Here is a 72,089-nt window from a genome sequence, read left to right on the forward strand (position 1 = left end):
GGGTATGGATTGATGGGAGGATTTGGTGGAAAGGGTGGGCTTAGTTGGTGCTCTTGTCCCCTTGATCTCTTTTGGATGTTACCCTTGGATCTTAGTCCTGTGTGATCTCCTTTATTGACCATTTGGTTCTAGTGTGGTACTACTTGGGAAAACCCGACTTTGGGTGCATGATCCTACTCCGTTATCCGCATATATTACTCCATTTCCACTCACTATACCCTCATTCATCATTTCTCCCACCTGGGTCCACATTTCCATTCTGGGTCCACATAGGTCTAGCCTCCCTATCCCATTGCCCCCACCTTGGGTTAGACCTAGAATGATGCCCCAAAGGTTGAAGCAACTAAAAGAAAAAAGAAAAAAAAGCATAATTGGCCACATTTAACAGGAAATTGTACCACAAAATGCAAAAGATGTCGAGGCAAAAATAATTATCACATGGGAAAAAACCAATACATGAGCTCTACCCCAATCCATGGTCATCACCCTGGTTCCATAGGCCCTAGATGAGCCTCCTTTATCATTTAGGAACCCATGATTGTCCCAAACCCTGGAGGGCAATGAACCACCCCACCTAAAAGGGAGTAATCACTGCTATATCTTACACATCATGCTCTTGTCCTTTGAGCCTCGAACAGTTAATGAAAAAAAATTCATAAAAGGCGAAAGGCATATAAAGAAGGGTGGAAAAATCAAGGTCGGGGCACCTCATGTACCATGATTGCTCCCTCCTACACATTACATACCCAAGTGTGGGCTTCCCCTTATCCAACTAGCCCTATGCCCGAATATGTGGCCCAAAGTTGCTCCTCCCATTCCCTATTCCATTCCACTTATTTATCACTTGCCACCCCACATTAGAGGGATGTACCTTGGACCTACTATCCCCTTTAAGGGTTGAAACCACCTAATAAGGTACTTGGTTAACCCTCTTTGGAGCTTGGAGACACTAGCACATGCCAAAGTCCACTACGGAAGGGCATGCCATTATGAAGTGCCTACTTTGTTATCCATGATTTGTAAACTCTTTTACTTAATTATTTTAATGATTGATTGTACTAGAAGCCTAGGGGACACATTGGATCTTATGCAGGATTACAGGTGGTTTCCATTTGGGTATGGTCTCCCTATGCGGGATTCTAACCCCCAGAGGTCTACATTGGCACATATAGGATGTGCATAGAGAGCCATTGGCCTCCACAACAACAGACAACACTCCATGGATCTTCATCAATGCTCAGACACACTAGCGATCGAATTTTGGGATGATGGTGATATGCTTGGTACATTATGCCCAGTAGGCCCCCACAGGAGCCTCACACTCTTGGCAGGTGTCCTAGGGCTTGTACGACGTCATGGCAGCATTCATTCCACCACTTGGACCCTTGCAGAGGATATATAGGCATCTTCGATTCATATGGAGACCCATGGGGTCATTTATGTGCCCTCAGACCCACTGGGAGCACCACAGGTCTACTACTTGGAGAACAAGGGACCACCCCCTTGTCCATCATATTCCGAGGAATTTATTCCTCAGTATGGCACTTTAGGACATTATTAGGCCTTTGGAGGGCCCCACGACATGTACATATTATTATTTGGCCCCTTGTGAGGCTTATTTTTCCACTTGTGAGCTAGTTTGGTGGGCTTGTCACCAATAGGGGTTTTATTTGCATATTATTTTATCATTAGGGGCTAATGTAGGCCCATAGGCTAATTCGAACTCCTTAGGAGGCTATATATTGATGTTAGATACATTCATTTGGATCATCACTGGACTTGGGATCTCTCTAATCATAGAGAACTTCACATTTTTTCCTTGGAGGATATTTTTTGGATATGGATGAATTTTGACGTATGGATTTGGACTATTTTTCTTGTCTTGGAGCTTTTTCTTGCAAACGAAATTCTAGTTGGATATATTCAATAACATTGTAAGTAAATTTTGATGTTGTTATCCTTGTTGCTACATACTGCTAAAATTAGGGCTAATTGTTGCATAATTGAAATGTGGAATTAAGCATGTTTTAGCTAATTTAATGTATGGGCCAATGTTATATGAATCAAATGTCCTAGAGATTATTTGTCTCAATAAGCTTGCATCATTTTCTTTAAAATATGAATGCTTGAAGGTCACTTTTCTTTTCTTTCTCTCAACAATGGATGAAGCTAACTTTCTGGGCCTTCTTGATCAAGAAACCAAGTTATTACTCATCATCATCTTTGAATCCATATCACCAAGTGAATTAGGCATTGATCCCTCAAAAAGGTTGATCATTTTAACCCTCTTTTTACCCTTTTCCCCTTTTTCCTACGTCTAACCCCACTAGGTCACCTAGGGCATCAATTTCTCAGGAATTGACCCAAGGAAAAATTTTGATCTCCTACAGGCTACTGCGTTGGTGGATCCCCTCCTTCTCCTTCAAATTTGAGGTAATTCTAACAGTGGAATCTCCGAGAATCCCAAGCCCTAGCTCTAGGATCGAATTTTGCCTAGGCATCCTCAACGCTAGACCTCAACAAGATCAATTCAACCTTTTGAAGTAAATATTCTTGTTTGGTCCTTTCCTTCCACCTTGTCCAGGATAGGAACATCATTGGTTGCTATATTCCATTCCCAAACTTGGGCTAGGTCCACTTGGCCCCGTGTGTTCCCACTTATCAATAAAGATTATTTGTCAAGGATCATTAGGGAATCCAAGTTTCCCTAGGATTATATGGATTAACAACCTCGTCTATAAGCCTATTCCTTCTCTCTCAACCCTCCAATCCTCACCCCTTACCCCTGGAGGACCAAGTCCCTTGCTTAAAGAACAAGCAAGTTCCATTCTTCACTCCATCCTTGGGAAAGGGTTTCCAGTGTCACTTTCCACCTATCCATTGACATATACTTTACAAGTTACCCCTACACTATCGGGACTCCTCCCATCGGTGAAAGTCTGTCAAGAGTAGGGAGACTTAGATGTGGTGACAATGGGCTAAGCCTCCACCGTTGCCCTTAACCGAACAGTTGCCCTCTTAGGAACCCCTTTTAGGTCCCCTGCTGGTTTGAGTGGTAATAGTTCTTCAATGTTGATGGCGGTCTTGAACCTTTCTAAGTAATCATATGTTGAAAGGAAGATTCCACCACTATTAGACACAGCGAGAACACTTATCAATGGCTTGCCTTTTACATTTGTCCATCCATCAAATACAATGAATACCCCATGCTCATTCCAAGAATTTGTCATGTTACCCAAATCATTTTGCTATTTTTGCTTTTTCATGATCAAGTCCCATGGTTCTAGCCTTGTCATACCTAGGGCTCTTGTGTCCTTTGGAGGAATCATTAATGGCAGAAGCCATTTCGTTCCAATAAGGTGAGCAAAGAACATTGAATGGTATCCCACATGCATAGAGAAATTGGTAAATTTTTGCATCCACATCATTCCTACACCCTCCGTCAAGGAAATCTGATATGGTTCTATGCCTTAAAGGGATGTTTGTTCCCATGCCTCCATATCCATTAGATTGGCAGGATACTAACGGAGTTATTTGTCTAAATGATTGTGGGCTATCATGTTCAAAACCCTTTGATCTTTTAGCTTTGTATTGGGTTTCCTCCTCTTCCCTTATGTATTTGGCTCTTTGTTGTGCTACCACACTTACACAAGTTTTGATTCCTACTTGTTTATCTCCATCCCATGGCATTTTCCCACAGAGTTGCTTTCTAGCACGGGTGTATGAACATGTGTAAGTTTTTTAGCGATGGAGGCATATAAATTTAGTGGTTCCACCCCCTTTCCCAACTACAGACCTAGAAACATATTTCCACAATTGGGTTTGGTCTGCTTTCGTTTTTGTGCCCTCTGTTAGAGTCGGTCTAGTAGCCCTCCTTCAGCGATCAAAACTCTTTGCATTTGCATAAATAGGTGTCTCATCAGTGTCTTGCATTCCATTAGGCATGCCATAACCCTGATGGAGGAGCTGGTGTCTTTATTCCCCTCTTGGCATTGCTGGATCAAGTCATTTCAGTCCTTAGTCACTTTCAAGCTTGTCTTGTCTTGTCTTGAGGTCAAATTCCTAGGTCTAGGGTTTTGGTCAAGTTTGTTTACAAGGTCATGTCTCTGAAGGTCAATAAGTGCCCAGCAAGCCAGAGGGATGATTTTCAAAGTGTTTCTTCGAAAGATTCTATCTTGTACAGTTAATTTTCACCTTGGATTTAAAAACCCTGTTTTTAAACCCAAGGTCATTTCTCAAATTTTGTAAAAATTGTAAATATTCAAAATGATTCAAAGGACAGCATATCACCCTGGCTCCCTTGTTAAGATCCCTCAGATGATGTCCCTGCAAAAATTATCAAAGAAAAGCATCAAATCAACCAATTTCAGGATAAAAGGAAACCATGTGGGTTGTGACATGAAATTAATTCAAACAAGGCTATAAAAGCCCTAATCTCCCTCTATCAAGCCTCATTATGCATCCAAGTGATAGAGCAACTGATTGCAAGAGAGTTTGAGTGAAATTTGTGAGCTTGACAGGCGCGTGACCCGTCATACCAGGCGCGCGACCCGTCAGAGGCGCGCAACCCGTCAGGCGCCCTCAGACAGTGCAATTTTATAACGGGCGCGACCCGTCAGAGGCGCGCGACCCATTGGGTGAGGCGTGCGACCCGTCAGCGCCCTCTTTGTAAAACTGCCTGCAAACTCACCAAGGAGCCACAAATCGCCAAACTTCGTAAGGTAGGCCCTCAATCTTAAACAATTCTTGCTTGCCATGGTTAAAGGAAATCATGATTGCATTCTCAAAGGCCTTCATTTGCAAATGAAAAGCTCCACTTTGCTTTGGTTTAAAGTTGTAAAAATGGCTTGGGTTTATATGTTGTTTTAAGGTATTCCCTTGTAATCATTTTTTCCCCATTCCCATTTCTTTTTCCTTGACATTCCATGTAAATTTCCCTTGCAAAATTAGTGAAAAGCCCTAAACCTACCCCTTTTCCCTAAGAAATAAAAATCAAACCCTAACCCTACCTCTCATAATATCCATGTAAATAAATTTGTATAATGCTGTATATGCAATGATTTTGCAATGATTTTTCCCAAAATCCCTGTTTTATATATTTATTCCCATTTTCCCTTTAAAGTGTCCCTCCCCTAACATTCCCCTCGTGCTCCTTGTCCCCTTGAAACAGCATTTCAAAACATTTTAATCAACAGTTTTCAAAGCAGAAACAACAGTACATTTCAGCCACTTTGCTCTTGAAACCATGTCAGAAACCAAAACCGACCATGAGCAAAGTGATGACCGTGAAGCTTATCCAGCTCAATGCTCACTTGGAGAGGTTGTTGGCTAAGGCCAACCAAGAGAAGAAATTGTTGAGGAACATGAAGAACCATTACTGGGCAAGAATGCATGTGTGCAAGGCAAAGATGAAAATGTTCCAAAGGCGGTTGGCCAAGGCACAAAAAGGGAGAAAGAGGCCCGATCCCCTCCATATCTTGGCTGAGGCCTCACTGAAGGACCAAGGCACTAAATAGCCCAGCCACAGCACAAATCCCAAGAAATTTTGAAAATTTTGGGTCAATTTTGATTTTTCAGGCAATTTACAGGTTTTTGCTCATTAACGGGTCTCACCCCCCGCGCGACCCTTCATCATGGCAACTCCATTTTGCAAAAACTAAGCATTTCCAGATTTTTCATGAGAAGTTACATATGCTCATCAATGGACTTGAGATTTTATGAAGTTTTAGGCCTCCAGAAAGTCAAAAAACAAGCAAAAAATGACTTTCTGCCACATTTTTGAGTTGCAGAAAACAGTCTTGGGAGATTGCAATTTTGGAGGGGCAAATGACCACCAAATTCAGAAATTCCAGTTGGGTTGGAAAGTAGACTCACAGAACTTTCCAACAAGCCTACTCTTGCTCAATTTGGACACCGGGAAGTGCCCCAAATGTGGTCCCAAAGGCGCGCGACCCGTCAGGCAGATTTTTCCAAAATGCACTGTACAGCTCAGAAAAGCGCAGTTTGACTCAGTTTGACTTTTTGGGGTGAATTATGATTCTCTTTGATGTAATTATTGTACTTTTAAGACACTTTTACTCTTATGTAACACTTCTAGAAGATTCATTCATGAAAAGGGTAAATATTAAATGAATGAATTGGTTTCCTAGCTTATAGAGGCAAGTTGTTTTGACTGCCTAGTTTGTAGTGCTTAATTTAGAAGTGGTTGAAACAGCTCCTAGGATAGTGAGCTCGACCCATGGAGGCAGGGAAAGAGGTTAGATGATCTATATTATGTACTTTCTTGCTCATTTTCATGGTTGGACTCTTGAGGGATAAGCTATCATTGTATTATTCATTGTATCTCTGCAATTTGTGGCAAAGGAAGACCAGGGTTTTGCAGTCCTTTTTGGGATTCTTGTGGTTACATGTATTGATGGTGTGTTTCTCTATGTACCTGTAAGTGTGTTATGTGAATCATTTCCTTTCTTTTCCTTCTACACATTAAACAAACGAAGTGTTAAAGTAAGAATTCATGACTCTCATGCTCTGCTTTTAAGTTTGTTTAATTTCAATGTTTTCTACTGTTTAAGGAGAATTCAAAGTTATTGTTTGCTCTCCTTAGCTCCTCAACTGTCATTCCGGACCATCCACCTCAATCAAAAGTATCAATACTGTCTCCTACCTCGCCCCAAAGAACCCCTTGCAGAAACTGTGTCCAATCCCCGCACCCAAAATTGCCATCCCCTCAATTTGCCACCAAAAACCCTATAAACCCAAAATCAACCTTTTTGATCAGTTTACTAGCCGAAAATCAGTGTTACCCTATTGGTCATCTCATCCATTGAATATTTCACCGAGATAGACTGGAGAGAGCCCTCTCCAACCCCGTAGGGCTAGCTACGAGGCTAAGTGGTTTGATGTTGCCTTGAGGTTTACCTTTCTCAGCCTGAGGTGAAATTTCAAGCGCTAACATACTGGCGACCATACTGGGGAGAACAAACTTGTTTGTGGGTTGATGTGTTGGTTTCATAAGTCTTATACGGAGCCTGAAGTTATGCCAGGTAGCCTTTGAAACGCTTTTGCTTTGCATAAGCGGAAGTAGATAAACGCTGCTTCAGTCAATCTCCGTGAGCTTGTGAATACAGCACTTCACTTGCATTTTACCCCAATACATATATCAAGTTCAGATCTGATTGTTGATTGTGGACAACGATCAGACACTTGAAAGGCTGAAATCATTCACTTGGCGACTCTAAATCAGTTTTGAGATCAGATCCAAAGACTCCACTGGAGGATGATCCCGACCAGCAAAAACATGAAAGGACAATATGGACATATAAGGTATTCAAGTTGGAATTTCATCCAAGACATTTTGTTCTTTGTCATAAATTATTTCTTCTCTTTTCCCAAGAATGTTAAGAAGGCTTTGCAAAGTATACTGTGTTTGAAAAGAGATCTTTGGCCTGCAGTTGATTATTTCCCTTTGAAGATTGTGAATACCAAAGATTTGCATGCCTTTGAGCTTGATCCAGATCCTGTTTCTGAATTTTGTGATGACCATCTTCAAATTGATGAGCCCCAAGCGACCAAGACTGATTCTATACCTGTTGTACATACCCCTACACCTTGTAAAATTCCAGATTGGTATAAACCTCTTGTTTTACCTTCTGTTCTTCATGCTTTCCCCAAAAATTATGATCTATACTTGCCGAGGTTTGATGGTGAATGTAAGAATGTCAACGCTGAGCAACATGTGCAGAATTTTGAGAATTTTCTAGATCTTTTTGAAGTTGATGAAGAAGATGTTAGTATAAGGCTTTTTGCTCTTTCTTTGCAAGCCAAAGTGAAGAGTTGGTTCAAAGCCCTGCCTGATGCAAGCATTTCAGATTTCCAGCAGTTTGTCAAAGTTTTTCTCGACAGGTGGATGATCGGACAGAACCTTTTCTTGATTGTAGAAGAGTATAACCAGCTGAAAAGATTGCCAGGGGAGACAGTACAACAGTTTTCAGCCAGATTTAACCAAGTTTATTATTCGATGCCAGTTGATATAAGGCCTACTCCTAAATCTGCTCTCTTGCACTATCCGGGTGCCTTTGATCCGGAGATGGAGTTTCAGCTGAGAGAAAGGGATATTGCAACACTTCACGAGATGCAGAACAGTGCAGTAAATGTAGAGGCTCATCTGCTGATCCGAAGGGCAAGGTTGAAAGAAGAAGAGATGAAAAACATAGATCCGGAAAAATCGACATCTCTAGAGGTGAAGCTTGACATTTTAGTAAGTGCCGTGGAAAAGATGATGGACAAGATCAACACAAGGAATGATTATGATGTTCATGGCTCGCTGATTGAAGAAGAACAAGTTGCTGATCCAAAACATTTTGTTTCTTATCCTGGTTGTCATAGATCTGATAATGATTGTTTTGTAGATCATCTTGGAGAGGAGAGATATGTTGATATGACCTGCATGCTTGATGATATGTTTTATACCGATGATTTGCCTCAGTATGATCAGTATGATAATGATTATGTTCTCCAAACATAAGCTAATCTTGCAGACAAATCAACTGCTAGTTTGTGGAAGGAGGAAGTTCATTTTCAGCAGTTTGAAAACAATGTTCAGCCATCACATATCAGCTATGACATTGACGAGGAAAGTGCAGCAAAGTTTGAAATAAGTGAAGGATCTTTACCTTTTTGTTTTGATTCATGTCAGTTCATTAGAGACAACTTCCATGAACTTAGAAATCAGCTGTCAACAAGTCTTGATCCAGACCATCTTAAAGGCAATAAAAACCTTGTTCCAGACTTCTCATATTCAGATTTGCAACCCCCGGAAGCCATTGATTTTCAAGTTGCAGATGAAGACTTGGAAGTGCACACATATGATTTAATGATTCAAGGTGACTCCGTACCATTCTGTTTTGAATCATTTCAGTTTTTGAAGGGTAGATTGCATAGTAAATCTTCAAATGAACAGCCTATAACAAATCAGCAATCTCTTAGTGTTAATGTTGAGGATGAGACAGATAACAAAATTCTTGAGCAGCCTGTAGCATCAGATTTGCAGCCACCAAATGAAATTGAAGGGCAGATTACAGATGAAGTTGTGGAAGATGATTTGATGATACAAGAAGATTCTATACCCTTTTCTTTCGAAGCATTTCAGTTTATAAGGCAGAATCTTCGTAAAATCTCTCAAGAAAAAGATGAACAGCTAGAAGGATGTCATACATTTTCAATGGATACATTGCAACAGTCTTTTCAATTTTTTCATGATCCAATAGTTGATGTTTTGGATGAGGTTTGCAGTCAAAGTCTTTCTCCATTGACTACATGTGAGCTGGAAACATGTGCTGATATGAATTTGATCCGACAGTCAGTTTCTTTGTCATTTTCAGCAGAGGTCTCGTCACAAGGCTCAGATCAAAGTTTGCATTCATGGTATGAGGAGACGAGAAGTAATCCATTAGATGAGCTAAGTTCCAGTGTGCTTGAATTTCAAGATCCTTATGCAGTGTTTTTGGAGGCGGATAGAGAATTCATATCATTCAACGGATCTGTTTCCAAGTTATCATGGGAGTTGCCTTTCAGTAGTTCTCTCTTGTTGTTCATAAGTGAGCACTTGCAGAGAATTCAACCAACATATGGGATACTTACTTGGTTGCATTGGTTGTTTCATTTCACTTGATCAGGTGATGAATGAAACTGTTAGAGTAGGTTTTGATGAATAAGCTCCTCTTTGAGCATCATTTTCAGTTGGTAGAATGTGTTAAGTATCGAGTCAGTTTTTAGTTGAGTCATGAGTCCTTTGTGAGTCAATTTTCAGTCTTGTTGTTAAGTTAGTTTGTGTCACTTTTCAGTCATGCATTGTAGTTTGAGTTTTTGACTCCATCGCCCAATGGTTGAAAGCACTGGTCTGGTCTCCCAGAGTTCTGCGATTCTTGGCACCTCCAAGGAGCTACCATCCCCATTGGAGCCAATGTTAGAGTCGGTCTAGTAGCCCTCCATCAGCGATCAAAACTCTTTGCATTTGCATAAATAGGTGTCTCATCAGTGTCTTGCATTCCATTAGGCATGCCATAACCCTGATGGAGGAGCTGGTGTCTTTATTCCCCTCTTGGCATTGCTGGATCAAGTCATTTCAGTCCTTAGTCACTTTCAAGCTTGTCTTGAGGTCAAATTCCTAGGTCTAGGGTTTTGGTCAAGTTTGTTTACAAGGTCATGTCTCTGAAGGTCAATAAGTGCCCAGCAAGCCATAGGGATGATTTTCAAAGTGTTTCTTCGAAAGATTCTATCTTGTACAGTTAATTTTCACCTTGGATTTAAAAACCCTGTTTTTAAACCCAAGGTCATTTCTCAAATTTTGTAAAAATTGTAAATATTCAAAATGATTCAAAGGACAGCATATCACCCTGGCTCCCTTGTCAAGATCCCTCAATGCTGTCCCTGCAAAAATTATCAAAGAAAAGCATCAAATCAACCAATTTCAGGATAAAAGGAAACCATGTGGGTTGTGACATGAAATTAATTCAAACAAGGCTATAAAAGCCCTAATCTCCCTCTATCAAGCCTCATTATGCATCCAAGTGATAGAGCAACTGATTGCAAGAGAGTTTGAGTGAAATTTGTGAGATTGACAGCCGCGCGACCCGTCAGACCAGGCAGGCGACCCGTCAGGCGCCCTGAGACAGTGCAATTTTATAACGGGCGCGACCCGTCAGAGGCGCGCGACCCGTTGGGTGAGGCGCGCGACCCATCAGCGCCCTCTTTGTAAAACTGCCTGCAAACTCACCAAGGAGCCACAAATCGCCAAACTTCGTAAGGTAGGCCCTCAATCTTAAATAATTCTTGCTTGCCATGGTTAAAGGAAATCATGATTGCATTCTCAAAGGCCTTCATTTGCAAATGAAAAGCTCCACTTTGCTTTGGTTTAAAGTTGTAAAAATGGCTTGGGTTTATATGTTGTTTTAAGGTATTCCCTTGTAATCATTTTTTCCCCATTCCCATTTCTTTTTCCTTGACATTCCATGTAAATTTCCCTTGCAAAATTAGTGAAAAGCCCTAAACCCTACCCCTTTTCCCTAAGAAATAAAAATCAAACCCTAACCCTACCTCTCATAATATCCATGTAAATAAATTTGTATAATGTTGTATATGCAATGATTTTGCAATGATTTTTCCCAAAATCCCTGTTTTATATATTTATTCCCATTTTCCCTTTAAAGTGTCCCTCCCCTAACATTCCCCTCATGCTCCTTGTCCCCTTGAAACAGCATTTCAAAACATTTTAATCAGCAGTTTTCAAAGCAAAAACAGCAGTACATTTCAGCCACTTTGCTCTTGAAACCATGTCAGAAACCGAAACCGACCATGAGCAAAGTGATGACCGTGAAGCTTATCCAGCTCAATGCTCACTTGGAGAGGTTGTTGGCTAAGGCCAACCAAGAGAAGAAATTGTTGAGGAACATGAAGAACCATTACTGGGCAAGAATGCATGTGTGCAAGGCAAAGATGAAAATGTTCCAAAGGCGGTTGGCCAAGGCACAAAAAGGGAGAAAGAGGCCCGATCCCCTCCATATCTTGGCTGAGGCCTCATTGAAGGACCAAGGCACTAAATAGCCCAGCCACAGCACAAATCCCAAGAAATTTTGAAAATTTTGGGTCAATTTTGATTTTTCAGGCAATTTACAGGTTTTTGCTCATTAACGGGTCTCACCCCCCGCGCGACCCTTCATCATGGCAACTCCATTTTGCAAAAACTCAGCATTTCCAGATTTGTCATGAGAAGTTACATATGCTCATCAATGGACTTGAGATTTTATGAAGTTTTAGGCCTCCAGAAAGTCAAAAAAAAAAGCAAAAAATGACTTTCTGCCACATTTTTGAGTTGCAGAAAGCAGTCTTGGGAGATTGCAATTTTGGAGGGGCAAATGACCACCAAATTCAGAAATTCCAGTTGGGTTGGAAAGTAGACTCACAGACCTTTCCAACAAGCCCACTCTTGCGCAATTTGGACACCGGGAAGTGCCCCAAATGTGGTCCCAAAGGCGCGCGACCCGTCAGGCAGATTTTTCCAAAATGCACTGTACAGCTCAAAAAAGCGCAGTTTGACTCAGTTTGACTTTTTGGGGTGAATGATGATTCTCTTTGATGTAATTATTGTACTTTTAAGACACTTTTACTCTTATGTAACACTTCTAGAAGATTCATTCATGAAAAGGGTAAATATTAAATGAATGAATTGGTTTCCTAGCTTATAGAGGCAAGTTGTTTTGACTGCCTAGTTTGTAGTGCTTAGTTTAGAAGTGGTTGAAACAGCTCCTAGGATAGTGAGATCGACCCATGGAGGCAGGAAAAGAGGTTATATGATCTATATTATGTACTTTCTTGCTCATTTTCATGGTTGGACTCTTGAGGGATAAGCTATCATTGTATTATTCATTGTATCTCTGCAATTTGTGGCAAAGGAAGACCAGGGTTTTGCAGTCCTTTTTGGGATTCTTGTGGTTACATGTATTGATGGTGTGTTTCTCTATGTACCTTTAAGTGTGTTATGTGAATCATTTCCTTTCTTTTCCTTCTGCACATTAAACAAACGAAGTGTTAAAGTAAGAATTCATGACTCTCATGCTCTGCTTTTAAGTTTGTTTAATTTCAATGTTTTCTACTGTTTAAGGAGAATTCAAAGTTATTGTTTGCTCTCCTTAGCTCCTCAACTGTCATTATGGACCATCCACCTCAATCAAAAGCATCAATACTGTCTCCTACCTCGCCCCAAAGAACCCCCTGCAGAAACTGTGTCCAGTCCCCGCACCCAAAATTTCCATCCCCTCAATTTGCCACCAAAAACCCTATAAACCCAAAATCAACCTTTTTGATCAGTTTACTAGCCGAAAATCAGTGTTACCCTATTGGTAATCTCATCCATTGAAGATTTCACCGAGATAGACCGGAGAGAGCCCTCTCCAGCGCCGTAGGGCTAGCTACGAGGCTAAGTGGTTTGATGTTGCCTTGAGGTTTACCTTTCTCAGCCTGAGGTGAAATTTCAAGCGCTAACACCCTCATCACCTCCACTCTCCTCTTCCTCCTCACCAAGGTACTCCTCCTCCTCTCCAAGGTTTTCAAATCCACCAAAACCCACTTCCTCATCCTCTTCATCATGATCAACCCTCCTTCTACTCTCCAACACCATAATAACAAAAAAAGGAACCAACATCAAGAGAATGCCAAGCCATATAGCCATGATGTTCTTTGGTGGAGTTATAGTTTCTTGCCTGCAATAAAATGGAGGAATGGGAATGGGAAAGAGAGAAGAGAACATTTTCATTTAGCAATGAACATATAAAAAACACAAATGCTAGATCAAAGTCTAGATCTTACCTCTTTGGCCTTCAATCCCAAGCTCCAATCTCCCTTGCAAGCTCCTCAAGCTCCCAAGCAATCCTCTCAATATTTCTCTCAATCCTCCTCCTCAACTCAAGCTCCAATTTGAAAAGCCCTTTGTTGCTTTCTCAATGCGCAAATGGTGAATAATGGGAAGAGAGGAGCGCCTTTTATCTCATTTTTTCCCTTTCCTTCCTTGTCCATTCGTTGCGTGCATTTTTCACCCACAGGAGTGATTTTTTTAAGATGGGAGTGTTCGCTCCCCAACTACTCCTTCCTTCAAAAAAATGGGGATCAAATGGGAGCAGTGAAGGAGCGAATGCTCCCGACCACTCCCTCGTTCGCTCCCTAAAACTAGGGAGCGCAATTTCTTTTAGGAAGCGCAGTCCCGAAATTCACTCCCGTAACAAACGAATTTCAGGAGAAGTTCAAGGGGGGGGCGCTCCCCCACAACCCTATATACATCACTCCCCTTCGCTCATTATAACCCTTCTTCACATATTTCCCATCCAGGTTCACATTTGTCCATTGGGTCCACAAGGAGTTCGCCTCCCCCCTCCCCTTGTCCACACTTTGGGTTGGACCTGGAACTTTGCCCCGGAGGTTGATGTAGCTAAAAAGAAAGTAAAAATCATAATTTGGCCACTCTCAATAGGAAATGTACCATAAAATGTAAAAGATGGTTGGGACATACAAATTTAGCACATGGGAAAAATCCAATATGAACTCTACCCCTATCATCATGGCCATCTCCCCGGTACCTGTTGTTGCCACCTTGCACACACACCTAAGTTAGTGAGAAAAGTCGTTAACCCCACAAGTTGTGGTTGGTGGCAAAACTAAGAGATGGGGTTGTTACCTATTCCCACTCTCTCTGTTAAAGCTCTCTCCTAGGCAAGCTAAGGGGGATGGTCCATGTTATCCACCACCTGTGGATAGTGTATATAGGAGAAAAAATGTATCCTAGATGGTCCTCAGTCGACAACAAGTAGCCACCAGATAGCTCGATGTGCTATTATCTCCACCACCTATGCCAGCCATGTGGTCCCTCGCCCACTTGTTATGATTGTATGTTCGAAGGTGGGCCTCCTGACCCCAAAGGTAGAGCTTTTCATTGGTATAGTTGAGTAATTTTCCTTACCTGTCATGGGCACTTTTGGGAATGGATTGGTGGGGGGATTCGACAAAAAGAGTGAACTAGGTTTGTACTCTTTTCTCCACTGCATGATCTCATGGTTAGCCTTGTATCCTAGTCCTATGGGATCTCCTTTACTGGCCATTAGCTTTAGGGTTCACACTACATGGGAAATCTTGATTTTGGTTGCATGGTCCTTCTTCCCAACACCATATACATCACTCCCTTCCACTCATTTTAGCCCCATTCATCTATTTTTCCATCCGGATCCACATAGGGTTAGCCTCCCCCTCCCCTTGTCCACACCTTTGGCGGGGCCTGGAACTATGACCCAGAGGTTGATGCAGCTAAAAAGAAAAGAAAAAGCATAATTTGGCCACTCTCAACAAGAAATTTACCACAAAATGCAAAAGATGGTCGGGACATACAAATTTAGCACATGGGCAAAAAGCCAAACATGAGCTCTACCCCTTATCCATGGTTGTGACCTTGGTTCCTATGGGCCCTAGATGAGCCCCCTCTGTCATTAAGGAACCCATGATTGTCCCAACCCTAGTGGGTATCCACTGCTATATATTACACATCATGCTCTCATCCCTTGGGAGCCCTGAGTAGTTATGAAGAAAAATCAATCAAAGGCAAAAGGCATATGGAAAAGGGTGGAAAAACAAAGGTCGGGATAAGTCATGTACCACGATTTTCTCCCTCCTACAATCATATACCCAAGTGTGGACTTCCCTTATTATAGCTACCCTTGCACCATGACAGGTGGTCTGGATGATTCCCCTGATCCCCACTCTGTTCCATTACTATATCATTTGCTACCTGCCACTTGAGGAATGTACCATGGACATGTCACCCCCTTTAAAGGTTGAGACCACCTAATAGGGTCCTTGATAAACACCCTATTGAGCTTGGAGACATTTGTACATGCCAAAGACCACTATGGAAGGGCATGCCACTATAAAGTGCCCCATTGATTCCATGACTTGTAATCTCTTTTACTAGATTATTCTAATGATTTTTTGTATTGGAGGGCAAGGGGACACATTAGATCTTATGCAAGATTGCAAGTGGGTCTCCATTTGGGGCTTGGTCTCCCTATACAAGGTCCTAGCCCTCCATAGGGCCATAGTGGCACTTGTAGGGTGAGCGTTATGAGCCATGGGCCTCCTTCGTAGTAGAGAGTACTTCATGGATCCCTAGCACCACTCATTGATTGCTCATGTTCCGCCTTTTGGACCAAGACGATGCACCTGGTTCACCATGGCCAACCAACTCCACACCTTCATCATCCAAGGTCCAGATGAGCACCACAAAGGGCTTATGATATCATCCTAGCCCTTACAGATGGTTTATAGAAATTTTCGATCCACTTGGAGACCCATGAGGATGTCCTTGTGCCCTTCACAATCACTTCGAGGCACCACAGGGATTTTTCTTTGAAACAAGGGGCCAACCCCTTGTCCAATATGTTTGAGGTTCATTCTCACATCATGGCACATTCTGGACTTCATTAGGCCTCCTCAAAGGCCCAACGACTCGCTTTATTAATTATTCGACCCTCTTGAGAGGCTTATTATTATGTTATTCAGCTATCTTGGTGGGCTTGTCTCCAAGGAATGCTGATATTGCAGATCATTTTATTATTCGGGGCTCAAATAGGCCTAATTGGGCAAATCAAACTCATTAGGGATTGTATAAATAGAAGTGAGGTGATTCATTCTAATCATCATCACTTGGATTGGATTAGTATCTCTTGAGAGATTTTTGCATTTTTTGCTAGGTAAACTTTTGGAGCTTTCTTGATGCACTATGATGTTTGGACTTTCGCTATTGTCTTTGGAGCTTCTTTCTAACGTAGAGTTGATGAATGGATATACTCTCTCTCTCTCATGTAAGTTTAATTTTGATGTTATTCTTGTTCTTTTACTAGTTTACTACATGTTATGATATCATTATTCTTGTATGGTTTAAAGTAAATGCGAAATTACTTTGGGAACCTTGAATAAGTGATTTAATGCATGTGTTGTACTTGAAGAGAGTGGGTGAATGTTCCTAGAGGCACCTCTTAGGTTGAAAGACCTCGAAACTTCATCTCTTTGACAAATTTGAAGTATAAATCCCTATTGACCTAGTTGTTTCCCTTGGAGAGGCTAGCAAAGATCAATTAGGGCTCCTTAGCACACGAAATTCTTGATCTATGTGTATCTTGACTCCATTAAGCCCAAGCAATAAGGCACTGATCCTCGTATCCCTTTGGTGGTCAAATTTCCCTCTCTTTTCTTCACTTTTCCCAATTCTAGGCCTAACCCTAGAAGGTCTCCTAGGGCATCACACAAAATATTTTGTAGCCATCCAAACACCTTGAAAATCAGTCCACAACTACGTTGGGGTCTTCTTAAGGGGTCCTCCCAATTTGAACACAATCCGATGATGGAATCCTGAAATATCGCAAGCCCTAGCTCGAGGATCATTTCCCTCCCTAAGCTGATTTTGGGTGAGTGTCCTCACTTGGATCATTGCATTCAAATTTCAAAATAAAATTAGTTCTTTGATCCTATTCTCTTTCCTAATTAGGTCAAACCCCTCTTTGTTCGATCAACTCCATACCGTTGACCTAGCTTGGGCCCACTTGGGTTCTCTGTGGTCTCGCACCTTTATAACTCAAATTCCACAAGGACTACATAGAATCCATTTCTCCATAAGGATCCTTAAGTTTAGGAAGCCCCTTGCCAAGGCATATCCTCTAACCCTAGGCCAAGGTATTCTCATAGCCCTTCTTAGAGAGCCCATCACCTTTCTTCTCAAGCAAGTAAGCTATTTAATTGAGTCTCTCTTGTGAATAGGCTTTAGGAATCACTCATTATCCGATCATTGATCCATTCGTCATTGTGATTCCTCTTATATTGGGTCTCATCCCATCAATGAAAGTCTGTAAAGAGCAGGGAGCCTTAGCTGAGGTGACATTGGACTATCGCTCCATTGTTTCCCCTTGACCTAGTAGCTGCTCTATAGGATCCCCTCCTAGGACCCCTACTAGTTTGAGCGGTAACAATCCTTAATGAAAAAGTTATATGATATGAGTTTCTAGGATATTAAGTTAAGTGGAGTGTTTTTCAAAAATAACTTGTTTCCAAGAATTAAAAAAGCATATAAATGAACAAATTTCAAAGTATAGACTAGTGTCTTCAAGTAAATAACAAAAGCTTGCCAAAAAAATGAAATCAAGATACAATGATAGACAATCCTGCAAAATCAAGTGTTAAACCAAGATGAGCATATATAAACATCAATTGCAACTATAAAGGAGATAGTACTTGAAAGTAAATGCTCAAATGACAAGATAATGACATCAACTACTCATGAGCAAAATGATCATCAAAGCAACAAATATATGAAATAACTTGAAATAGAGTTGCACCAATGAAGGATATTCCAAGTACAAGAAAGCTAATTGTTGCAAAAGTAAAAGATCCAAATACTTGCACTATAAAGCAAATGCTTCTTGAGAAAATGAGGATATTTGCAAATATGACTCAAATAAATTCAAGATAGCATATATAAGAGAGTTGTATTGCAAGTAAAGTGAAATTGTGATGTAGAGATGCTCTTGGTTTATTTTATTAGTTGTATTCTAAAACAAAGTTTCAATTGAACTTTGGTCCCTAGACCTCATCCTCGCCCGGAAATCTAGATCTCACAATGAGGAGTCAATAGGGGTGGAGGGTCCCTAAAGTCTATACAACCAACTTAAGTTGGAGGTTAATTTTTTGGAAATGCCAATTAGTAATAAAATGTGCCTAAGTGAGATGCTTGAGTAAATGTTGTTGCTTCCAAAATAAAGTATTGGTGCTTGAGTATAATGGACAATGCTTAAGTAAAAATACCAATATCTTCAAATGGAAATGAAAGTGAAACTTCACAAGTCCACAATTGCTTTGCAAGAAATAGAGTCAATGCCAAATTGCTTCAACACAAGAATGTTCAATAATAACCAAGATGCCACATAAATTAAATTGACAATGATAAAGCAAAGTGCTCAAGAGACTTGTGAAACCAAGATGGCTAAATTAAACCAGTTTAAGCTTGCCAATTGTGTAAAATACTTGCTTGCTAAAAAAAAGGGATATTGCTTGTGTTGTAATAGAAGTTCAATGCAAGCATGTCAAACTTGTGCTAAAATGAAAATGGATGTGAGTACTATGTCAGAAACTAATCATGCATGAGTGAAATGAAATTAGCAAATGAGAACTAGAGTAACTAAACTAAGATGATTAGTTCACCCACAAGCAAAGATCCTCCCTCTAAATGGGGAGAAGGGATACCATGGGAAAAATCCCAAGCTCCCTCACAAGAAAATTTAGTGCTTTTATTAGTGAATAGTTACAATGAAAAGAGACCTCTCAAGAGACTTTGAAAGGAAATCTTTACAAAATTTGTGCTTGTGATGCACTAGACTTCCTCCTTAGATGCCCAAAGTAATTGGAAAATGAATGGCATAAAGAAAATGCCTCTAAAGTCTGCAAACTTGGAGAAATGTTTACATGTAAAAATCAGATTGTGAAACTCCCCAAATCTGCCCAATGTGTGGATTGTTTTGGTATTCACAAATCAACCACTTTACAATCACAATGCATGCAAGAGGAGAGAGGCTAAGCCTCCTCTAGCTCTCAGCCCTTGAGAAAAAAATTAGCAGCCCTCACAATAGCCCACGACCTCCCTTGAAAACTAGTCTTGAAGTGAGAGCCCAAGGTCCTGCACACAACTTGTTAAAAGTTTCAAACAATGAATCCTGCAAGCTGCCACAAGAACAAGTTAGAGAGGGCTGCAAAACAAACCAAGTGTTAGCTATGAAATTAATCAAGAAAATTACAAATGTATATGTACAATAGTCTACAAAGGCTAAGCTAAAGAGTATGAGTAAACTCTCTTCTTTGCTTAGCCATAATTTGGCTCTAAAATAGCAAGATTATAGCAAATGAAGCACAATATTTTGAGAAATAAATATTAAATAGATTATGCTTGAGATATGAGCCCAAACCCCAAAAGAAATCCTTGCAAGACAAATTCGAAAGATGAGACTTTGGTAATTGACAAATGTGGGTTCTCCTTGAGTATTTCAAGAGTGGGTTGGTTCTTCCGAGAACTTCCCCTCACGCTTGAAACTTGATCCAAAGAAAGATGTTCTACACAACTTCATATAGAAAAATTAATCCACATGGGCTTAATCACATGCAATGATGAGAAAATTTTAAAGATATATTGGACATCAACTAAAGCGTTTCTCTATCTAGAACAAGTAAATAATCCTTATGCTAATGTAAAATAGCTATAAATGAACACAACTTGAAAATCATAATAGAAATAATAGCGTAATGAAAAAAGTAGAAAGACAAGAGAAAGAATATCAAGATATTACCATACACAAGGAAAATAACATCCCAAATGTAACCCCACAGTCTTTTGTATTAATTTAGAAAAAGAGTGTACAATCTAGCAGAGTATCCTCAAGGCCAATAGCTCGTATCAATCACTACATAGTGAGAGCCCATAGCTCTATTATTTAGAAGCTTGGGAGAAAATCCCAAGACAAACAGGTGATAATCTCAATACTCCATGCAACTTTGAATTTCGCAAGTGGCAACTTGATTTCTTCCTTAGAGGGTCGCGCAATCTTTGATGAGGGAGTTCGAATTAGATGAGAGGACATGTGGGAGAGTGAAGTGGAGTGGTAGGAGACCACTCTCCACCTCACTCAAGTAAACTCTAATCCAATCTCAAGACAACTCATGATATCTCCTTGAAGCTCAAGTTAACTTCCTCAAATCGTGGGTCTTGTCACTGGAACTCATTGTCTTCTCCACAAAAAAATGATTTGCTTGATTTGTGGCTTATGTGGAGTCCGCATCACTTGGTAACTCAACTTTTCCCGTTAGATGAAGTTCCACATCATTTGAGCATGTGTGGATATTTATTTTTTCCATTTATTTAATTGTTGGGTTAATTTATTGCCACATTTTCCAAAAATCTTAGGAAAAGTGGGTTTTAAGGGTCTAAAACTTATATTTTACCCCTAAAAGTGTGTCATAGTAGAAATTTGAGGGTGAGAGATGTAATTTTGAGCACACATACCCCATACAACTTCTTTAGACATCACTTATTACATTTTACATTCAGATTTTATTCAAATTTTTGCCCTGCGAGAAATTTTAAAAATTTAAAAAAATGACCCCTAGACCTAATCAAATTCCACAAAATTTTACGAGTGATCTAGTATGGTAATATACAATGACTCTAGACACTAGGAATCACCCAAGGCCTCATCATCAAGCCACACTCTGGCTTTGGGGTTATGCTTGGAGGAAAAAACTCAATTAATTATTAAGTCCCCGTAAGCACCTAATAATTAACCAAGTGAAAAAAACCTCCCAGAGTAAACTCACTTGATGACAAGGTCCCAAGTTACCTAGGCCTGTTACATGACTCAACTCATCATACTAGCATCACTTTACATCATCCTCGTAGGGCTTGTGGAATCTGAGTACAATAGAAGAAGATGAGAAGAAGAAATAGAGTTGAAAACTCTAATGATATAGTGAACTTTGATGGTACACAAAGCCTCTGCTACATCCTCGAGCATGGAGTCTTCAAAAATTTTGGGTAATTCAGTGGTCAACAGTACCTAGGGCCCCTCATATTGGCCCCCTGCATCATTAGGGAACCCATGATTGTCCCAACCCCTAGTGGTCAATGAACTACACATCACACTCTCATTCCCTAGAGCCCCGAGTAGTTATAAAAAGAAAAATCAATAGAAGGCAAAAGGAATATGAAGAAGGGTGGAAAAACAAAGGGCGAGGTAACTCATGTACCACGATTTCTCCCTCCTACATTATACCAATGTTGTGAACATCGACATCGGGATAAAATCGGCAAGGGTCCAGAAAACCAAAAAATCATAAAAATCGAGAAAATATCGGTAAAAAATCGACAAACATCGGCAGAATTAACATACCATAAAAATATTTTTAAAAATCGATAAACATCGGCTAGGCCAAAAAATCGTGATTTCGAGATAAAATCACGATGTTTCGAGATGTTCGCAACACTAATTTATACACCCATGTGTGGGCTTCCCTTGCTATAGCTACCCTTGTACCATGGCATGTGGCTTGGAGCCTTCCCTGTTTCCCCACTCCATTCCATCATTATTTCATGTGACACCTACCATCTAACAGACGTACCATGGCCTTGTCATTCTCTTAGAGGCTGAAACCACCTAATAGGGTCCTTAATTAAGCTCCCTCTTCAACCTAGGGACACATGTACATTCTAAAGCCCATTATGGAAGGGCAGGCCACTATGAAGTGCCCAGTTCCATGATTTGTAAGCTCATTTGCTTAATTGCACTAATGAATTATTGTACTGGAAGGTGAAGAGACGCATTGGATCTTATGCAAGATTACAGATAGATTTTCATCTTGCGGTTTGGTCTCCTTACATGGGGTTCAATCCCTCCAGAGGGTCTTAATGGCATTTGTCGGGTGATGCATTGAGAACCATGAGCCTCCATCATAACATAGGGTAGATAGCTGCTCCATGGGATCCTCAACACTAATTATTGCTTGCCCGTGTACCACTTGTTTGATGATGATGATGCAACTGGACCACCTTGCCCAGCCGGCTACACACTTGCACCACACACTTGGCAGTTGATCCAGGGCCCAAATGGGGTTTTATCTCACCATGAGAGACAAGGGAAGGTTTGCATCATTATGCCATCCTTTGCAGATGGGATACATGCTTGCTCAATCCAGTTGGAGACCCATGAGAATGCTTTTGTGCCCCCACAACCACTTGGGGCACCACATGTCATTTGCTTGGAGATCAAGGGGCCACCCCCTTCATCACTATTATTGGAGCCTTTCTACTCGTTTTGGCATATGAGGGACTTCATTTAGCCCTCCAAAGGCCTCCTAGCTACTTGCCTATCATTTCGGCCCTCTTGAGAGGCTAATTATTCTTATTATGGAGCTATTTGGTGGGATTGTCACCAAATGTTAGTGTTATTTGTACATTATTTTATTCTAGGGGCATTATTATGCTAATTAGACATAATTTGAACCCCTGAGGCTCATATAAATACATGAGAGCCTCTTTGTGTCACACATCATCACTTGGATATTTATTCCTCTTGAGAAAGGAACTCAAACTTGCAATTTGGACGAAATTTGAATGTTTGGAATGCACTTTGATGTATGGAAAGTTTCGCTATTCATTCTTGGAGCTTATTTACTAAATTATTATGGATGGATATACTCGCTTTCTCTTGTAAGTGCAATTTTGATGCTATTTAATTGTTGTTGCATGCTAAGTCACCGGGTTCGGCGAATTTAATCCTTCAGATTCAAAATTCGCCAAACCTCAAAACAATTCGAACAAATTCGTTTCTGTTAGCCAAACTTTATGCCGAACACGAACACAAACTTTGTGTCGAACACAAACATGAACAAATTCAATGAAATTCGCTAAAAATTCGATGAGTTCATTTCAGGGTTTTGTGGTTCGGTATTTTTCCATCATTTATAATTTAAAAAAAATGGTAAGTTTGGTAACCCTAATGAATTTGAGGCTAAAAGTTGGTGCCGCATGAAAATCTACCTCACTCAAGTCACACTTGCTCATCCCACCGCCAATCGGTGAGATAATCGAGCCTTTGGGAGTTGGATAACCGATCCACCGAGAAGTTGGATAACTAAGCCATTGGGCCACTAGGGCATTTGGAAGCATTGAAAAAACGAGAAAGGGTTCTGACCCGATTTGCAAACTTTTCTAACGGGAATGATAATCAATATTCTTCAAGTTATGTTTTTGTCAACCAACCCATCGAGAGGGTTGAATCATCGGGATGAATAATGAATTTTTGTCCAGTTCGGTTAATAGAATTCACTAACTAAAACAACAATTATTTTTTGTCAATTTATAGTTCTGTTAATCGGGATATAATTCCATTGTGATGTGTCACCAGCGACATAATTTGTAATTGTCTGTATGGATTTAGTGAAAGTTAATGGTGATTTTTTGCTTTTTATGGGGTAATCTACATGATTTATTTGTGAAGAATTGTGGCTAAATGTGTTTTTCAACCTTATTAAACTTAAATTGCATTATATATATATATATATATATATATATATATATATATATATATATATATATATATATATATATATGTATATATATATATATATATACATATATATATATATATATATATATATATAGTATACATACATATATATATATATATACATATATATATATATATACATACATATATATATATATATATATATATATATATATATATACAAATATATATATATATATTACAAATTTTATATGTCGAATTTTATGCCAAATTTTATCGGCAAAATTTTAGGTGTCGAACTTTATTTGAATTTCAAGGTCACCGAACTCGAACACGAACACAAACGTGATGACTTAGGTTGCATGTATAATGTATGGAATACATTGTAATAATCTCATTATGGCGCCTTAATGTGATGCGAAATTCTTGAAAGCACAAGATTATTGTATTATTGCATGCGTTATTCATTTTGAGAATGTGAATGAATGTTCCTAGAGGGCTATATTGCATCCTCGAAACTCCATTATACATTGTTAAATAAGTATAAATTTCTATTGCAGTTTTGTTGCTACCTCACTAATATTAGCAAAAGTTGCATTAGGAATCCTTGTTTGCGCAAAATTCCTAATTCGAGTAAATTTTGACTCCATTTTCTCCAATAGGCAGGAACTGGTCTAGTAATCCTTCGTGATCAGCCCTAACCCTTTCCTTTCCTTTTTATTTATTTATTTGTTTTTGCCCTAGCCCTTGATGGTCTCCTAGGGCATAGCAAGAATTGATTTAGAAACATCTCCTTGGGGTGAAAATTGGTACACTATTGCACTATCCTTTCCTCTAGGTGCCCTCAAAGTTTCAAGTGATTCTCGTGGCTAGTTTGAGAGAAATTTCAAGCCCTAGCTCCACAACCGTTTCTATCTTCCACCCATCTTTGTTAGTGGCATTTCTAGGGTCATTTGCACTTGGAAACTCATTGGAAGTTCACTCTTCTTTGACCCTTTCTCCTCATGCTTGCTTGACCTAGTCATATTTTTTTATGATCATTTTGAACCCTAGGTTTGGCTTGGATCCCCTAGGTCTCTCTTGTGGTCCCAATAATCTTGAGATCTTTATTTCACAAAACCTTAAGAGAGGTCATTTCCCGTTCTAGGAAACCTTGATCTAGGCATAGCTTTTTTATGGAATATCCTTTCACCTAGGTTTGGGCCTCCTTCCTGCAAGCCTTTCTTGGACAACTCTTCTTTTGCTTCTAAAACAAGCATCCTATTATCTGAGCCTCTCCTTTGAATGGGATTTGGAAATCACATTGTACATTGTTATTGACCTCATCATTCTAGTGATTTCCACCATACTGGGACTCCTCCCATCGATGAAATTCCATACAGAGTAGGGGACAATGATTGAGGTGACAGTGGGTCCTTGTCCCATTTTTTCCCTTTGGTCTAGTAGTTGTCCCTTAGGAACCCATCCTAGGACCCTTGCTAGATTGAGCGGTAACATTTTTGGCGTAGTTTCCGGGGACACAAGACGTGTTTCTTATTCCCTCACGACATCATTGATATATCTTTTGGCGACTCCATTGGAAGAACAAAGCCCTAGTTGTTAATTGGAATTTAAGGTCAATGCTTGAAGAGTGAAGCAAGCATCTCTCTAGGCATATCTAATTTCATCCTGGCGACTCCTACATAATTTACTTGTGTATCCTAATAGGATGTCTTTCTTTGATGATTTCCCTGTCTTGGACATCGTTCGCATTCCTGAACGCCCTAAGCATCTCACCTAGACTATCATATGTGGGGTGCCCAAGTTTGATGGTGATCCACTATTTGTAGTTGATCATGTGGTGAGATTCGCCACATATACCTTAAAAGTTGAATTGGTTCATCACGATGTCCTTATGATACTATTTATGAGATCCCTCCATGGTCATGATTCATGGTTACATAGTTGCAAACCTAGGAGTATCTCATCTATTGAAGCATTCTTTGATGGATTTCCTAAACATTTTCAAGCTCGCTAGCCCTTAGACATTCAAGAGGAAGCCTTCATTGAAGATCTTTGGAGAAATAACCCCGCTACCTCTTTGAAATTTGATATCAATGATTACTTACATGTTGAAGAGGGGAAGTGGGAGGTTCATGGGCATCGTTTTGACAAGGACCCTATTTATGACACCGATGATGATGACATCAATAAGACCCTTGTTTTTCCTCGCAATCATGGGAATGTAGTTGAGTCTCATGTGGACCCTTTCTTCAACTCTTCTTACATTATCACTGATAATGAAAATTCCTCTCTCTCTCTTGAGTGTGATCATCATTGGTAACCACGATGAGGATGATATGCCTAATGTTGTCATTCATCAAAGATTTATGAGCTTAATTGTTGATATCTCTATATTTTGGTTGAAGGAAAGGATCCTGTGGCATAGATTGCATCCCTTCGCTCCCTCTTCGCCTGTGATCCTCCACGTTTGGACATTTTATTTACCCGCCTCTTGCCCTTGTGACCTTCCATATAGCCATTCATGCCCTTGCCTTTGGATCTATTGCATGAATAAGCAAAGGAGCATTTGCTCTCATATTGACTGGATAATATGTTGGTTGCATTAGGTCTATGATTACACTTAGTACTTGTGTGATGTAATATGCACATTAGAGTAGGATGCATTGCATATGATTTTTGCATTAGAACTAACGTCATATTATGTTATCATGCTACACTAGGTGCATCTAAATTAGATGTGCATTTAGAATTAGATTTTGTTTCTTGTTGATTTTAATGGCCTAACAAAAGCATGGGCGATCATAAGATGCCACAAAAACATGCCACCCCATGTGCTTAATCTTTGATGTGCAGGTAACAAGTCTACAGTCCCAAGATATTGTTGGTGTTCTCATGACCTCCCCGTTTGAGTACATTTGTGCACTCTACTGGGAGATCATGTCCCAGTTGGAGCTAGATGTTACCCACCACCTATGGGTGACACCCATAGGAGAATTTTTTCTCCTAGATTGTCTTCAGTCAGTAGCTACCAACCCCTTGCAGCCCCCAGATAACTCGACGTGCCACCATCTCTGCCACCTAAGCCTGCCATTATGTGCCCTCACCCATCTATCATGATCGATTGTTTGAAGGTGGGTCTTCCAACCCCAAAGGTATGGCTTTCATTATGTAGTTGGGTATTTTTGCTTACTTATTATGGACACTTCCGGGCATGGATTAGTGGGGGATGCGGCGGAAAGAATGGGCTTGGTCTGTACTCTTGTCCCCTTCTCTAACTTGGTGGTTAACCTTGTATCCTAGTCCCGTGGGATCTCTTCTATTGCCTAAAAGCTTCAAGGGTGGCACTACATGGGAAACCCTAATTTTGGTTGCGTGGTCCCGCTTACTGACATCACATATATCACTCCCCTCCGCTCATTACAACCCCTTTTCACATATTTCCCATTTGGGTCCACATTTGTACATTGGGTCCACAAGGAGTTAGCCTCCCCCTCCCCTTGTCCACACTTTGGGTCGGGCCTAGAACTTTGCCCTGGAGGTTGATGCAGCTAAAAAGAAAGTAAAAAGCATAATTTGGTCACTCTCAATAGGAAATGTACTATAGAATGCAAAAGATGGTCGGGACATACAAATTTAGCACGTGGGCAAAAGCTAACATGAGCTCCATCTCTATCATCATGGCCATCACCCTGGTTCTTAGGGCCCCTCATATTGGCCCCCTGCATAACTAAGGAACCCATGATTGTCCCCAACCCTAGTGGGAGATGAACTACTCAACCTTGAGGGGGGTATTCACTATTATATCATTCACATCACGCTCTCATTCCTTGGAGCCCCGAGCAGTTATAAAAAGAAAAATCAATAAAAGGAAAAAGGCATACGAAGAAGGGTGGAAAAACAAAGGTCAGGGTAACTCATGTAGCGCAATTGCTCCCTCCTACATCTATACACCCATGTGTGGGCTTCCCTTGCTATCTATCCTTGTACCATGGCATGCAGTTTAGAGCCTTCCTTGTTGCCTCATTCCATTCCATAATTATTTCATGTGACACCTGCCATCTAACGGATGTACCATGGACCTGTCATTCCCTTAGAGGTTGAAACCACCTAATAGGGTCCTTGATTAACTTCCCTCTTTAAACTAGGGAGACATGTACATTCTAAAGCCCATTATGGAAGTGTATGCCACTATGAAGTGCCCACTTGGTTCCATGATTTGTAAGCTCATTTGCTCAATTGCACTAATGAATTGTTGTATTTGAAGGCGAGGAGACACATTGGATCTTATGCAGGATTGTAGATAGGTTTTCATCTTGGGGTTTGGTCTCCCTATACGAGGTCCAAGCCCTCCAGAGGGTCTTAATGGCATTTGTAGGGTGATGTGTTGAGAGCCATGGGTCTCCGCCATAACAAAGGGCAGATAGCCACTCCATGGGATCCTTAACACTACTTATTGCTTGCTCATGTACCACTTGTTCGATGATGATGATCAACCTGGACCACCTTGCCCAGCCAGCTACACACTTGGCAGTTGATCCAGGGCCCAGATGGGGTTTTGTCTCACCATGGGAGACAAGGGAGGGTTTGCATCATTGTTCCAACGCTTGTAGATTGGACACATGCTTGCTCGATCCAGTTGGAGACCCATGAGGATGCTTTTGTGCCCCCACAGCCACTTGAGGGTACCACAAGTCATTTTCTTGGAGATCAAGGGGTCACCCCCTTCATCACTATTATTGGAGCCCTTCTTCCCATTTTGGTACATGAGGGACTTCATTTGGCCTTCCAAAGGCCCTCCTAGCTACTTGTCTATTATTTTGGCCCTCTTGAGAGGCTAATTATTCTTATTATGGAGCCATTTGGTGGGCATGTCACCAAAAGTTAGTGTTATTTGCACATTATTTTATTCTAGGGGCATTATTATGCTAATTAGACATAATTCGAACCCCTAAGGCTCATATAAATACATACGAGCCTCTTTGTATCACTCATCATCACTTGGATTTCTATTCCTCTTGAGAAAGGAACTCAGACCTGCAATTTGGACGAAATTTGGATGTTTGGAATGCACTTTGACGTATGGAAAGTTTCGCTATTCATTCTCAAAGCTTCTTTACTGCAATTATGATGGATGGATATACTCGCTTTCTCTTGTAAGTGCAATTTTGATGATGTTTCATTGTTGTTGCATGTCTAATGTATGGAATGCATTGTAATAATCTCATTATTGTGCCCTAATGTGATGCGAAATTCTTAAAATCACAGGATTATTGTATTATTGCATGCGTTATTCATTTTGAGAATGTGAATGAATGTTCCTAGAGGTCTATATTGCATCCTTGAAACTCCATTATACATTGCTAAATGAAGTATAAATTTCTATTGTAGTTGTGTTGCTACCTCACTAGGATTAGCGAACGTTGTTTTAGGACTCCTTGTTTAAGCGAAATTCCTAATTCAAGTAAATTTTGACTCTATTTTCTCCAATAGACAAGCACTGGTCTAGGAATCCTTGGTTATCAGCCCTAAACCTTTCCTTTCCCTTTTTTTTGTTTTTTTTACCTTAGCCCTTGATGGTCTCCTAGGGTATAATAGCACAAATTGCTTTAGAACATCTCCTTCGGGTGCAAATCAGTACACTACTACGTTGTCCTTTCCTCTAGGTGCCCTCAAAGTTTCAAGCGATTCTCGTGGCTAGTTTGAGAGAAATCTCAAGCCCTAGCTCCACAACCGTTTCTATCTTCCACACATCTTGGTTAGTGACATTTCTAGGGTCATTTGCACTTGAAAATTCATTGGAAGTTCACTCTTCTTTGACCCTTGCTTCTCATGCTTGCTTGACCTAGTCATATTTGTTGATGATCATTTCGAAATATAGGTTTGGCTTGGATCCACTAGGTCTCTCTTGTGGTCCCAATCATCTTGTGATCTCTATCTCACAAAAACCTTAAGAGAGGTCCTTTCCCTTTCTAGGACACCTTGATCTATGCATAGCTCTTCTATGGAATATCCTTTCACCTAGGTCTAGTCCTCCTTCCCGCAAGCCTTTCTTGGAGAGCCATTCTTTTGCTTCTAAAACAAGCATCCTATTATCTGAGCCTCTCCTTTGAATGAGCTTTGGAAATCACATTATGCATTGTTATTGACCTCATCATTCTAGTGATTCCCATACCGGGACTCCTCTCATAGATGATCGTGCACATAAAAGATCAAGACAACTTTCTTATAATCACAAGGTAGAATACCAATTTACATTCATAGAACATTAAGGGCAATTTTAGGTTTGTTGCATTCATGCATCGGTATCCTACAACCATGCAAGATTAATATCGAGTTGCACATCAATTTCATTAAGAACCATTCCTCATGTTTAGTTTGAAGTTTAATAACACTTATCTAAAAATATGTATAATGATGAATCAAAATGAAGGTGAGACTTTAATCTTCCACCCAACCATATTCTAACTAGAGCCAGTATTACTTGTAGTTGTCACCCTCGAGCCAAATCCACAATCCAAGGGGATTTCCTTCAGCAATTTCAACAGAAAGCCATGCTCAGCTCTAGGAGTATGGGAATTTTACATACAAAAGTGGTTTATTAGCTAGGCAATCACTTCAAGAAGTTCACTTTTTTGGTGGTTTATAAGCTATGGCAACCACTCTGAGAGTGGTTTCTCAACCTGATAGCAAGCACCCTCCTACCTTTTGGTTTATCAGCCCTCTAGAAAGCACCCGTCACCCATCTCCTCAGAGCTTTCCTTGAGCTTCTCCAAGCTTGGACAAACATAGTCCACAACTTCAAAACCTAGGGAATCTCATTCCCTTAGCCTTAGCAGGCCATACCAATGCTCAACTAGCACTCAAGATTTTCTTTGCTCAATGCCAGAATCAAATTCCTTCCAACAAAGGACTATCAAGAGACCAACCTTCCAGCCAATCCCCCTTGTGTTGTTCAAATGCCCTTTAGGCTTTTATTATTTTTCTTGTGTGTCTCGTTGTGTTCCTCAGGGAATGTTTTCTTTATTTTTCTAGATATTTCTTGCTAGCGGAATATTTAATTAAGCAGTGGTGCCAACTAACACCAATCAAATTCATCTTAATCTTCCCTCTTAGATCGTGGATTTGTGGTCCCACCCTTCAAGCCATTAAATTAAATTTATATACATTCATAATTAGAGTACAATTATAGGGGTGTCACAACAAAATAGCATAAGTTTATGTTAGAGTTCTAGATCATAACATGACACTAATGTTGTGATTATTTGGCAAAATCCATCTTATCCCCAAGGCATGTAACATTTGCTACTTGTCATTGCTTCGATTCACCACAGTAGGAGAAGTAATGGTTTCCAAAGGACCAAAATGGATATATTACTATGGATGAGTTCACCTAAGTGAGGATATATAGTACTTGAAAAAACAGTCAAGACATCTCTATGGAAGATATAAATTATCTTGTCAATAGAGCAATTGGTTCTATTAAAATGACACATCCAAGCAACACAAGTCATATATGAGATAGTGTTTAGTAAATCAATCTCAAGTGCAATTGCATTCTATCCATATGAGTCTATACTTGCCATTAGGAATATCTTCCATCTTGTGCTAGGTCCAAGGAAGAATTGATTCATTTGCCAAACTTTGGTACATTAAATTCTTTATTTTCTGTAATCTTTCAGGCAAGCTTTTTATGCTTTTGAGAGATGCTCTAATGAGCTTCCAAAGTAGGCCTTGATGGAAGTACCGTTGAAGTGTCTACCTTTCGTTACTTTTTACATCCAACATCTCCACATATGTATGTTTATTACTATTTGAACAAGATTGAGTGGTCTCAGATGTTGTTGTAGTGCATTCGAGTTTGTCCATTCCATTGCTTGCCCTGTTGCTCTCAATGCAACTTGTACCTCAAATCCTTTGCAAAGTTTGATCCTTTATTATAACCCATTGATTTTAATTCAGAAATTCATTGCTAAATTAAATACGCCACAACTGAGTGCACCACATGTAATACATCTTGCAAATGTGAACCAAAAGTAGCCATTCCTAGAACTAAAGCTACAATAGCCAAATACATAGCAACAAACATAATGGTTGTGCCTTTCCCATGCACAAATACTGTAGCATTCCCATGCATTTACAGTGAAAAACCCAATGTAAAGACAAATATCCAAACATGTTGCAGTAAAACTCGACCGTGGTTCAGTGTTGGAAAACATAAATAATTGTGGGCATATTCTTTGAACTCTTTCAAATAATAATGATGATGATATCCTTATGAACATGGGTACATGACAGATTGGTATCAGAGCCACAGTTACAGCACTAAGGGTTCTATGGGCTCAAGGAAAATGGAGATACAGCATCCCAAGGATGTTCATGACAGTTCCCAAGGAAAATGGAGATACAGCATCCCAAGGATGTTCATGACAGTTCTCTAGAAGGAAATTCAAAATCTTATTCAACAAGATTTTAGAAATGGTATCATTGTCTTAAGGAATCGACTTGTTCTTCAAAACTGATGAAGCTACCAGAACACAAACTCAAGTCGTACCTGGAGTGGGCCATTTTCAAATGGAAGGTCCTGTCTATGATGAACGCAGGGCAGATTTTTTAATAAGTTTGCCACAACTTTGTAGATGAAAACAGTTGATCAAAGGCAGTACTGCATCCATTCCATTCTTGCAAAGAAAAGCCTAGCAAATGCAAGAATGGGACATCCTATGTATATCAAGTGATGTTTGAAAGGTTTAAATCTGACGTACTTCGTATAATATACTTGTTAGTGAGGCCGATTAGGTTGTGACAGAAATATAGGGAACTTGCTTTAGCAAATGCATCATAATGTTCAGTCCAGAAACATTTCATTCTCATTACTTTACTTCATTTAATTCTTTATGCCCCTTTGGTATAATGTTGATTGAGCAAAGGGCAATAATGATTGATTTTATTCGTTGGTAGACAAACAAACATTCATCTTCAGCATGCCTACAAATAGTATTCAGCATGCCTACAAATAGTATTCAGTGGAGTGAAGCCTGTATCGCCATGGGTTTTGGCTAAAAATGGGGATGCGGATTTGATGAAAAATATGAGTTGCAGCATAAAGCTAAGAGCTTATGGAAGTGGCAGAGACAACTAAATTGTAATCAGAATGATGTTGTCGAAGTATGTGGTTGTATTGAATGAGGTCTGTTTTCAAACAAGAAACTGTTGTTGATATCTAAGTATTCAGGGTAATTGAATTAACCATTAAAGTTACTTTGCATATCCTCTTATTGTAACTATTCTACATGGCTATTGCATTTCACAATAATCCTTAAGCGTATATAGTGTCTGTTGATCTGGGGAATAGCCTTACCAAAACATCACTGGTTATCTTGATCTTAGATCTAAAACTGGTTTTGAAAAGAAATTCATTCTTTCTTGAAAGGAAACTAAAAGTTCAGAAACAAATATCCAAATAAGTTGAAATTGAATTTTTATTGATGTCCTTCGGTTACCAAAAAAAAATGATTAAGGGAATGAAAGGAGAGACAAATCAGCGATAATTGTTAGTTTTGTAGTTAGTTTTGTTTTTGGGTAGCTAGTCAGTATGTGGCTTGGTTCTTACTTCTTTGTAATTATATTGATTTTGTTTGCCGTAGCTGATGGAAAATACATTTATAAACATGATAGGTTGCATTGAAAACTTGTGATGATCCTAAAATCCAATTTTGGAAATTCGGGAATTATATGAACATAATTTCTGACTTTTAGAGATTCATTTAGGAAATAAGTTCAGTTCCTATGAACTTATGGTTTACAGTTTGAACTTGAAAATGTATCACTCGGAGGAATAGGGACATCCATCCTCTATATTTAAATGAGATGCCTTTCAAGCTACATATGTCTTTAGGTACAAAGAACATGCATGATAAATTTCTCATCCTCTTGCAACTAATTGGTACTTGTATATCTCAGATTCCACTTGGAAAGATTCTCTTTTCTCAGGTTTTACTTTGTAGTGTTATTTGTGATGTTTGTTATAATGACTGAAGGTTGAAATTTGTCTGTGTTAGGCTAAATTGGAAGCAGAGGAAAATATCATTTCACATTGATTGAGTTTGAAAAATTGCCTTCCTAAGAAAGACTTATAGTCACACACAACTTAAAACATTGTTACGGATAAAATAGAGTACTCTGTTACCAGTTAAAAGTCAATAATATTTTACTCATGCTCATTCAATTTCCAAAATCTTTAAAAATCTGTGATGAACATAAAGATAGCTATCATATACCAGCCATTCAAAAGAAATACAAGTTACAACATTCCATCAGGCTTTCTTTTTTTATTTTTATAAACATGATTTTTTCATTTTTATAGATAACCTATATGCAAGCAATTTAGAAGAGAGAACATGCCATTACAATTTTTTTTTCATTTCTAATGATAACATGCAAGCAGTCCAAAATAGATGCATAAGTAAAAAGGGAGATTTTTTCATTTTAATAGATAACTTATATACAAACAATTGGATATAACATTCCATTACAATTTTATTTTATTTTGTTTATATATATAACATATATACAAGCACTCCAAAAGAGACAATAGTCAAATGGAGGAGTTTTTCATTTTTATACATAACCAGTATACAAAAAAATCCAGAAGAGACAAATAAGTGAAATGGTAGATGAAAACAACACATACCTGTAAATCTTTAACTGTGAGATCTTTTGCTGAATTTTTAAAGTATCCAAACGAAACACATAAATGAAATAGATGATTTTTTCATTTTAATAAATATCATGAATACAAACTAAACAACACATACCTGTAAATCTTTAACTGTGAGATCTTTTGCTGAATTTTTAAAGTATCCAAAAGAAACACATAAATTAAATAGATGATTTTTTCATTTTAATAAATCATGAATACAAACTATCCAAAAGAGATATAACATTCCATTATAATTTTCTTTTTTCATAACCAGTATACAAAAAATCCAGAAGAGACACATAAGTGAAATGGTAGATGAAAACAACACATACCTGTAAATCTTTAACTGTGAGATCTTTTGCTTAATTTTTAAAGTATCCAAACGAAACACATAAATGAAATAGATGATTTTTTCATTTTAATAAATATCATGAATACAAACTAAACAACACATACCTGTTAAAGATGATCTTTTGCTGAATTTTTAAAGTATCCAAAAGAAACACATAAATGAAATAGATGATTTTTTCATTTTAATAAATATCATGAATACAAACTATCCAAAAGAGATATAACATTCCATTATAATTTTCTTTTTTCATTTTTTTAGATAGCATGTATACCAGCAATCCAGAAGTGAAATGGAAGAGGATTTTTTTACCTGTAAGCCTTGTGGAATGGAGAAAAACGCATAACTGTAAAGTCTGTAACCAAGAGATCTGTAAAGCCTGTAACCATGAGATCTGACAAGTGTAAGCCTTGTGGAATGGAGAAAAACGCATAACTGTAGAGTCTGTAACCAAGAGATCTGTAAAGCCTGTAACCAAGAGATCTGACAAGTAAAAGTGAAAATGGAGGACTAGTAAATCCTTGCTTTCCATTGAATTTTGAAAACCCTACTGAACGCTAGAAGGAGGGCTTGAACCTCCGACCTTGTGGTTAACAGCCACACGCTCTAACCAACTGAGCTATTCCAGCAATGTTGAATACATTTTTATGCATGAGAAAGTTATTGCGTCCACCTTAGCATGCGGATGTTTTATGATTTATTTCAATTTCTGATCACTGATTATCTATCAGTACTATTATCACCATGCATTTCATATGCGTTGTCTGCAGAGGCCACAATTTTCCATGTTTGGAAACAAAATTGTAGCATCGTCAGAACCCTACTTTCACATTTCAGTGCGGATGTTCCTTTTTGACGTTGAAGGAAAAGAGCTTGACGTTGAAAGAAAAAAGCTGCAAATAGTAAATGCAATTAAATTGGCGCCGCCCGGACCTGAACCGGAGACCTTCAGCGTTTTGACTCTTTTCATATTTCAGTGCGGATGTTCCATCTTGATGTTGAAAGGAAAAAGCTGCAAATAAGCAAATGCAACGATAAATTGGCGCCACCCGGACTTGAACCGGAGACCTTCAGTGTGTTAGACTGACGTGATAACCAACTACACCACGGCACCAGTTGATCATGAAAACATGCATGACACCTAAGTACACCATAGCACCAGATGTCTTATATTTATTACAGGATGTCTAGAACTTATTCCGGAAGAAGGGGGCAAAAAGGAGAATTTCCAAGATACATAAGGAAACATCAATATCAATAATATTATATTGAGGAGAGATATTAAAACATACTAACATTATTCAACGAATCCAATTTTTAACAACCTTCTTGCCACTTTGATGCTCAAGTTTTGATCCTGGCATGTGGGGTATGAAAACGCTTCCGCTGCGCCACTCCGATACCAGATGGCATACGCTGTTTAAAATTGCACAAAATTTACAAGATCGATTATTCAGTCGCTCACTTTTCCACCGTAATGGAAGATATGGGCTAAAGCCAACTCGTTCATTGATTAGTAAAAGAACATAAATATTAGCCTTAATGTCATCCATCCGTTGTCGTCTAGTCCGGTTAGGATACCTGGTTTTCACCCAGGCGACCCGGGTTCAAATCCCGGCAACGGAAAATCATCATCATCAATTTTGAGGAATGGGAGTTATCGAGTTGCAGCTGTTGTGGGAGCTCAATTGGTTAAAACGTGGTTTTATTGGGCGCGCAACCCATCGATTGATTGCTACATTGTTGGCGACCCGGGTTCAAATCCCGGCAACGGAAAATCATCCTCAATTTTGAGGAATGGGAGTTATCGAGTTGCAGCTGTTGTGGGAGCTCAATTGGTTAAAACGTGGTTTTATTGGGCGCGCAACCCATCGATTGATTGCTACATTGTTGTCGAGGTCATTGCTAGTTTGCCTTCAAACGTGAAGGGCTAGTGCAGTAGCTAGAACGATTGCTACATTGTTGACGAGGTCATTGCAAGTTTGCCTTCAAACCTGAAGGGCTAGTGCAGTAGCTAGAACTCTAATGACATGGTTTGTTGCTAAATCTGTTCATTCCGCGATCGATTCAACATCTTAACTTCGCATATACGGCCCCTGCAAGTTAGTTATACTGTAAGACAGCCACAGAATCAACCTTCCCCAACTATTTTGTTGTTAATCCATCTTGTTAAATCATGTTGGCAAAGATTGCGCGATGTCTTCTTTTAGGGTTTCAGTACAATACATTTTATTAACTATTTGATTCATCTTACCTTGATTTGTGAACTTTAACCTTAAATAACATTTTATTGACTATTGATTCATCTTCCCCTTGATGGGTAAACCTTTTCCAATTTGAAATAATTTATATGCTATGTGCATGTTCTTCATATTGAATAGTGTAACTTTAAAAATTTTAAAATTTTTGGTTGAATTTTTTCTTTAAATATTTTTGAAATCAAATTAGGGAAGCAAACATGGTTTCTCAAGAGAGTTAAAAATATTTCCATCCAACCTATTCCAAACACATGGCCATGGCATTACTAGAAAAATGTTTAATTAGCTAGTTCACCTGTGTCTAGTCATCCCTTGAAAAATGATATCTTCGATCCGTTACTAGTTAGGAGGTTGGATTTATGGTATTTTTATTAGTAACATACATTATCTTATCTTGGTAGTAAGATATATTGTCAAAAGCAAGCCCAGGACCCTTCTTGAATTCACCAAATTCCTAATCCAACTCAATGATTTTGCACTTTGTTTTTATACCTTATTTGTACTATGTGTTTATACTTTTCTCTTGATCATGGTTCAAATCTTTACTTCTCTAAATTATTATTGTTGATACCATAACAATAAAACCCCACAGAGTATTACACAACGTAAGTAAGAAACCTTGAGAAGTTGAGAAATCAAAATGAATAGAAATATATGTTAAATTTCCATCGACACACAACCTCAAGATGAGTCTTCATGCATCTCTATGTACATTTGGTTGCTACTGAACCCATCAATTTGGTTGATATGGCTCATGCATCTCTATACACATTTGGTTGCTACTGGACCCATCAATTAGGTTGTCCATATCAGTGTATGGTAATTATAAATATTATTTCAGTTGCAAGGGCTTGTCGCCCAATTAAATCCATGCTAGATTCACAAGTGAATTTGCTAGCAAATTAAATATAAGCGAGATGAGTAAATAATGTTTTTCCCAACAATGTTATGTTTGTTAGCAGAAACAATACATCTTCCAATTTGATAATTGGTTTGGAGGAGCTCTAATAATTAGGCTGGGATGTTGTCAGTTAATGATGGCTTTACACTGACATAGAATTTTTAATATCGAAAAACAAGATACGAACAAAATGAAGGATGGACAATATTCAAAGATTGAGATAGAAAGTTAGAGGAAACAAAGTTCAAAATTGTTGAAAGCTACTTCACATTTCTTTTAAACTGTCATTTTTTGCAGTCTAATCCATTTGAAACAGAACAAGTATTTCTTTGGTTACCTCCATTTCCTAGATCAAAGAGTCTAATCCATTTGAAACAGAGCAAGTAGTTCTTTGGTTACCTCCATTTCCCAAATCAAAGAGTTATATGGAGAGATGGGCATTTCGTAAGGTTGACTAGCCATGAAGAAACATATTAGTGTATACAAATTGATATGAATATGCCTAATTGCATTCATAAATACTTAGCATAACCATGATATGCCTCAGATTGTAGGCAGCTTCCGAAATTACATAGCCATGTTCTTTAAATCCAACTCTGGTGAGATTACAAACACATGCTCTGTTAATATAACATTCCATTATGCCACTGCTAACTCTCTATCCAAAACAAGGTTGCAGGATTCAAAAGGATTCATACACTTCTCCTTTGTCTTTGATGACGCACCCAATGTGGAGGGGTGGATCGCTCTTCCATAGTTTTCTCTCACATATGTTGTTAGTTTATCACTTTTTTTGAGCTATTGCCAATGTTTACCCCATTTTGAAACAATAAGACATTTATCTAGTTTCAATGTGGAAAGTTTTCATTTCAGTCTTGTTATGTTTTGTTTAAGATAGAAGTGCAGCAAAATGAAAAAATATATATGTAACTGGGTTTTTGCCCCTTTAATAAAAGCTAGTTCTGTTTTTTTCATCTGAAAAAAAAAGCATTCCATTATGCTTTTGTTTTATCATGTTTATAAATAAATAAAGTGAATTTGGACGAGGACTTTTTCATTTTTATAAATAATTTGTATGCAAACAATCCAAATCCTAAAGAGATTTAACATTTCATTACAATTTTTTTTTCTATTTTTATAGATAACATGCATACCAGCAATCCAGAAAACACACATTAGTGAAATGGAAGTTGATTTTTTCATTTTTATAAATAACTTATATATAAGTAATCCAAAAAAAACACGATTAAAATAGAGGAGGAAAACACATACTTGTAAGCACCGTTGGAATTTGGATTCCTCTTTACTTATCAAACCATTTTTTTTTACATTTTGGGTCTTTATATTTCTTGTTAAGAAACATTATGTTTAAAATTTTGCTGATGTTCTGATAATAAATTAACCTTTTATCAATAAAGGTTTGATTAAAAAAATTACCTTTTAATAATTAAATTATGTTAATTTTTTTACATATTTACCATAAGGAAAAAATAAAATGACGATAATACACAATTGACTATTAAATTATAAATCTTGATTTCAAATTGCATGGACACTCAATAAAATCTTACTAACAAAAATCAATAAATATTATACTATCAACTCTAAATATTGTAACAATTTTTGTCCACTACAAAACAGTGACTAGCTTTTATTCAAAAGCATATTCTAGATAAAATTTAGTTTTAACTAAAACTCGAAAATCACCTTACTTTCATCTACCAAGGGAATATATTATTACAAGCGTAGCTATTTTTATTACAAGAATCTTTATTAAAATTATTAGATCATTTGTAATATAATAAACAATAAAATGTTTTTCAATAAAACTAAAAGAAAATATGAAAGAGTTTCATAATTATAAGTAGATGGTTAATAACTTTAAAATACGTATTAACTATATTTCTAGTAACATGCCCCAATTAGTAAATGGAATATAAACTTTGGACTTTCTGAACTTCAAGGGGTGACCATATTCTAAACGAGAGTTTTAAATGGAATCTAAACTCTCATAAGAGAATTTTAAATGGAACCTAAATTAGAAGTAAGAACCAAATGGCCTCACCCTTGGATAGACTATTAGTCATAGAACATTTCTTAGAAGTGGATGTCTTCCTATAAGCGTCTATTCTTTCTTGTATAGGTTTGGATCACTAGTAAATCTATTTAGAAATAGATATCAAGCCTACCCCTAAAAACATGTCTTTCTTTCTTGTATAGGTTTGGATCACTAGCAAATCTATTTAGAAATAGATATCAAGCCTACCCCTAAAAACATGTCTTTTAGATTTTAGAGTTTCTTGCTTTAGGATCCATCATTCCTTGAGAAGACATAGGCATGGTGGGAGGAAATTCAAGTCTCGGGTTCCTCTAATATGGCCAAATTTCAACAAAATTTCAAGATTCTTAAGTCAAAAATAAAAAATAAAATGGAACATAACCCATGGAAAGGGATGGTTTTTCTCAAGTGTATGCCTAAACACTCCCACATGGAGTGATAAGGATGTGATATGTTTTATTTATGAGACTCTCCTCCTATCAAGATTGGTAGAAAACTTGGAAATATCTTAATTCCTCCATAACATATAGGGTATAATGGTGAGGGTTGTGAAGGATTTAGGGGTTCATTCCATTATGTTTTATTCTCTAGTAGAGATCCATGATTTTGTCATACTTTGTGTCTCTTATTATGGAGGTACTAGTATCAGGGACCTATGGACCAATTGTTGCATTCATTTTGACATTAGGAAAAATCCCTCATTCTAAATGTGGCTCTCTTTCTACTAGCTCCATCTTAGCCCAAACCTAAGGAAACGTTTGAGTTGAAAAGATCTCTATGGATTCCTTTGCTCCCTATTAATATTGAGCGATATGTTACCTCCTTTTCCCCAGTGTCCATTATGACTATGGCCACCTCTAGCCATATTTACTTCTTGTGGTAATAACAAATGTTGAAGGCACACAAGGAAACTAGGGACACATAAACCAACTAGTCTCGCCAATAATAATCCCATTGATTGGAACAAAAAATCCTAGGCCCCCACACCCTAATCGACTAACTAACTCACAAGTCCATAGACTTGGATGTGTGAGCATGATAGAATATTTAAACTACTAAACTAGCCATGACCAAGATAAACAACCAAAGACAAACCCCATAGTTACTTGGTTGTCACTCAAAGAGATTGATTCTTTCACACAATATAGTTTTGCAATAGCTTTGTAGACATACAAGGACATCTATCATTTGTATCCTATTAATCCCACTGAATTCATTTTCAATTTGGGCCTCTAAAACTTTTAGAACAACCCTTTTATCAAGAAAATTATCTTCACATTAGGATAAATAATGAAATGAACCCCTAAATCCTTCACACTCCTCACCATTATACCCTATATATTATGGAGGAACTAGGTTCTTTTCAAGTCTTCCTACAAATCTTCATATGGGGAGAGTTTCATAAATAACACATTATGAGACATATCACATCCCTATCACCCCATATGGGGGTGTTTAAGCATACACTTGAGAAAAAAAGCATTCATTTCAATGGTTTATGTTCCATTTTTTTTTTTTACTTAAGAATATTGTTATTTTGTTGAAACTTGGCCATATTGGAGGGATCGTAGACTTGAACCTCTTCCCACCACACTTTTTCCTTCTCAAGGAAGGATGGATCCTTTAGAATGAAAGTCTCAAAATTGAAAGGTTTATTTTTAAGGGTAGTTTCGCTCGGTATTTCTAAACAGATTAGCCTATGATCCAAATCTAAGAATAGAAACTTCCATGAACACATCCACTTCTAAGAGATATTCTCAGACTAAAAATCTATCCAAGAGCAAGGCTATTTGGTTATTACCATCAAAGCAATTGTTCCCTGTGAATACTCCATTAATCGATTCCATGTCAACCATCTTCATTTGTTGCATCAATTGTTTGAACTGCTGAGAGTCTTTGTCCAAGTGGAGAATACCTCCCTTTTTTTCTCCAATGATGTCACCATCCGTATTTAAATATGTTACAAAATCATTATTTCAATTTATATGGATTTTGCATTTTTACATTTTGCATTACATTTTACATTAAATTTTATATTATACATTTTGTAATTTAGTTGTATTACATTTTACATTTATATATATTTTAAGTTGAATATGAAGCCGACACTTAATTTTGTTTTGGTTTTTTTTCTTATATATATTTTTCCCAACATTTAATAAATGTTGACAAACTTACATTACATTACTAACTTACATTACACACATCTCCCCTATATTGGGTTGTAGATCGCCTCTTGGCACAAAGATTGTTAGTTTTTAGTTTTACCATAAATATATAGCATCATGAACCTAATTTTTCACATGTATATCCTCTATATATGTGTGTGAACATTACAATTTTGAATTTTTCTTAAATTCAACAGCTGGAGTTTAATATTCTAAATATTAGTAGTTTATTTGTCTTATGTAAATTATTAACATCAAACAACAATTAAATCAATGATGCGTTCTTCATCATAAAAATGTTGCGGAAATATAAAAATTGTAACTGAGAAATAGATGCACACACAAAATTAACATTGTTGTTTTAGGATAAATGTCCTTGGAAAAACCCCAAAGGGAAAAGCAATGCAACATATGAGTGTTTTATTATTATGCAACAATTTGAGAGTACAATCAACTGGATGCCTTTTACTGCCAATCCTCTGAAAATATTGATCATAACTAGGAAAATAAATTGGAGATCCAATATCTCCCTCTATAACTGAATCTGGCCATGTCTCAACAACTCACACTCTCCCAAGCTATTTGCACTTCGTATGGGGAATGTGTATTGTTGCTTAAGATGAATTTTCACAGCCCTGGATCTGCCTCCTGGTGAGACATCCAACCTCCCTTTGCCTCTGAAACCTTGATCCAACAACTAGTAACTTAAAAAAGCCTCTTTCGGCAACTCGCACTGGGGTTTCTAGCTATTCACACTGCCCTTGTACGACCTCCTCTGCAAATAATTTTACCTCCTCTTTCCCACCTCCCAGACACTAGAAATATTGAGGAAATATTCCTCTAGAATCTCTACTCCCAAATATTTGATGCTCCCTCGCTGTATAATACTTCCCTAGATTCAATTACGCCTTGCTAAAAACCTGAAACTAGGTAGTTGAACTACTCAAATGATATTTGATGCCCTTTTTCCAAGCCCTCAACTTGCTCTTATAATATTTTGTTAGGAAACCAACGACTAAGATATAATTTCGATCAATGGCTTAGTTGACTCCATCAATAGAAGTCTCTAGAGAAAAATAAAATTACCTTGATTAATTAACTTTAATTAATCAACTTCCCTAAGTTAAACTTAAGAAATAATTAAATTATTGGCTAATTATTTTAATTAAGGTGTTTCCCAAGCTTATCACGCGAAACCTTTTCTGGGTTTTGGAGATCTCATGTTCCTTAGCCTCTTAGACATCATAGAGACTAGAACACCTATCATCTACTACCATAAACTAGCACTCCCTCTTAGCAAGGAAGGTGTTCTTCGCTATACCCATCTATTCTTTGAAATAAACGAATTTGGCTCTCCCTAGAGCCTTCATGAGTATATCAAACACCTGTTGGTCTATGGGAACATGTTGTAGCTAAAACGATCCGCACTGCACACAATATCTGATGAAGTGGTATTGTATGTCGATATGATTCGACCCATCATGGAACACTGGATTCTCAAAGATCTTGATGTAACTTTGATTATTGCATTAGATATTGGTCGCCTCCATCTTCTAACTAAACAAACTCACTAGTGTATTTCGAAGCCAAATAGTTTCACATGTGGCCATGCTAGCTGCCATGTATTATGCCTCTGCAAAACTCAGTACCACTGACTTTTGCTTCTTGTTTCACCAAGATACAACCCCTAATCCAACATTAAAGTAACACCCTGATGTGGTCTTTCGATCCACTGAACTACTTGCCCAGTCTGCATCTGTATAACCACATGACCTAACATCATCACCTTGAGTATACCTCAACCCATACTCGATTATGTCGCATAAGTACCTCAATGTATGTCTTACCGTTGTCCAATGCACCCTCTTAGGTCCCACCATAAATTGGCTAAGAATGTTGACCATGAAACATATTTTGTCTTTGAGGTTTCTGCGAGTCTCATGTTTATGTAGATTTACTTCCGAATCCATCGTATTCAAATTCTTTTTTTGATCGACGTTTCGAACCAGCAATAGTGGTTCATCTTCAGGATGTGAAAGAATTGTTGAAAGACTGGTCTTATTTCTCAAATATATAGAGATGTGTGAGATGCTTAGCCGACAGAACAACTGAAGAATCTCTGCATCTCTTCAAGAATGTAAGGTCAGTCTTCATTTTCGTTAAGAGAAATCTGTGTCGTTCAAATCTGTGAACTTCTATCAATATCTCCCTTCTATATTGGGTGAGTATTTTGTCTTTGAGGTTTCTGCGAGTCTCATGTTTATGTAGATTTACTTCCGGATCCATCACATTCAAATTCTTTTTTTGATCGACGTTTCGAACCAGCAACAGTGGTTCATCTTCAAGATGTGAAAGAATTGTTGAAAGACTGGTCTTATTTCTCAAATATATAGAGATGTGTGAGATGCTTAGCCAACTGAACAACTGAAGAATCTCTGCATCTCTTCAAGAATGTAAGGTCAGTCTTCTTTTTCGTTAAGAGCAATTTGTGTCGTTCAAATCTATGAACTTCTATCAATATCTCCCTTCCATATTGGGTGAGTATTTTGTCTTTGAGGTTTCTGCGAGTCTCATGTTTATGTAGATTGACTTCCGGATCCATCGCATTCAAATTCCTTTTTTTTTATCAACGTTTCAAACCAGCAACAGTGGTTCATCTTCAGGATGTGAAAGAATTGTTGAAAGACTGGTCTTATTTCTCAAATATATAGAGATGTGTGAGATGCTTAGCCGACAGAACAACTGAAGAATCTCTGCATCTCTTCAAGAATGTAAGGTCAGTCTTCTTTTTCATTAAGAGCAATCTGTGTCGTTCAAATCTGTGAACTTCTATCAATATCTCCCTTCCGTATTGGGTGAGTATTTTGTCTTTGAGGTTTTTGCGAGTCTCATGTTTATGTAGATTTACTTCCGGATCCATCGCATTCAAATTCTTTTTTTGATCGACGTTTCAAACCAACAACAGTGGTTCATCTTCAGGATGTGAAAGAATTGTTGAAATACTGGTCTTATTTCTCATTCTTGAAGAGATGCAGAGATTCTTCAGTTGTTCTGTCGGCTAAGCATCTCACACATCTCTATATATTTGCAACTGAAGAATCTCTGCATCTCTTCAAGAATGAGAAATAAGACCAGTCTTTCAACAATTCTTTCACATCCTGAAGATGAACCACTGTTGCTGGTTCGAAACGTCGATCAAAAAAAGAATTTGAATGCGATGGATCCGGAAGTAAATCTACATAAACATGAGACTTGAAGAAACCTCAAAGACAAAATACTCACCCAATACGGAAGGGAGATATTGATAGAAGTTCGCAGAATTGAACGACACAGATTTCTCTTAACGAAAAAGAAGACTGACCTTATATTCTTGAAGAGATGCAGAGATTCTTCAGTTGTTCTGTCGGCTAAGCATCTGACACATCTCTATATATTTGAGAAATAAGACCAGTCTTTCAACAATTCTTTCACATCCTAAAGATGAACCACTATTGCTGGTTCGAAACGTCGATCAAAAAAAGAATTTGAATGCGATGGATCCGGAAGTAAATCTACATAAACATGAAACATATGTACGGCCTAGTGTTTACCATATACATGAGTGAACCAATGAGATGTATATACAAGGTTGGGTCAATGTTCTCGTCCTTTGATGCATCTATATTCCTCCAATTAGTAATCATAGGCATAGACATAGGCCTACAAGCCGACATCCTGAACCTCTTCAGTTTATTTATAGTATATCTCCCTTAACTAAGGGAGGTCTCCCTATCCCTTTGCCATACCTCTAGGCCTAGGAAGTAACACATCAATCCCAAATCCTTCATGTCAAAATATGCTACCAGGTTCCTCCTATAGTCCTCTATGAGCCTTGACAACCCTGTCAAAAAGAGGTCATCCACATACAACACCAGGATGAGTGGCTCACCCTCTACCATCAAATAGTAAAGGTTGGGATCTGAATCACTCTTGACGAATCCCATCTTTTACAAGTAGTTGTCAGTCTGACCATACAATTCCCTACGAGTCTGCTTGAGCTCATATAGCGCTCTCTTCAGTCTCCACGCATGTGTGCCACTCCCATGTGTCTTGAAGCACTTTGGCTATTTGATTTATACCTCCTCATTTATCATCCCATTCAATAATTTTGTCTTAACATCCATCTAGTGAATTTTCCATCCCATATGTAATGCTAGAGTTACTACTGACCTGATGGAAGTATATATGCCAACTGGGGCAAAGGGATCCTCATATTTTATGCCTTCATTCATACCCCTTTTCCACAAACCTATAATTTTACTTCTCCACGCTACCATCTACAACGTACTTGATTTTAAAGATCCACCAAGAGCCCACAACTAACCTATCCACAAGCCTCGGCACAACCTCCAATACATAATTTTTCATGATGGAGCTATACACCTCCACCATGTCATCCTACCACACCTAATGTTGTGAAGACTCCTAATAGCTATAAGGTTTAACAACATGTGCCACCAATGCTTGGTACCTCTCTGGCTATTTACATTCTTTCTTGTATGTCCTAGGAATCCTAATAAACACTTGTGAATCACTCAGCATCTGATGAAATTCTATGTTAGTGTGATCGCTAGTGGTGGGTGGTTTGACCAGCTCCTCATATTTCCTTTACTGCTCCATTTGTTACAAACTTGGTAGATCCTCTACATTTGAACTAGTGTTAATACTAGTATTTGTACTAGAACCCTACAATTGTTCCTACGGTTGTCCCTATTGTTGGACTAATGGAGATTTTGTTGACTCACTCTGTTCATCTACTGGCATCTTGTGAGATCTTATGAACGCCCTCTCCTCCATGAACTTCACTTCCCATATCACGATAATCCTCTTCCTGCTGGGAATATATATTCTATATGCCTTGAGGTTTTTCTATACCTAACAAAGTACCCCTTCTCTGTAGTCTAATCCAACTTAGTTTGTTTTTCATCTAGTACACGGCAGTATGTTATACTACCAAAGATTTTGAAGTGGCTAACCTCCAGTTTCTTCCCTAAGAAAACCTCCTTTGGTGGTGTACTCCCCAATGCCCCATGAGTAACCCTATTATGGATGTACACCATTGTACTACGTGCCTTTTCCCGTAGAAACTTGGGCAAGTCTTGATCATATAGCATAGCCTTTGTTTCCCCAACAATACTCCTTTTTTTCTTCTTTGCTACTCCATTTTGTTGTGGATTATGTAGAGTTATTCACTCCCTCCTAATTCCATCCTTTGCATAGTAACCAATGAAGTCACTATATATGTACTCTCCTGTGTTATCTGTGTGAAGTACCTTGATCTTTTTCCCTATCAAATTCTCAACCAAATCCTTAAACTGTTTGAACTGACTGGAGACCTCCTCCTTGGCCTTTAGAAAATAGATCCAAGTCTTCCTGGAGTAGTCATCTATGAAGGTGACTAAGTATTCATACCCTCGGAGAGATCTAGTGGAAATTGGGTTGCAAATGTATGAATGTACAAGCTACAACACCCACACAACACCCCATTTGATCTACTATCACTTCCTAAGAACATTGCCTTTGCATATTTCCAAAGTATGCACCCCCTGCACACATCATCATGTTCCATGCTTAATTCTAGAACACTTGTCATTGTATCCTTGAGCATCCTTAGTGCTCCATGGTGTAGATGACCCATTCTCTTATGCCATAACTCACTTAGGTCTTTCCCAATGTTGTTGGTGTTGTTGAATAATGCCTTTGGAGAATCAAGTGGCAACTTATATAAACTATTGCTTCAAACCTCGATCTACTTCACCTTCTTCCAGTTCTGTTGTTTAATGAATGCCTTCTTCCCTACAAAGTGGACATCATAACCCGTGTCCTGTAATTCTGACATTGAAATTAGGTTCATGCCTAATCCTGGCACATGCAACACATCTGAGACATTGGTTCTTTCCCTTGACTCCCTTTGAATCTCGATGGTACCTCTCTCAACTGGAGTACATTTACTTTTGTTTCCCATCTGAATCTGGAAATCCATATGCTCCTCCTTATAGTTGGAAAAGTAGTCTCTAACTTTTGTCATGTGTGTTAACGATCCATTGCCTATATACCAAACACCCTGTGAAGTCGAGCTATAGAGGAAAGTTATTTGAGTAAACTCATCTTCTAATATGGAAGACAAATCCATAGCATCTTGAATGTTGAACCTCTTTGTGGCCATACTGGAAAATATGAGAACCTCAAATACACAAGACAAGTCCTAGGTTTAATTCTTCATGTGATTTTCTCTTCCTTCCTTGCATTGATTTTTTGCTACAAAGCCCTTGTTGCAAATCTTCTGCATTATATCTGCTATGTGAAGTAACTGATCTTCTCACCAGAAACCTCTCTCCAACAATCATACTACATGTTGCTACTTTTTTTAGGGAAAATCGAATTTATCCTCAACCTTGGACTGGAAATCAAATTTCTACCTCTAGCAATTTCCATTGCCTAGCTGACCTGTGTAGATATGGAAATAGTGCTTTAGATCTCCCCCTGAATTTGCACAAATCTCGTTTCCCTTAGCCTAGATCCTTTGATATGATCTTCTCTACTTTGAAACCATATGAAAATTCCTTGAATGCAACAACAATATTTATCTTCTAATTGTTAGTAGTTTATTTATGACAAATAATGATAAATTCGCTGATGCATTATTCACCATAAAAACATTGCAGAAATATAAAAACTGGAACTGATAAATAGATGCACACCAACAAAAGTAAAACTGTTATTTTTGGACAAATGTCCCTGAAAAAACCATAAAGGAAAAACCAGTGCAACATATGAGGATTTTGTTATTATGCAGTAATTTGAGAGTACAACCAATTGTATGCCTTTTACTAGAAATCCTCCGGAAAATACTAATCACAACTGGAAAAATATATTGGAGATCCAATATCTCCCTCTGCAGCTGAATTTGGCCATGTCTTCACAACTCGAACTCTCCCACGCTATTCGCACTACCTTTGGGAAATGTGTATTGTTGCTCAAGATGAATTCGTATAGCCCTAAATCTGTCACTTGGTGTGACATCTAGCCTCTCTCTGTCTCTAGAACTAACTCACTTTTCCTCTGAGATCCTGTTCTGACAACTAGCAATTGAAACAAGCCTCTTATGGAAAATCACTCTAAGGTTTCTGTCTATTCACACTGCTCTATATGACCTCCTCTACAGATAATTCAACCTCCTCTTTCCTGCCTCCCAAACACTAGAAATACTGAGGAAATATTCCTCCAGAATCTATTCTCCCAAATATTGGATGCTCCTTTACTTTATGATGCTTCCCTAGCTTCAATTGTGCCCTCTTGAATACCTACAACTAAGTAGTCGAACTACTCAAATGATGTTCGATGCCCTTTCTCCAAGCCCTCTACTTGCTATTATAATCTTATGTTGGGAAACCAATGACCAAGATCTAATCTCGATCCATGGCTTAGATCACTTTGACTCCATGAATAGAAATCTCTAGAGCAAAATTGAATCACCTCAATTATTTAATTTTAATTAACCAACTTCCCTGAGTTAGACTTAGGAAATAATTAAATTATGGGATAATCAATTTAATTAAAGTGTTTCCCAAACTTATGTCATGAAACATTTTCTGGATTTTGGAGATCTTGTGTTCCTTAGCCTCTTAGACATCATAGAGACTAGAACACCTGTCCATTGCTACCATAAACTAACAATGATGTGTCCATGCAGTCTTTGTACAACTCTTGCTAGTGGTAATCATGTCACTTCACTTGAGGCTTGGATTGCTTAAGGCTCAAATAAATTATATGCTTTACATATAAAATTATCTTCTCTCTTCCCTCTTGGTCGCCTCTCTCCCTCACTCTCTCTCCTTCTCTCTCTCTTCCTTACTCTCTCTCCCTTTTTGTCCCACCTTCCTATGTCTCCCTCCTAATCTCTCTCTCTCTCTCTCTTCCCTTCTCCTCTCCTCTTTCCCTCACTCTCTCCCCATCTCTCCCTTGTCTCTCTCTCTCTCTATCTCTCCACCTCTATCTCTCTATCTTTATTCTTCCCTCCATCTCTCCCCCTTCGAATCCATCTCCCTCTCCCTCCCTCTCTCCTTCTCTCTCTATAGAATATCTACAATATATTTTTAGTAGAGGTGAGGATACAATGTTTAAATATATCTCAAAATTAATTATGACATTTTTTCTTTTAGATTTACTTTAAAAAGTGTTATAAAATAAAATTATTTTGATTGTGAAATGACTTATGGCTTTTGGGCATCTGGTATTGATAAGCCATGATATTGGCCCATGGTATTGTAACAAATCTTATTTACAAGTTAATAATATCCATGGTAAAGTGAAGGTGAATATCCATGGTTAAAAATCTTGTTATATTGTAAGTTTTAATTATAAGTATTAATTTTTTATGTGCTTATTAATTAAATTCAAATATGGTTTTTAGGCATCTGTTATTGATATGTTATGGCATTGGCCCATGATATTGTAAGAAAACCTATTTATAAGTTAATAATATCCATATTGTAAGTATTCAGTTTTTATATGCTTATTAATTAAATTTAAATATGTTACGAAATCATTATTTAATTATATGGATTTTACATTTTAAGTTTTCCATTTTGCATTATATTTTACATTATACATTTTGCAATTCAACTATTATATTATATTTTACATTTATATATTTTTTAATTTGAATATGAAGCCCACACTTAATGTTTTTTTTTACCCCATAAATGTTTACAAACTTAATTATATTATTAAGTTAGCTACTTACATTAGACACATCTCCCCTATGTACTAATATGTAGTTGTAGCTATTGGATCCAACTAATACAGAAAAGAAAAGGCAAACAATTAAATTTGTTAGTTTATGAGATTTCCATAGTATTGTACAATCTCTAATCATGTAAGCATGACCAAGGCCTCTTTGGAATTATTAGACAAGGTTTGTATATAATAAATGAGCAAGGCCTCTCTGGAATTATTAGACGAGGTTTGTACATGTGTTCTGTATTAGAAATGAAAAGATATTTTAACATTTACGAGACTAAAAATAGTCTATGAGACCACTAGTCTCCCTGTTTGCTTTTTGCAATTCAATCATTTTCTTATTAAAATTGATGATGAGTTGGCCCAACCTTTTGACAGTCCCCTCGTTGAAAATACAATGTCAAGGAATCGATGCTAACATATTCTCATAATTGTCTCTGATGTCTCTGAAAGCATCACATCCCAAAATGAAATATTTTTTCGATTCCACTGCCCCAAACATGCAAAATGTACACACTCGTTCTTCCCAAGCTTTTTCAGGTCTTTTCCATTGTACTATTTCACACCAAAGTTGATGCGAGTTAGTTCTTGATTGAGCAATAAGAACCTTTTCCCTCCAAGGAATGTTAGCTCCAATGTACTCTTTTCGTTGGAGATCACAAGTGGGATTGAATTCCTCAACATAATACTTCTTCTTTCTACCCAACTCATTTCCCCATATATGTTTATAGAACTTCTCCATAACAAAATTCTTTAGCTCCTTGCTCTTTTTGGGACAAGAAGTGAGGTAGATATTTTATTTTTTCATCCATGATTAGTTTATTCTATCCATGTTTTCTTTCTTTCACTCATGACTTCATTAAAGATAACATTAAGCCATCTACCTACACCCATTTGCTCAATTCTTTCTAGATATCTTATGAGACATGCCATAGCAATTGCTTCGATAAGAATTGCTCCTATTTCAATCAAAATTATCTCATTAGAAAATGATATTGGCAGGGATTAGGCCAGATGCAAAAACCTTCGCTAGTGTTCTTCCAACATGTGTCGATCTAGTAGCTATTGTGCTAGGCATGTAGATCCATGGAGAAGTAATTAAAATTGGATTTTAGTCCAGTGTCTTTTCGGTGAGTTCCCTTTTAAACATGTATACAAAATGTGGGAACATAGAGAGAGCTCATGAACAGTTCAATAAGATGCAAAATCGGGATGTCGTCTCCTTGAGTATTATGATTGCAGGGAATGTACAAATTGGGTTGGTAGGGGAGGCTTTAAAACTTTTTAAAAAAATTCAATTGGTAGGTTTGAAGCCAAACTCTCAGAGGTTTTCCATTATTCTCCCCACACGTGTTAACCTGGCACTGTGGAACAGGATATGGAGATCCATGGAAAGATAATTAAAAGTGGTGTTCAGTCAGATGTCATTGCGGTGAATGCCCGAATATATAAGTACTCAAAATGTGGGAGCATAGAGAATGCACGTGATTATTTGACAAATTGCATCTGTGAAATGTTGTATTATGAACAACTATGATTGCAGGATATGCTGTGCATGGCTGTGACAATGAGGCCCTGCAACTCTTTGAACAAATGAGAGGCGTTTGCTTGATTTCAAACCATGTTACCTACCTTTGTGGTTGGAACCATGACTCTTGGGTTGGTACCTTGGGTGTGGATGTATAGTTATTTCTAGTTTATCATTGCATGTGGGGTTGTATCCCCGGCTCGGGGGTGACTCGTGGTTGATGTTCATGAACCATGTAATCTATGGTAGGGTGGAACCTAGGGAACCCTAGCCATCCATATTTCCTTAGTAAGATACGTGTGCAATTTCATGTGCCGTGTTATTTATATGTTTTTATGTTGAAACCCTAGTTTCGGGGTTTTGTGTACAAATGTTTATAATTCTAGTTTTATTCCATTGTGCATATTTATTAGTTGTAGACATAATTGTAGTTGTTGGTTATGTGATATTAATTGGCTTCCTGTATTATATTTATGTGCATAACTATGGTTAATTGATTGTCATTTATGTTGTGCATGTTTCAATTATGGTTCATATGTGTTCAAATTAGCATTTCAAGCATTTTGCAATTGTATTCATAAAAACCCAATACTATGAGGCATAGAAACAACCGTGATAAAGTTATAGTTTTCTCTTCCACAGAGAAATCATGAATTTTTAAGTGTCATGGTTGTGGTAGTGTTGCCCAATAAAAGGTTAGGAAATCATGAATTTTTAAGTGTTGTGGTTGTGGTAGGTAGTGTTGCCCAACAGAAGGTTGGGGACATTACAAGGTGGTATCAAAGTTTAGTTTACATCAGTGCGCTTGATTGGATTAGAATTGGAGGCGAAATGAGAAATTACAGGTTGTTCACCAACTATTTGATGAAATTCAAAGTGGTAAGAGTGGTTAAAATTTTCCTAGAAAGAGCATAGGTGCCAACTAATGATTAAGAAGGTGAAATTATTGCAAGTAGAGTTATTTTTTTCTTTTCAATTTTAGCCTGAGAAAAATTTATAATGTTTTATATGTTTTAAATATATAATGTTTTATATATTTTATATATGGTTTATAATTTTGCACCCGCTAAAATGCATTACAAACTATTGCAAGTCATGGTTGAAGTTAGATTGGAGAGGTCCAGGCGGAATTTGAGTGAAGTGTCAAGGGTCATAAGGGCCAAATGGTGGCAAGCCGCAATTTGATACCAAGGCATGTATACATATTTAATGTAAGCAAAGTTGCGTTGTTGAAGGGGACGGGCCACGAAGGCTTGTTGATTAGTGCTCGGGGTGTAGAATGGGCCTTAGGCCACGATGCCGAGGAGCAACGCTATGGTGGTTGGCCACGAGGGCCGACAACCTATGCTCAAAACGTTATTGAGCTGAGAGGCTCATTCTACAACCTAGTATGAGGGGATGTGTAAGTTTGTCTGTCCGTCTGTTCCCCTTTAAAACAAAAATAAAAGTTAAAAATTATGTTCTAAATAGAAAAATAATGTCTACTATAATTATAAAAAAAAAAAAAATATGTTGTGAAGTAATAAGAAGTAAAAAGATGTGTGAGTAAGATGTTTAAATCTTATAATTTGGTTATTGATAAAATATTTTACTAATTGTGTCATAAAATGTATCAATGAACATGAAATGTTTTAATGTCAATTGCTTATATATTATATATCATTTAAAATATATATATGTATATATCATGAAAAAATAATTTTTATGGTTAAAACGTTTATTTGGTCCTATATATACTCTATTTAGCATTCAAAAATACAATTTAAACAATGAAAAATAATAAATTGTATTTTACACTCTTAAGAAGTTTGCTGGTGAAGAAATTTGATCCCTCTTGGCTCATGTTAGATCCATACTTAAGATGGATCTATGCTAGTTAGAGAAAGATATGAAGTTGAGGGAAAATGATTGTGAGGGCAAGCCATGCATTCAATGAACGTTATTTAAGAGAACAACTATTGTTAGAAGTGGAACATTGCACCAATAGATGGAAAACTTATCGTTAGAGGTGGAACGTTGCATCAATAAATGGAACCATTACATACAAAACCTTGATAGAGGGGTGGAACTAGACGCCATTATATCGTGGAAGGTCGTTAAAAGTTGGGCATGTTGGGATCAAATGGCCATATTCGCTGTTGGATCGAAGATATCCAGACTCTTGGATACCATCAGAGTGTAATTTCGTGATTAAACTCATGCTCGGTCTCTGTTGTTGATTTGGGAGGTCCTGCAAGCTAACTTAAATTTAAAATATTTCACTGCTTTGTTATAGATTTCTGAAAGGGCACTGTGTGATATAAGTGATCCGTCCAACATTTCAGATGGGAAATCCATCCATCATTCGAGACCTAAGAGAGCCTTAAGAGTAAACGAGTGCTGGAGCGCCTTTTCATAGGAACCTTATGGATTATGTATTACTTTTTTTTCCTCGTCATGATTTTCATGGATTACCTTGTCGCCACTGTGAAGCATTTCTTCTAACAATTTTACCAAACCTTCCTTCAACCCTTCCATCTTGACATTCATCATTGCTTTCATGTATGCTTTTAAACCATCATTCAAAACTCCCATTTCTCTTTTTATACCAACTATCCTAACATTCATCATGGATTCCAATTCATTTTTTGTTACTTTTTGTGAGAGCGAAATTTGTTGCACTTGGTCTCGTAAGTTTGATATATCATGTCGCATTTCTTCCTCTTCTTCATGTGTCAAAGTAGATATTTATGGTTGCTTACTAGGTGTATCCATTTGTTTTGTTTGTTTCGAGGCATTTTGGAATCAAATAAAGATATCTATGCTTCATTATTCCCTTTGAATCACTTCAAACTATTTTTTCAATCAAAAATTATGTAAAATCTCAAAAAATACACAGATGTTTCTTACTTTTAGGATCTCAATAGTAAAAATATTATATCTCTATAATTTTGGTCTCCCAAGGTCTGAAATTTCGTCTATGGTAGCCCTCTAAGTCTTCTTTCCAATGCCACAAGTTAGACCAAGATTGGATTTTTCAAGATAAAGTTATGCCAAATCTCCCACGATGACCTGATTATGGACTAGTTCCGTAGAGTGAACTTGTACAAGATGCCACATGTCATTGTTTCAGTCTTCATCCCTAAAATTGATACAAGAGAAACTACAACCCGTGCACTTTCGATCATTTTTTACAAAATACAAATCTGATGCTTGATGATAAAGTTATGATGAGTTTCCCTAGGTCACCTATTTGAGACTGAATTTTAGAGCATGCAAAAACCCTAATTTCTTCATACCATATCTTAGAAAATTTTGTGAACTAAGATCTCAATTTTTTATACAAAGTTCACCAAGAGCTTTGCTCCACGTGGTCGAAATTTCAACTTTTGAAGCCTAAAAAAAAATAAAATTCCAAGATGTCATGTTTGAACCAGCAAAACCATATATTCCAAAGCTCTGATACCAAATGTTATGCAACCATATCACAAAATAGAAGAAAATATAGAACAAAGACTTGAAAATTAGCCTCTTCGAGGGGGAAACCTCCTTTACATCACATAAATGAATAATTCTTAGATGATTGAAATGACAAGACCTCCTTGGTATATATAGGAGTCTAATGGGTCACAATATAATTAGAGCCTACATAACAATAATAATGTAAGGGCACATCAATAATAATAGTAGGATTCTATGGGGTACAACAATAACAATAAGGTAGGTACACTAGTATTATAGGGACTTAACAAATATACCCTGCCACACCTGAGCGCTCACATAAAGGCTACATCAAGTGGTGACACACTAAATGAGACCGATTAGACAAGGGTGTGGCTGATGTGAATTGGTATATAAAAACATGGCGTGAAGATTAAATTGATGTTCATTGCTTTGGGCTTTATGATATCTAGGGTTGTGGGTTATCACATCCCCTGATTTAGTGGTCAACTGGGATGGTAGCAACCACCTCTACTATCGCAGTCTCGGACACCCCATCCAAAGTTCAATATGCTATTAAAATTTTTATTTAACATAAATAACAAGTACAAGTTCTTTATCATAAATTAAAATGGAAAAATAATTAAAAAAATAATATGATATTTAAATATTAATATAAAAATAAACTAATTAAATTATATATATATATATATATATATATATATATATATATAATTGAGCCTAGAGGCTCATTGAGCCAAGAGCTTCATTCTACAATCTACTATGAGGGGATGTGTAAGTTTGTCCGTCCGTCCGTGCTCCTTTAAAATAAAAATAAAAATTATGTGCATAAAATAATGTTGGCTATAATAAAACAAATGAATGTGCTATAAAGTAATTAGAAGCAAAAAGAATGTGTGAGTAAAACGTTTAAATCTTATACTTTTCAAAAATATTTCAACAATAGATTGAAATAAACTATTTGAAGATCCATGTTAACTAATTTATGTTTATATCAATTACATATATATCTATATATAGAAAATTTTGTTAAAATAAAATATTTTAATGTTGTATATAAAAAAATATTCAATGGGAGTTATCAATAGAATATTTTAATACAAATTAATATTGACATATACTTAAAAATATATTAATAATAAAAAACATTTTAATTTGCACTATAAAATGTCTCGATATACATGTTATGTAAAATATTTTAATGTCAATTATGTATATATTATATATCATTTTAAAAAAATTACATATACCATGAAAAAAATAAGTTTTATGGTTAAAACTATATTTGGTCATATATACACTTTATATAGCATTCAAAAATACAATTTAAATAAAGAAAAATACACATTGTATTTTACACTATGAAGAAATTTGTACACAAATAAATTTGATCCTTTGGGCATCCATACTTAAAATAGATCTATACCAATTTATAGAAACAAATTAAAATATAAATTATAGAAACAAATTAAAATATAAAATATTTCCCCCCGATTAGGGTGAGTGCCCAAGGATGCATGACACATATGATTGTCAAGATAACTAAACGCTGGGTACATCCCATCGTAGCCCACACGCTCATGGTGATGGGTGTGGTGGCCTCCCGCATGATAATGTACAAAGGGGCATGGAGAAGTGGTAGCCAGTGCCAGGGTAGTGACGGAGGTGGGAAGGACAGGACAGGAGGATGGATGGGACAGAGAGGGAAGGAAGGGGATTATGAAGGAATGAAGGGTGATGGGGAGAGCATAGCTGCGAAGGAGAGACAGAGAAATGACGAGGAATATCAACCCAAAGACCTGCAACGACACCTTCGAAGCGGCACCAGGTATGTTATCTGGCTCTACTCGTCTTTTGCAATGATGTCTGTGAGTTTCCATGGAGGGGGAATGAGGGATATGACAAGAGAGGGGTGTTAGGAAATAGGTGGGAGAGACCTGGGCATGCTGGGAAGGAAAGGGACTGGGGTCGAACCTATAAGTGGCAAAGAGAGAGACCATCAGGGACAGGACCATGAGGAATCACCCGCAATTAAGCTGACCTGCCAAATAACCAATGAGGAAGGAGAGCAGGTAGATAAGCAGGTGCGAGGGAGGGTAATTGGGAGTGGGAGAGAGGAGCGGATGGTTGTAGTGGTTATTTGGTTCGAGGGGAGGGTGGCCAGTGCCGAAAGTTTCACTCGAACCGGGCACCAGGCCACTACCCTCGGGTGCAGAGTAGAGAGATTCAAACACCAAAAGGCGGAGAGGTTGTTGCTTGGTAGGGGAGAGGCGCTGATAATCCTGGCAGAGGAGAGGCATTGTAGCCATGGGCAGAGGGTCACTAGGGCAGAGACGAGTGTGGTAGGAAAGGCGAGGAGAGGGGAAGCGACAACATTGTGGAAAGTTCGGAACTTAATGTCTGTGCTCTAATCTGAAATGTATGTGAACAGGTTCACACAACAGGAGAAATGGCAAGACCAACCCGTGGAAGAGGACGAGGCAGAAGGGAAAGGGAGCTGCCTCGTGCAGCTGACCCGGGCACCTCGGATCCCACACATAGAAGAAAGCGAGTAGAAAGGCTTACTAATGAAGTGGAAACAACGTACAGGGTAGGGACGGATGCAGGAATCAGGAAAATCTTAGAAGATTGGGAGGCACAGATAAAAGAGGAGGCAAATTCAAAAGAGGAAATGGAGGCTTGGCGTGAGGTAATCCCGGACCCAAGGAACACTAGGGGGAGACTCACACAATTCAAGCAGACTCTATACTTGTATTGGCTCATGAAGAGCCTCATGGGGAAGGCAATGGAGCAGCTATCAATGGGGATGGCAATGACCCTCCAGGACATGCCAAACTACAAGAAAGACCTGCAGGCCATCCAGTTCCAGTTGTGCAAGCAGGACATTTGCCTAGATCGTATTCAAAGGCATATCCCTTGTATTATCAAGTTGGCAGAAGCACCAAGAGACTCAGCTGAAGACCCGACCCCGGTTGACTCAGCCTCAGAGGATCAAAAGGAATAGTTCCTGAATGTTTTTTGGTTTTTAGCTAATAACATTTACTTTTATTAATGCATACTTTTGATAGACAGAAACTCAAACTCTTATCATGATATAGATGTATATATAGCTTGGGCAGATCGCCTGAAACTATATTATTTTTGGATGGTGTATAACGAGGATAGGTGGCCAACATACTTGGTTTCCCACTGGGCAAGTTGAAGCCACCTATCTCATCTATGTGGTCTAAACTTGTCTTTTATAAATAGAAAATAAAAAGTCCTACCAAACTTTACGAAAACAAAAATATAAAACATTTTTAAAAATTGATTACTAACTCTCTCGATATAACATTAAAATAATTTATATAAACAAATTAAAATATGAAACATTTCTAAAAATAATTACTAACTAATTAACATAGATATACAACATAAACAAAGAACATTTAAGAAATTAAAAAAATATTGAAATTAAAAAATATATATTAATTTTTTTTAATCCAAAAAATATGTACATCTACATAATTAATTTATATATATATATAAAAGTCATTTATTGTGTAGCCTTAACCTGGTCAATTTCAAGTATTAAAATTTTAAAATATTTTTTCTTTTCATATTTAAAGTAATTTTATTATTTAAACGATATGATGGTTAATATAATGAAACGATATGATGGTTAATATAATGAAATATTTGATTATTTTCAAATTAAATATAAAAATAATATATAATAAAAAATATAATATTGATGATTAATATTTATTAGGATCAATGTTTTGTATATATAAAAAATGTCAATATCTGATTGAAATTATAAAAAGATAGATCTAATATAATTGAATTATATTATGGATTTGGGATTATAAATTTTAATTTAAATAATAAAATCAATAAATTTTAAAAATGAAATGTTATAAGCGTTGAAAAAAATTGAATACTCACTAACCACCGGAAGCAATGGATGTACTAATTAAGCATAAAGCATTTGTTTTGATTGTAATGAAAAGAATGGTAGAGTATTAATTAAGGATAAAGCATGTATTTTTGTTGTGTTAAATTTTTTTTTCCAAGGGAGATGTGTAGTTTTTTTTGTTTTTGTTAAATATGTAATTGATTTGAAAAATATTAATAACCAAAAATTATTTCAATGTAAATCATAAATAAATTATTTTAATGTCTATTGTTAATAAAATTTATATGAACTTTATATATAAAAAGTAATTGAAAACAAACAAACAAATCTTACTCATATGTACTTTTTACATGTCATACAAAGGATATGCACAGATAAGATGTGTCATTTATAATATAGCTATTAACCATCATAAATATATTTCAAAGTTAAGTGCTAAGAGAGATCAAATCTCTTGAGGTGCAAACCTTTGAAATAAAAGTTTGTACCTCAATAGATTTAGACCCTCTTGGAATTTAATAGATTCAGGGTTAAAATGGACCTAGTTTGATGCTTGTGTGCGTCTATCAACTCCATGTTGAGGATGGAAGGAGTTACACATCTCTTTTTTAAGCAACACACAAACCTCACTCTCTATATATGAATATTGAAATAAATTAGCTAACATATATATCTAAATATTTTATTTCAAGAGTATATTGAAATATTAAAAAATAAAATAAAAAAGTAAACCGTCTTCCTCACACTAAAAATTAAAAAAACATAATATTTTACTTTATTTATTTGTATAAATTTGATATAAAATTATGTTATTTAATATTGACAGAAATATTTATTTATGGCTAAGATTGAAATATTATTTTGTTGAAATGTTTTTTAATACCACATGTAATATTAGGTTAAATACAAAAGAATTACACATATTTTTCGTACTAGATTGTAATATCACACTGAATTATAATTAATTATATATATCTATATATACAATTATTTTTTTTATTATTATAATCAACATTATTGTTTTATTTAGTGAATATTTTATTTTTATTTTAAATAAACATGTGTCAACTCTAATTTGAATATGGAAATAATTGCACATAATTAAAAAATAAAATCTGTATTGAAAATAAATAAAATATTTAAGAAAAAATATATTTCAATATCAACCACATGTATGCATTTGCGTAGAAACTAATTATAAACATATAAAAATAAAAGAAAAAGATATTACACTAAGAGCTAGTTACATTAAAAACTAAAAAGATATACATTTATTTTAGTTTTTAATATAGAGTTGATATCCAATATTTAAAAAGAATATTTAAATGTAACCATTAAATTAAGTATTTCAATATCAATTATATATAAAATTAAAATGTCAATTAATAATAACTTTGAGTAAATGTTTTTTTACATTTAAGTATGATGATATATGAGTGAATACATAGTATTTATATAAAATATCAATAAGAAAACAAATATTTTAAATACAATGAAATATTTAAATATTAAATAAATAACAATTATTTATATATATATATATATATATTTTGTTAACATTTCCATTTCATGTTACTCGATATGAAGGAGATTAATAAGTTTTTCCATGGTGGAATTGATTATATATATATATCTATATTTATTTGACCAGCTTTCTAACCCAAGTTAAAGGCTCGATCTAGAGTTATGGCTCGATTGAGCTATATTTTTTGATCTAGAGTTGGTAGGAGGTTGGCAGGATAGGATTTTAATGGCTCTATTGAGCCACTGGTTAACTACGTATACGACTCGATCAACGATTTCTTTAAGGCTCAATCAAGCAATTTGAATTTGGAATTTAAGCGCTTAATCAAGCGTTTGAAGCGCTAGATTGAGTGTTTGAAGCCCTCGATCAAGTTCGTGAGGTCCTTAAAATCACAATTTCAACACCCCTTCCACAGATTTCTCTGCAATGCCATTTTGCTTTCAACAACACCCCTTCTGCAGATTTCTCTACAAACCCATTTTGCTTTCAACACCCCTTCTACAGATTTCTCTGGAACCCCATTTTGTACCCTAGCAGATTTAGGGGAAAAATTGTCCTTAAGTGGCAGAGTTGATCATGTTGGATCCCTGAAAGAATCCTCTATCCAATGGCATGTGAATTTGACATTTTTGAATTCATATGCTATTTTTCATCTGTTTTCTTTTAAAGATAACACTTGAATTTTTTTGGACAATTTCAAAGGGGCTCAATAAAAAACCAATAACATAAGATATACACAACTAAAAAATTTCAAAAAATACCACCATATTCATTTCCTAGTCCCCTTCAAAATGGTACTCTTGGTTTTTCAATTTATTTAAAGAGTTGAAAAAAATCTTATCTGAACATATGTGTCTCCAAAATGCAATTGAAATATTACTTAGCAGACTTTTAAAAATAATAAAAATATAATTTTGCATAAAAAAATTATTTTTAATATGAAAAACTTTGTTATCTCCATGTAGATCGTGTATATATATATATATATATATATATATATACACACATTTTAGACTAAGTTATGCTATGTGAACACATAGATACCTCTTAAGTTTTGCCAAAATTTGCAAGGACCTATATTGCATTTAATGGGAAATTGAGAAATTATATGACACTATTTTTTTTTACAAAAAATATCATTAGGACAACAACATAACCCTCCACATATTATCTTTCTACTGCAATCAAAATTCACAATGCTTATATGAATTATGAGGGTTGCAATTCCATAAAAGAGGAAAAACTTGAAATTTTGTAGCTACATTTAGCCCAAAAGTTTAACCCATCTTCATGCATTCACTTATAATTCCATCTCAACTCCAGATTTATCATGCACTATTAGGGATCAAATCCTTCAAGTACAAACCAACATGAGACAAAAAAATATTTGCATTTCAAGTAATTTGATCCCTATCTACTCATGATAAATCAAAATTAAATAAATTTAAATTAGTCTCTATTATCCCTTTATGCTAAAGCTCAATTATAAGTAAAATTTAAAAAGAAAAAATAGAAAATTCAATTCTTGTAATTCACATGCGTAAATAATATTTATATTCATGAATAATCCATGCAAAAATGCAAATATTAATATGTTAATATTTCGATTTATAAAAAAAAAAATTGGAAATGCCAAAATGATAATATTAAAATGTTTGTACGTAATATTCATATTCATTAAAAATATACACATGCAAAAACTCAAATATTAATATGATAATCTTTAAATTTATAAAAAATTATTGGAAATGCTAAAATGTGAATATTAAAACGTTTGTAGTTTGATTTATAAATGATAAATAAAGTTTTAAGTTTTTTTTCAAAACCAGATTTTATTTATTTGCAAGTAGTATTCATATTCATGAAAAATATAAGTTTGTGAAAATGTAAATATTAATATATTAATTATTTAATTTATAAAAATGTTAGAAATGTAAATATTAAAATATTTATGGTTTAATTTATAACGAAGGTATTAAGTCATTTTTTCTTTACCAATTTTCACTAACTAAAGAATGCAAAAATGAATTCAATTCTATAATATTCATATTTATGAAAGTTTTAGAGATGCAACAATGTAATTATTAATAGGTTAGTTATTTAATTTTTTATAATAAAAAAATGTTGGGATTTGTAAAGATATTAAAAATCTTGCACTTCAATTTATAAATGATTTCATAGTTTTAAATAAAGTAAAATGAGTTAATTATGAAATGTTTTTCCTCGAGAAAATATTAAAATCACTACTTTTATTGAAAGCTTTGCATTTTAAATAGTGTACCATGTAAATTCATTTTAATTTAACATTTAAGAGAGTTAAAACAAATTTTTCAAGTTGCAAAATTTTTCAAATTGCAAAAATTTGAAGAAAGTTTTGTATCTCAAAAGATTTAATAATTTTGGATAAATGATAGAGTCAAAGTTGAGATAGATCTACACTATTTTTTTTGTAAATCATGCTTTAACTTGATTTTAGAAAGAATATGCACCAATCATCATTATTGAAAATCAATATTTTTAGCCTTAACTTTGAGATATTTGATTGAAGATATGTCTCTTTCGATCATTGGTCACACCTACTCTCTTTTATGGGTGTGGGGTTTGGGAACTGTATATCTTTTGGGATTATAGTAAGAGTGTTGGTCACAATGTTATTTGAATAATTTATGCCAAAATATTAGTGCCTCATGATTATTGCTATAAATTTTGGCACAATACCATTCACTACTTCCATGATTTTTACTATGATGATAATGATAGGAGGATCTAACAAATGGAGAGGCTCTAACAAACAAGAAACTAATAGATTGGTCTTCTTAGAGATCCAAATATTACCCTCAAATCCTCTATGTTGTAGGTAGAACATGGGATCATATGTAGAACATGGGATCATTAATGTTGGTATGTGAAAGACCTCATTAACTTGATGATCATAGATCACTCTTATATAGCTTATCTTTTAGAAGATGCTCTTGCTTTCTACTAGGGCATATAAACAAATTTAATTGTAATAAGAAATATAGAGCCCACCTTTGGTCCACATGGTTTTAGTAGAATCACTTTATCCCAAACTTCAACAACTCCATATTTTGTATCTCCAATGCAATGATGGGTCCATTCTACTCCTAATGTACACTATACTCCATCTTCCTTGCAACTTGAGGAACATCATATTTTCCAAATGTGTTCCTTATAGCGTTGCATCGAGGAATTTGCATTCCATTGTTGTCCGTGTCACAAGATTAGATGTTCATGCTTTTCCTCTTGAGATATTCACTTTACTCTCTCTAAACGCTCATGGCTTATAAGCACTAGAGATGCATTTCCTCTTCCTCTCGGACATTCATAGATGACTCATTAGAGGTTAGTTCCTCAAAATGACATGTACCAAGTTGACTACCCCTTACTTCTAACATTTTAACACTCATAGGAAGAGGCCCTATAGCCAACTCTCAAGCTCATGTGATAGATCCACAAAGTGTCATAGATCTAATAGTTGCTAAGGCCTCTTAAGCACCGCATATTTTTTATGGTCTTGAATGTTAAAAGCGTTTCTCTAAAACAACTTATTTAGGCCACATAACCTCCTCCTTAAGATTTTTTATTATTCTCCAACTTGTTTATTTAATACTTATGGGTTATTTTCTTCTTCTTCTTTATTCGTGTAGATTATTTTCCCTTTAAAATATATTTTATCTTTTTTATTATCATTTTTTTTTACAAGAATGAGTAATTTGGCATTAAGTTTGCACCTGATCACAACAAAAACACTCAGGAAGATATTACAATTTGTCCAATGATTCAGGTTCTTCAAGAGAAACCATGGTTGGAGACCTAAAATTATCTTTTAAGAACCTGTTATTTGCATACATCCTACAAACTATTCAACAACTATAATTTTGAGAAAATTTTCCCGAATAAGAGAACAACTTGACAAAATGAAACCATTTATCAAGAACGAGGATCTATAGACATATTTTTCGACAGGCAATCGAAATTATTTGTTTTTTAGCTGTGTCGAAAATCTTGTTTCTCTAGAATTGTAGATCTGCAAATTTTCAGTGCATGGTATCAATATTTCCTTCCAGCTAGATCACTGTGGCTTTGAGAAGTTTAATTTCTTCCAGTAAAAAAAGGATAGAGTTTAATAGCTGTTGAAGTTTCCTATGAAGGTCACCTTCGTCTGCATACCAATCAACAAAAGGGTGGGGACAGGAATTGTAGGCATTGATGCCTCTTGTGGTAGCTGGGATGGAACCATAATATTCCATGGTATTTACGAAGTGGAAGAAGGGGAACTAATTCAAAGAGATAGAACTGCAAGAGGGCAGGGAAAAGGGTTTGCAAGTACAAACATGGAGGAAAGACGAGTAGACAACTTTAGAGAGCAAGGAAGGTGGGGCCATTCTTATGAAACTAGGGGAAGAATCAGGATACCCGAGGAACAAGGAACTCTCCAAGGAAGGGAAAAAACAACTAGCAACCCAATTATGTAACCAAGGGAGGAATGCACATTATACAGGTTGAGAATAACAATTTAAATAGGGGAAAGAGGACTGCTTAGAACACTGAAATTGCAGAATTACCTAATGCTTCGCACCCAACCATGTTTCCAATGTCAGGGCGATCCAGGTGGATATTGGTGGGCACCCACCTATTCCACCTAGACCCCCTAGTCAGTTTCATCTGTTTCCTTATTCATTTCAACATTTACTATTTTTAGCAGTTTTTCGGGTCCTGACCTTCCGGAGTAGTTTTGACCCCCTGAACGACATTTTTTGGGGTCCGTGATAGGCCTATGGCCTTAGATAGGGGCATGTGTAAAAAACTGTAGTACTCGGTGAGACCTTTCCAACAAGGTATCATAATCCAAACAGAGATAATATGACCAAGTTATGACCCCGAGAATTTGGTTGCCCAACTAAACCCAATGGGGCCTACAAACTCTTGGTGTTACATCTCTTGGGGTTAGGGTTTTGGTTGTTTAGGGTTTTCTCATGTTTTCGAATAATAAATAGGTCCTTGAGCCTCTTTGAAACACAATTTAGAGGCATGTAGCCGCCACATCTCTTCTCTGAGATAAGCTACCATTACCTAAGCTATCTTATTTCCATTCTGTTTGTAAGCATAGTTCAATATTTTTCCATTAATGAAATGAAGTGTTTTTCTACTAAATCTTTGTGTTTATGATTATATTTATAAGTTGTAGCGTTCCTATTTAAGTTCGGATCAGTGGTATTAGAGCGGTCTACTCTTTCTCTATTTTTCTTTGCATGTCCCCAACGAGGTCAGGGTATAAGGAGTTAGGGCTTGATCTGGTTGAACCATTGCAAGATCAGCCTCACAAAACCCGACGACCTCCCATGGCGGAAGAAAAGAAAGACGAGGGGGCAGGAGATCCTTTCAAAATGTTGCTCGAGGAAGCCCTCGAGCGACAGAGGGACGTGATGATGGATAACTTTGCCTAGATCCTTTGACGAATACCCACAGGTGATGCATCTTCATCCAACAGCCACTCTGGAGCCGACACTCCTTTTAAGGTACAAGTTAACTTCGATATTCCCATATCAAAGGCCTGATAGATGTAGATGCTGTAGATAAATGGTTAAATCTGTTGGAAGGATATTTTTCAGTTGATCACTTTTCCAATCGGGAAAAGATTACTTTTGTACTTCTCAAAGCTTCCCCATGCATCAAGGACTGGTGGGAAACCTACTGTGAACAAAAGGACGAGAGTGAACCCTCATTGTTTTCAGTCGCACCCACTTGGAATTATTTTCGAGATGTCATCATGGAACAATATTACCCTGTCGGGAGCTATGAAGACAAATACATAAAGTGGACCATGCTATGGCAGGGAAGGGACCAAGATGTGCAAGAGTTCACAAATATTTTCAATACCCTTCGCATGAAGCTGGGTATCAATAATACTGAGCGACATTTGATGCTCAAGTACCGCAACTGTCTACACAAGTACATCTAGGAAGAGATGGAGTTCATGGACATTTCCTCGCTCAATGCGATGTATCGATACGCTGTCAAGATTGAGAAGAAGTTTAAACAGAAGAGGTGGGACTTTGGATCTACAAATCCAAAGCAAGGAAAAGAGGCCCCCAAACCATAGAACAAAGGACTAAGCCAAGGCGGGGCTACCTAGGACAACTCGCCGAAGTCGCAAGCAAAGAACAATACCATGAAGACGAAGAAGGACATAAGAAAATGGTGTGAGTTCCATAAGAGCTCCACTCACAATACAAGTGAGTGTCAAGCCAAACACTCAGTGGTGGCCGAGCTGAAGGCTTCCAAATTAGATGCAAGTTTCGACTCTGAATCATGTTGATTTGGGGTAGCATCGAATGTGCTCTAGCCACAAAAATTGGTGGAGAGACTAAGGCAAATGAGATCTCCAATACCCAGAAAGGGTTTGGGCAGATTCTAAACAGTTTGGGAGATATTAAAATAATTAATATCTTTAATGGAGTCCCTAAGTGTAAACTTAGGGAAATTAAAATATTAATGTGAATTAATATAAAACTGTGTTAGAATGGTCCAAAAGTCATGGATCAAGCCAGATCTAATCTTAGCCATTGATTAGGGACTTAATCTCGACAGTTGATTTGTCAACAATAAAAGTATAAGAGGAGGCTTGAGGGTCACTTGGAGAATACACCGAGTTGATCAAGATTTCGACTTTATAGGGCAGGGTTTTGCTGAGGAAGTCGAGAGAGTGATCAGAGTTGCAGCTGAGGGGCAATGAATATAGAAGTAGAGAGGCAGATATAGTGTCGAGAGGATCAACACAACATCTGGGAAAGTTGACGCAGAGGGCAGATGCCGGAACCGTCGGAACAACCAAGAAAGCTGATGTAGAGGACAGACGCTGGAACTGCTGGGAATAGCTGGAACTACCAGGAACTACTAGAATCGCTGGGAAAGTTGACATAGAGGGCAGAAGAGGCTGATGCTGGGGTTTTTCGTGGGGCATATTGGAGCTAAGGAGCTGCCGGAGTGTTTATCCGGGGATTCAGCCAGAGCATCTGTTTCCGAAGGAGAGGTACTATTACCGAGATTATTCTTTATTAGGTGAGCTGGTTTTGGCACCCAGATTGTATTCAGAAACTACATAATAATAAAACCCTCAGATAGTTGCACCGATTTTCCTGCATTGGGTTTTTCCGGGAACATTGGTCCAAAAACAATGGTGTTGCTTGTGTGCTTGTTTTGTTTCCTTCAGTTAATGATCTGTAATGTGTTGAGCATGTACTTGTATTTATTTCCAATATTTACACGGTAAATAACTTGTTAATTAACAGAACAAGTAGGTAGGAATAAATCAGAAAGTACATGAAGGGTTTCTAATGGGTTAGACTTAGAAATTCCAACATGGTATCAGAGGGTGGTTGCAGATCACAGGAGAACTGAGGACATTAGCTGAACAGAGCAGCAACAACATAAAATAGTTGTTCTGAGTGACAAAAGTTGTTCCTAGCAGAGTAACAGCAGGGAAGGGGTGACATAGTGCTTACGTCATCAAGATTGAGCTAGGAAGAGGCAGCGCAGAGGCTGAGGGAGGTAAAGGCAGGCTCACGCAGAGGCTAAGAGGGTTGACGCAGTTGGCTGAGGAGGCTGATTTGCCGGTGCCAGGATTGCACAAATCCTAGGAGCTCTAACCTTCAGTTTGCTAGGGTTTAGGAGGCTATGGGTAAGTTGTAGGGTGGAGCTGGTGGGGTACTATAGTTAGAACAATACCTAAAAGGGCAAGACCAAGGTAGAGGGAGTTGTTGCTGAGGTGGATTTCTAGCCAAGGAATCCAGATCAGTGTTGTTGTTGCACAGACGATCAAAGAGGGGCAACTTGACGTTGGTAAAAGGATTTCCAGGTGGGAAATCGGGACTCAGAGGGAGTCTAGAAGAGAAATTCCAGACAGGAAGTAGAGAGACTCAACAAGAGTCAAACCGAGAACTTCCAGATGGGAAGTGGAGAGACTCAGCAGGAGTCAAATCGAGAGCTTTTAGACGGGAAGTAGAGAGACTCAGTAGGAGCTGAACCGAGAACTTCCAGATGAGAAGTAGACTCAGCAGGAGTCGAACAGAGAACTTCTAGGCGGGAAGTAGAGAGACTCAGAGGAGTCAACAAGAAGAGCAGAGAGATGGCCATGAATGGGCTAAAGGATCAAGACAGGTTGGATGAGGCATCCAACTTTGTCATCTAGAAGGCCAAGATCCTTTCTGTTCATTATGCCATGAGTGCTCATGTTCCACTTCAGAAGAAGTAGGGAGACATCGAGCTGTAGTCAGGAGGACTACAGGTGATGAGGGGCAGGATCCTCGAGGTACCCATCCTCTTGGATTAGACCTTGCTATGAGAGCCGCGAAGAGGAGTAGCAGTAGTGGCAATGTCAATAGAGACGTGTGCGAATGGAGCAACAAAGGGAGCTACAGTGTTGGATTCCCAGGACAACGTGAGGCTAGCAGAGTGCAATAGTGCGAGAGGCATGGGAGTGTTGCACCAGTGCAGGATGGCACAAAGAGGTGTGCAACAGTGCGAGATGAATGGAGTTGTTGCAACAACGCATAGATTAGAGAGGGAGCACTTATCAGTGATAGAGGGAGCTTTAGCATTAGGAGTGTTTCTAGCCTAATGGAGATGTAAGAGTTGGGAGATCAGTTAATTACTTCTTAGTAACTAGGTTGCAGTGGTAGTGCTATGGGCAGCACGATGCAACGTGATGAGAGGGGTTGCAGTGCAGATGCAGTAGTGGCAGTGGCAGGGCCATGGGCAGCAGCACAGATGCAGAGGGAGTTGCAGTACAGATGCAACAGTGGCAGTGATAGGGCCATGGGTAGTAATACAAGATGCAATAGTGCATAGGATGTTGGGCACCAGGCCTAGCATCAGCACAGGGACCGATGCCAGATGATCAGAGTGATGCTCAGTGAGGAGTATTACTAGAGCACAGTCCTCTATAAGAGGGAGTGTTGATTTGGAGTAGCATTGAATGTGCTCTAGACACAAAAATTGGTGGAGAGGCTAAGGCACATGAGATATCCAATACCCAGAAAAGGTTTGGGCAGATTCTAAACAGTTTGGGAGATATTAAAATAATTAATATTTTTAATGGAGTCCCTAAGTCTAAACTTAGGGAAATTAAAATATTAATGTGAATTAAAATAAAACTGTGTTAGAATGGTCCAAAAGTCATTGATCAAGCTAGATTTAATCTTAGCCATTGATTAGGGACTTGATCTCAGCCGTTGATTTGTCAACGAAAAAAATATAAGAGGAGGCTTGAGGGTCACTTGGAGAATACATCGAGTTGATCAAGATTTCGATTTTCTGGGGCAGGGTTTTGCTGAGGAAGTCGAGAGAGTGATCAGAGTTGCAACTGAGGGGCAGTGAATACAGAAGTAGAGAGGCAAAGATAATGTTGGGAGGATTAGCGCAACGACCGGGAAAGCTGATGCAGAGGGCAGAAGCCGGAATTGTTGGGAACAACTAGAACTGTCGGAACTGTCGGGAAAGCTGACACAGAGGACAAAAGCTGGAACTGCAAGGAACAACTAGATCTGTTGGGAACTTCTGGAACAGCCGGGAAAGCTAACGCAGAGGGTAGAAGCCGGAACTGTTAGGAACAAATGGAACTGCCAAGAAAGCTGACATAGAGGGCAGAAGAGGCTAACGCAGTCCCTAGAGGCTGACGCTGGGGTTTTTAGGAAGATTGGAGCTAAGGAGCTACCAGAGTGTTTACTAGGGATTCAGGTGGAGCATCTGTCTCTAAAGGAGAGGTACTACTCCCGATATTATTCTCTATTAGGTGAGCCAGTTTTGGCACCCAAATTGTATCCAGAAACTGCATAATAATAAAACCCTTAGATAGTTGCACCGATTTTCCCGCGTTGATTTTTTCCGGGGACATTGGTCCAAAAACAACGATGTCACTTGTGTGCTTGTTTTGTTTCCTTCAGTTAATGGTCTGTAATGTGTTGAGCATGTACTTGTATTTATTTCTAGTATTTACATGGTAAATAACTTGTTAATTAACAGAACAAGTAAGTAGGAATAAATCAAAAAGTACATGAAGGGTTTCTAATGGGTTAGTCATAGAAATTCCAACAAATCAGAACCTGATAAGGGAATTGACAAAGGGAAGCAGATCATTGATGCCGAGGTGAGTGCCACCGTGGCCACCAATAAGATCTAGAAGATTGAGCCTGAAGATCCAGAGGAGGGGGAACGCCTCTTCCACTCATAGATGTGGGTGAAGGGTTATCCGCTGCAATTCATTGTCGATAACATGAGCCAAAAGAACCTCATTTCAGCACATGTCATGAAGCGGTTGGGCCTAAAGACTACATCACATCCACAACCATACACCATCGGGTGGCTTCACCAAGGACGAGATCTTCACACCAGCCAGTAGTGCCGCCTTTCCTAGATCATCAAGTCCTTCACATATGGGGTACTGTGTGACATTTCTCCTCTTGAAGTTTGTGCTATATTGTTAGGACAACCATACTTGTGGAAGCGACATGTTGTATATGAGTCTAGACCTCGCTATGTGATTATTACTTTGGCTAATAAGTTGTACAGGATATCAGAGGTAGTCCCACCTACCTCCATCTCTTTAATCACTGCAAAGCAATGAAGTAAGATCATTTCCCAGACTAGGAAATTTGTTTTCCTTACGATTCACCCCCAGGGCAAGAAGAAGGTTGTGGCCACAAGTTCTAGGCAGGGCTCCTCTGCACAACAACAACATATGAACAAAGTTGTGGAGGAGTATAGGATATTTTCACCTCACCCACAGGGGTATCTCTGCATTGTT

The 72,089-nt window shown here is 37.4% G+C and overlaps 3 non-coding genes across 3 annotated transcripts; 1 reads left to right on the forward strand and 2 right to left on the reverse strand.

Annotated features, from left to right (window-relative positions):
* Positions 1–35,260: 35,260 nt before the first annotated feature.
* Positions 35,261–35,334, reverse strand: TRNAN-GUU (transfer RNA asparagine (anticodon GUU)). Its single transcript has one exon. It is a non-coding gene; the product is annotated as a tRNA-Asn (tRNA).
* Positions 35,335–35,745: 411 nt separating this feature from the next.
* On the reverse strand, positions 35,746–35,819 carry TRNAV-AAC (transfer RNA valine (anticodon AAC)). The gene has a single exon. It is a non-coding gene; the product is annotated as a tRNA-Val (tRNA).
* A 438-nt stretch (positions 35,820–36,257) lies between these two features.
* Positions 36,258–36,331, forward strand: TRNAE-UUC (transfer RNA glutamic acid (anticodon UUC)). The gene has a single exon. It is a non-coding gene; the product is annotated as a tRNA-Glu (tRNA).
* The last annotated feature ends 35,758 nt before the right edge of the window (positions 36,332–72,089 follow it).

The sequence above is a fragment of the Pinus tabuliformis genome, chromosome 6, assembly GCF_031772625.1.
Source record: "Pinus tabuliformis cultivar Carrire ecotype Pingquan chromosome 6, CPIR1, whole genome shotgun sequence".
Lineage (NCBI taxonomy): Eukaryota > Viridiplantae > Streptophyta > Pinopsida > Pinales > Pinaceae > Pinus > Pinus tabuliformis.